Here is a 53,716-nt window from a genome sequence, read left to right on the forward strand (position 1 = left end):
TGCACTCCATTTCAATCCTCGTCACTTTCACATGTGATCCATTCATGGTATAGTAATATTTTAATGTAACACTATTAATGAAGAGAGTAGTGTCATGCATTTGTTAGCTTCCTTTTCTTTTATCTTCTAGATTACAACTCCAAGATGTGATCCTGGAAAAATTGGGTGCTAGATGTTCTTATATATATGCTAGCAATTAGCATGGTTGGATTCTCATGTATTATGAGTTGTTTGGAATTTAATTAGTGGTCATACGTACAATTATGAAATTTCATTATGTATTAATATCAACGAATATATTCTATATGAAATAAATAGATAAATATTTTTGTATAAATATATAATTGACCACGATTATTTATCCAACTATCATTTAACGTTGAAGTTTTCTTTAATTAAAAACTCAATTGTCAAATTCAATATATCATATTACCATTGGTTTGAAATAGCATATTTGCCTCTCTTCATCTTTAACAGGAAGGAACAAATTTAAGCACAATTGCATGGCATCAATTCTCATGAGGTCTAATGTTTTGTTGAGACATTACATCAAAAAAAAAAAACTAAAATGCATAAGAGATTCATTGTGGCCTAATACTCATTGCATTGTTGATTGAAATGATGAAATGATATCTTTGTCTTTCAAACAAAAAAACATGTGAACTAGTATTTTTAGGATAAAAAAGTTTTTTTTATAGGATACATTTGACCACATTATAAAATTAATGGGAGGTTAAAAGGGTTCTTTTATAATTTTTAGCATAGTAAAATAACATAAATATCTTTAAAAAATAATTTAGCTGGTTAAGAGGGGCTTTGTTGATTGGAATAGTGCAATAATATCTTTGCCCTTCAAACAAAAAACATGTGAAGTGGTCTTTGAGGGTAAAAGAGTTTTTTTTCATGAAATATATCTAACATCATGAAATTGAGGGGGGGGTGTCTCCATAATTTATAAAACAATAAAATAAAATAAATACCTTTAAAAAACACTTAGCTAGTTGAGAGAGGCTTTGGCGTGATTTTGCTTTCTTTTATTTTAAACAGTAAATTGACATTGGTGTCCTTAAAGACAAAAATTATAAGGCTAGCTTCTAGGGGCTTTTTCATTCTTTCCAATTGGTTTTATTGTTATTACGAGGTTGGTCAATGGTAATTTATTACTTTGATAAATATAGGATTTTAAAAAGAAAATTTGGCTAGCATGTGTGGATGTCTCTCACACGCTTCAGGTAGCACGTGAGCCGCCTTCAGCGGTGTCATTCGATTCACCTTGGTGTTCCCGTCATGAAGAGTTAGGGCATGTGACCAAAAAGGCTTTGATTTGATGCTACAAGCCTTTTCTTTTTCTTCTTCTTCTTTTTCTTCTTCTTCTTCTTCTTCTTCTTTGTCCCCTTCTTGATTTTCAAGCTTGCCTTTCAATTGAGTTTTTCTTCACTTTTGGTCCATTTTCTCTTAATTACTATTTCATCTATTTTGAATGATTTATGAAATTAGAATTTTTTTTTCATTTTCACTATATTGATCATTTTGGTTCATATTCTTTTGATTGTTACTTTTTTATTTAGGATGATTTTTAAATTTGATTTTGTTTGTGATTTTATCCTTCATTTTTTTCATATCAAATTTGATTTTCATTCTTTTGATTGTTTTATTTTTTGTTTAGACAAATTTTTTAAATTGATATTTTTTTTCCAATTACATACTTCAACATTAAATTTAATGGGAATTGATCTTTTTTATTGAACCTGAGTCAGGATTTTATGGGTTGCAAGTTTGGGATATTAACTCAAGTTTAGGAGATTTGTCTCGCGTTTGCTTGGTTTTTTCTTTTCTTTTTTAAGGCTCGTGTTTTTTTTCAATCTCATCCCTTAACATTTATTCAATTGTATATTAGGCTTCATTATTATTATTATTATGCTTTTTATAGTGTTTTTCACTAATTTTAATAATAACTCGGGTTATCTCGAGTCTTTTTATTTGTTTTATTTGTTAAATTTGGGTTTTTGACAATATGTTTTTGAATTAGATTAGATTAATTGATTAAATATTAATATAGATGTCAACTTCATAATAGTTTGTTTAGTTTACTTTTCGAGTCATTGCTTTGAAAGCACACGCGACCTCTTTAAGTGTTGTCATGAAGTCTTTTGTAGTGACGTTAAAATTATTGTAGTGAGCTCTTTTTGTTTGAGAAGCGGTGTCCATGATAAAGTGATGGTGATATATTGTGTCAATGCTTTTAGGCTTAGGATTTTGACCCAAAATCATTTTTGGTTCATTTAGTTTAAAAATTATACGATTTCATCTCAAACTTTATTTTATTCACATTTTAGTTATTAGGTTTGAAAGAGAGTTGTTGGATTATAACAAAGGAAAGAGAAAGAGTTGGTTGTTTGGATTCCTTGCACAAAAATAGTCAAATTTGATGTCAAAGTATTTCTCTTGACAAGAGGAGTGTCATTGAGGTATTGTTGGGCTTTCATATCACCTGAAAAGGTAGATCAGGATTGAGAGAGGTTTTTTCGATTTGATTTTGTGTTTTAAACAAAATTGAGGGTTTTTTTAGTTGGAAGATTAGTTTTTTTAAGGTTTTAGGAGTGTTTTTCATAAGTTTTTGGGTGAAGAGAGGTTGAAAATCTAATTTTACGGTAAAAAATAGCATAACTTGATTTTCTAGCCACATATGTAGTAGCCAGATTCTGAGCAACAGACAAAGCGTCGCCTGCTATTTTTTCAAAAATAAAAGATGCACGGCACATCATTCGCCCATTTTAGAAAGGATAAAAAAAATAGCTTAAGCGTGCAAGTCTGGGTGGGCAAACCCACAAGCGTATGCTTATTTTTAAAGGCGCAAGTCACATGTCAGCTTGTCTAGGTTGTTTTTTATTTAGTTTCTTACAAATTAAGTTATATATATATATAATCTTTTAAATTCTAATATTAATTAAAAATGTTTTTTTAGATGTTATTCCATTTAATTTTTACTTTGTTTTTAAATAATTGTTCTTTTTCTTACAACTCGTCACAATAAAAAATTATTTGGTTGCTTTACTGCTTTCATCGATTTTTGTTACTAAATAATTAAATAAAAAATAATTTCAGAAAAACAAACTTATTGAACTTAGTCGAATTTTCGATCTGGAACGCAGATTTGGTAGGTTAACTCAAATCGAATTGATGTATCTTCACCTTAATATTAAAAAAAAATATCATTTTAAAATTTTTTATTATGTCACATCAAGTCAATCCCCGCATGGTTTAATTTGTAAACTCATCTTAGGTAAAATCAGAAGGTTTTAAGAATATCGGTTGAGATGGGTTGAATGATATTTTCAAAGAGTTTCCCAAGATAACACTTAGTGTTGTATTATTATCATATTTTTTGATACACTCGCATCTAAATTATTAGGTTGTTATTTTCTTATAATTGAACTTGCTTTTGGAATGATGAGAGAATGTTGTTTAAGGAAAAAATATTATGGTATAAGTTTTTTTAAAAAAATCACTTTAATATCTTTTTTATCCTATTTTAAATCATCTTAAAAAAAAAATTGCATGTCTTCTAGGTGATTTTCATTTTTATTAAATAAATAATATAGAAAAATTGTTATATTCTTTTTTTAAATCAAAGATATTAATAGGAAGAGGAAGACTTTTGCTAGCAAATTATTTTGTTACGATCAAATTTAATGTCTACACTTATTTTTTAACTTCACGATTTAGTTTTTAATTACTGTTAAAGATTTTTTTTAGTGTTTTATTGACATAATCCTTGATCTATTATGTTAAACCTTTATATCAAATTTTGGGTTAATAATTAAAAAAAATTCTTAAAAATTTTTTTATGTGCAAAAAATTTACCCACCCAAAACATATAAACATCAATTTAGAGAATCCATTATGTCTCCAAACCATCTTCTGAAGACTCAGAAACGTCAATTGATGCCTACATGAAATTGAAGAATTCATAAAAAGAGCTTTAGGGTTCACATGATACAAGTGATGAGTCTTTTTCCCCCTTTTTTGATGAGCTTATTCAAGAAAAGAAAACACATTTCCAATCACGAGTTGCAAACAAAAAGTGGGCTGAACCGCTTTGAAATGTACCGAAGGAAGGTGCCAGGGTCAAATATAATTTCCACTACCATATTTGTTTTCTAGAAAGTGATTTTTGAGAAATCACTTTTCAAACTTTCATGTGTTTGTTTGTCATTAAAAAAATTGGTTAACGGAAAATACTTTTCAGTCAAAGAAAAATTTAGCTTGGTTTCCAGGAAAATATTTATATCAAATTTGATCCTCAAACTTTTGATTGGTATATATATTTTATTTTGCATATTTATTTTTCAATTTCATCTCTTAAAATTTAATTTTTATATTAACTTTGGTTCTCATTTTTATAATTGTTATTTGCTTTTCCCTTATCATTTTCTTATTGAAATTTTTTATCTATCAAATTTAATCCTTGTTATTTATTTTATTTGAAATAATTTATAAAATATTAATTATTATTATTTTAATTTTTTCATCTTTTATTTTTATTTTATTTTTTAGATTTGATTTTTATTATTTTAATTATTATTTATTTTATTTGAGATCATTTATAAAATTATATTTTTTTTCAAATTCATCCTTATTCAACTTTTTAATTTGTAAGATTTGTTTCTCGTTATTTTAATAAACTTTAAAAAATAAAACATAAACTTTAAAAAATAAAACATTATAAGTTATTTTTCAGCTCATTTTGCATGATATAACTAAACACTGGAAAGTATTTTCTAACTTATTTTTCATTACACTACCAAACATCAAAAAATAATTCATTTTTCTAAAATTTACTTTTCAAAATAAAACTACTTATTCATTTTCCAAAATAAAACTGTTCTCCAACAAACAAACAAACAGATTAGAAGAGCAAATATAATTTCCACTGAAAGCAGGAAGATGGCCCTAGTCATTTTAAACTCGTAAATAAATGGAAGAAACAGCATGATCTACAGTTTTCACTTCAAAGATTGGAGAACCACACATAAAGACACAGCAACTGGTCCTCTACGACACTTGGGACTTTGTTCAGTGTAAAGATTCTGGCAGAACAAATTCTTGTTTATTGGAAGGGGAGAATTATACATTGAAATCTTCCTCGAGCAGTCCAATTGCCACGTCCTCCTTCCCCAGCCCCTAAAAACTTGGAAATATAAATATGAAATGAAACAGTTTACAGACCGAAAATACTGAGCAAAGACCACAATAGGAGCTTAAATCTCAGGAAACCTCAAAATGCTGGCCAACTCCTGTTTCGCCATAATCATTTGGAATAGCAGAAGTGGTTGCTCAAACACACTAGGGTTCCTCCATTCACTTGGAGTGCCAGAATTTCGGAAGCTAAAGCCATGGGGAAATCACACATGCAATGACCAGAATTATGAGGTGTACTCGAAAGGCTGTGGAGGCTGGGGTTCCTCGTCAACAGCCATGGCTGATGCTGAACTTTGCTGTCCTGTGGTTGAACCACTAGCTGGTGATGCTGCAGATGATGGTGTATCTGTAAGAGAAAGCACCTCAGGTTCAGTTGGTTGCAGGTCTCTCAAGAGAACAAACCCTGAAGGTGCTGACTTCACTGGCACATATCTGCTGTCTTCCATAAATTTAATAAATTTCTCCTGGGCAGGAACAACCCTGGCTGGGTTCGTCAAAATTTCATGAGAAGGCTCAGGCTCTGCTTTCTTCTCTGGTTGTCCATCAACCTGTCAAAACACGCAAAATAATTGTCTGATGGTGATATGGCAATCTTAAGAAACTGAAGAATGCATCAGAATAACATGACAATGGACTTGTACATTTTAGCAGTCCTGTTTTTCCATACAAAGTGAAGAGGCAATTTGTAAACATCAATCATTGATATTTACCTGCATAGCATCCCCATCCTTCTCACTGGGCGCTTTTCCTTTTCCAGCACTAGTTGAAGCAGGGGAAGACTCCGCTCCAGCTGCCTTTTCAGCAGTAGATTTCTGATCTGCTTCTTTCTTGGCCCTAGCTTTGGCCTTCGCCGATGTTGACAGAACTGCAGCAGGAAGTTTCACAGCAGATGTTGTGGTAGGCACAGTGGTTGGTTTTGGATACTCAAACAGAGATGGCTTTGCATTTGATACAAACTCAAATTTTGGAACTTTCAAGTCATAGTTGAGGCCAATAAAAGCTGTGGGTGAGAATGCCAAGCTTATGAAATAGATAAGTGGATACCAGTACCAAAATTGGCTAAAAACAGCAAGGCCAACAACAGCAGTGATTTTATCATGCTTTGTCTTAGAAAGCAATCTTATAGTCACATTCCTACCACCAGCATCAAGTATTCCGGAAGCAAGGATTGCTCCCATCTTGCTCATTGTGTCTTCATGCTTATCTAGAATTATCTTTTCCAATTGCCGTCTACCATAACAGGTGCAAAGAAACGAGATCAGACTTTGTAAACGAAAAGGCAGGGTGACAACAATGTGCACTAAATGTTAGTCATTGTTAAGTAAAACAGATGGAAAATAAATCTTTATAGTGCAATACCTGAATGTTCCAACACGAGAATCACTGGCTTCATTCATCTGGACCATGACCATAGCCATTGCAATGAGAGCACCTTGACGAACAAAATCAACAACATCTGACGTCAAAGGTTCTAGCAATGATATAGCCTCACTCAAGCCAGTGCCTGCACAGGAGATGCCAACTGCAAGAGCAGCACCATATCGTACATGTGGATTATAAGACTCTGAAAGCAAGGACACAATTCGAGGAGTCTGCAGTTTCACAGTTCAGAAAAATTTAGCACAATTGAGAAGACAGCATATAAACACACATACATGTGTTTCTGTCATGAAACATAAAAGAGTGAACTACAAAGAATCAAGCAAGAGCTTGAAAACATCAACAAATGATTTTAATCTTAGACAATGTCAAGCAAGTATATTGAAAAGAGAACAGCGATAACAACTATAGGGGCTTGGAGTGCAAAAACAAAAATAAAAACACTAGTAAGAACCTACCTGCTCTGGCTCGGAGTACAAGACAAATCCAAGTGCAAGAACAGCAGTCCTCCTGACATCATCACTCACATCTGATACAGCAAAGTGCAGCAACTGGCGAATAGCCTTGTTGTTTGCTGTTCCACTGTAGGCCAATGCCAAGGCATACATGCCACCATAACGAAGTATAGGATCTTGATCACGAGTCATCTGCTCGATTAGTGTGTCTGCTTCTTCTTCTCTTCCATAAACTGTAAGGGCTATCCCCAATGCTAATCCCCTACAGCATATGGAGAATTTTATAAACAACAGAGTTAAATATAAAAGCTGATGGCTCAGCCAATATCCGAAAATGAAACCGTATTAACCTGATGATTTTCTCGTGTTGGGTATCATGCGCATATGCAAGCATCTCACTAGTTTTCTCACTTGCAGTCCCAACCATAAGCAAACCCATACTGATACCAGCAGCTTCACCAGCAACAGCGCTATCAGTATACAATGCACTTTTAATGTCATCAAAGATATCTTCGTCGGCTGTTCCAAGAGCTGCCAAACCAAGACCTAAACATGCACCATGTTGAATAACCTGCCAACAACATTCCAGTGTGAATTCCATAATTAACTAAACATCTCGATTCTGATAGAAAGCCACAAAAAAATCAGAACAGTAAGTGCACCTCCACACTGGTGCTACGTAAGCTTTCACGAAGGAATTGTTTTATGCCCTCGCCATGGTTGGCATGAATGAGTCCCAGAGCATAGAGGGCACCACCTTCTGAGTATGGACTACCTCCGCCGCCAGCACCACCTTGAGGCAAATAAGGGGCCATCAGTGACCTGCCCTGCTGCAAATGGCCTCTATGGATGACACCAAGACCTGCTGTTGCACTAAATTTGGCCCAATTTGTGGCCCTACTCAACCAATCCTGAAATGAGATAAAAGCCAAAAATGGTTGAGCATAAATTATAAATATGCACATAAATCCATGAATAGAAACATGTATAAACCAAAGGGGCAAAATGAAGAATAGATAAAACAAAGATGTGTGACTCACTAGATTTTCCCTGAGAAATGTATCCACAGTTGTTCCAGCATGCATAATTGCATTAGCATAAATAGTTGCACTGTGGCAGACACTATTTCTCATCTCAACTGATTGCTTAATTGTCTTCAGTATAAGGAGGTCCGACCTAGAAGCAAATAACAAGCATTATTAGTTATAAAGACATACATGAATCTAAAATAATGCAAAAAAAAGTTTAAGACTGTTTGAAAATTACTTATTATGACTATATAGGAATTGCAGAGTCAGCTGTATAGATGTCTCCCCAGACAAAATTCCTTTGATTTTTGTCAGCCTCTCAGCATACACTGCTTCACTTGGATCTATTTCATGCACTGTAGAAGATGAAGTTCCTTCTGTCATTTGAACATCTTCTGGAGCACTAGAATTTTCATTTTGAGATGAATCTGGAGCTGTGGATTTTGGCAGTGCTGGCTCTGAAACTTGAGACTTTGGAGGTGAAAGACGGTCTCTAACATTTAGAAGAAAAGCCTGGTGCTCATTCTCCACAAGATCAAAAGCTATTTGAAATGCCAACAAAGCTTCATCCTTATTTCCTGAGCGTAGAAGTTTTTCTAATATGCTAGCTACACCTTCAGGCTCATCCAAGAACATCAAACACTGACAAATGCTCAAATAATCAGGAGAAGGCAGCTTTTGATATACTTTAACAAGAAGCTGGAGGACCTGCAGAAAAGGGGAAAATAATAAACAGGTCATCAACTTGTATCACAAGTCTCCTTCAAGAAAAATAAATCATTCAACAACTTTTCAGATGGAATAATCATTAATAAAAACAAGAAAACAGCAATAAAATCTAGAAATCGATTACTACATCCATAACTAACCAGAGATTAGACAGCATGGCATGCAGTATGAACATGTGAACAGAGAAAATAAAGGAACAGGAGAAGGTGATGCACAAACACACACTCACAGACAGACAGAGAGTTAATTCCTGGAAAGTATCCAATATTTTACAGAAAAACAGTTGCATTGCCATTCATGATTCATGTATCAAGGCCCATAGACAAAATAAACAATATAAGCATTGCTCGATGCACAGGAAAAAGTAATGAAGATAGAGAACGCTATAAAATTCATTATGAATCCCCTCCAATCCAACCAAAGAAAATGTTATTAGCTGTAATAGTACACAAACAACAAACAAATACATACAGCAAGTTATATGCAATGTTGAACAGATTCGAGCATGATCACTTCCATGCAATAGCAATAACATAGATACTAATTGAAAAGCTAGCAAACAAACCAACCTCTTGCCGATACTCTCTACGGTTAACATATGAATGAGAAACATTAATGCAATAGGAAAGAGTTCCCTGCACATTATCACTCTTCATGATAGCTTCCTCGAGTTTATCCAATCTACGGCATTCAATTGCAATTCCCATAGCTTGTTGGTACTTTCCATCCATGATGCACCTAATGACAGAACAGTAAGATAGATAGAAGCAGAGCAAAGATACATCAAATAAAAGAATTTATGTTACTTACTTGTCCAGCAGTCTCTCCACAATTGCCTCTAACCTTGGGTCCACATCTGCTCCATCAGCATTTGATTCAGCTGCCTTAGACTTTAGGCTAGCATACTCATCTATAGCTTTAGCTGAAGATAGGAACTGAGATAAAATATAAGTAAACCAGGAAACCATTCTCAAACATCCTTAAAACACTTATCCTAAAACAATTGAAGCTTGTATAACCAAATGGTGTTGACCATTTCATGCAAGCTATGATGAATTCATATATTAATATTATCCCACCAGTTTACCTTTTAAAGGTAATTGTGGGGCACGCTAAAATTTGGTGTCTTCACAGTAATTTGACAGGTTTGTAGGAACCAAAAATAATGCAATTTTATGAGCAAGCGTACCAAGAAGCGTATGAACATAGTCAGAATCCTCTGAAACATCAAAGAGGGATCCAGCTCCAAGGGCATAAGACAGTGAGTCATTAAGTTCACCCAAATAATAGAAAACCTGAAGAAGAAACAGTAAAATCCATTTTAATACAAGACAAAGGTGGTCATTGGCCCAAGACTCAAAATTGACTTCTTTAAACAGTTACAAACAAGGGTTCACAATTCTATGGATTATGTTAACCAATCGAATTCAACCCAACTGCACATCTCATTTCTCACCCATAACATCTTATCTCTCGTGCATTAACTAAGGAGAGTTCTTCTATGAGTAGTAACTTTTTCCTATCAAGAGAACAAAAGAAAAACTTTCGCTGAAACTTTTGCTACACTAAACTAAATTATTCTCAGTCCTGATAGTACATTCACTGAAACTTTGGTACAGTGATACAACTTCTTAGAAGATGTACAGATAAGAAAGTAGACTTTGGATGGTTTGACATTGTTAACTTCTACACTCCATTCTCTACCTTTTCCCTCTTCTTTCACCATATGATACAGGGGGAGAAGGACTGATGGAGAAGGAATAAGATAAAAAAAAAAAAAGAATAGTAATTGTTTTTTAAACCTAGTAATGTGAAATATGGTGAAATGTCATACCTTAGAAACAAGCAATGCAGCAAGTTGTCTCTGATGCAGATCAAACTCATCATCTTCATACAAACTCTCTCTGGATAACAACAACGAAGGAAAGCGGAAAATTAATATCCAGAATCACATTGCAAATTAATATCCAAAATCACATTACAAGTAAAAAACAAGGGAAAGTTACTTCAGAACTCAAGTCAATACCAACAAATAACAAAATTTCAAATCCCCTCAATCTCGTAAACCCCAAATCCTAATCACCCAAGTCCCAACACTAAAACCCCATCTCCTACACGACCGACAAAAACCCTTGTTTACTCAAGAATCACTGAATTCACCAAAAGAACCCAAAAATTCAAACTTTTCAACTAAATTAACACACAAGTACTCACAAAACACATCAATTTAACTAATTTTCAACATAAAACACTCTTATTCATTCAAGATCCTATTAAAAAAAATGATCAAAATCAATTTAAAAGAAGAAGAAGAACCATTAAACCTAACCAAACAAAACCCAAGAAAGATTAAATCTTTAAAAGAAAGACTTACATTATAGGCACACTAGTTGAGATCTCAGGCCAAAATTGATCAACTAAGTTGTTGAGATTGTAAAGTGCGTGTTGTTTTAACAAAGGATGGCTCTCATTAAGCATAGCTAACAGTCCACCAGCGGAGCTAACCATAGTTGTCGCCATTGATAGAAATTTCAGAAACACTAGCTCGTTAATCGAACTTACTTTGCGTCAATTTAATGGATTTGATTCGAATTCGAGAGCTTCAAAATTGGGGATTTTGAAACACCCTGGATTGCTAGACAGATAGAGAGGTATCAGTGAAAAAGAATAGTTGTTTGCTTTCAGGTGTTGGTTTCTTCCTTGTAGTCTTATAATTTATTTATTTTTTATTTTTAAAAAAAGTTAAATTTTTTATTTTTTATTTTAAAATAATATTTTTTATATATTTTAAATGGTTATTAAAATAAATTTTAAAAAATATTTATATTATTTTGATATTTTTTAAAATAAAAAATATTTTAAAAAATAATATATACTACAATGTCAAACAGTTTTTTATTCAACAAGTCAAGGAAAAAAAATTTTATTTTAAAATATGTATTTATATAATTTAAATTTTTTTATCAATTTTTATTTTATAAATTAGAAGATTATGAAAAATATATATAAAATAAAAGATTTTTATAACATTAGATTAATCTTTTTCTAGGTAATTTTATGAATTTCTTTAAATAACTAGTTTTATAAAATTATAGAGATATCAACCTCTTCCTTATTTTTAGTTATTTATATAAGTTATTAAACAAGATCGATGTAACATAAAGCATGTATAATACATTATATAAGTTAATTCGTGTTGATTTATATTAATAAAATAAATTAAAATAAAATTATTTTAAAAAATAAGAAAGAAAAGTTAAATTAGATTTTGAATAGGTTAAGATCATGTTTGTTTTTGTGTTTTAAAAATACTTTTAAAAAAATTAAATTTTTTATTTTTTATTTACTTCAAATTAATAATTTTTGGTATCTTCACATTATTTTGATATATTAATATTAAAAATAATTTTTAAAAATTAAAAAATTTATATTATTTTAAAGTATTTCTAAGTAAAAATTATTTTAAAATATAACTATTATTACATTCTCAAACACCTTCTTAATAAATTGAATGTCGACTTACTTGCTCAACCAATTAAACTGAATTGACTTCAAATTGTTTTATATATATATATACATAACTTAACATAGGGTAGGGTGGGCGGGTCCTAAATCAATGGTAACTTTTGATATTATGGTAGCTTTTGTAGTTGTGGTTTGAAAAAAGTTGTTTTACAAAAAGTACTTTTGATTGAGATTGGTTTGATATTTATATATGTTTGGTTAAAACTGTGGTTGAAATTAAGGTTGAATAAAAAGTAGTTTAATGTGTTTGGTTAAAACTGTGGTTGAAATTAAGGTTGAACAAAAAGTAGTTTAATGTGTTTGGTTAAAAGAATGCTTTTCAAATTGAGATTATAAGATAATTAATATATATATATATATATATAGTTTTTAATTTAAATATTGTAAATTTAACTATTGTTATTACATCATGAAATAAATAATACTTATATCAAATATTTTTTTATTGTTCCATTAAACCATCTATAATTTCATCACGTATTAAATCCATCCAACAAGAACTACAGTTTCCTTGATTTCTTAAGCGCACAACAACATCAAATAAAATATTATTAGGAATAAAATTGGGATTGCGATCAAATTTTGCAAATACTACGTCATCAAGCAATCTCCTTTTAATTTTTTGAATAAAACACAATTAATAATAAAAATAAAAATTGAATTTTTTTTAACTGAATCGGACATGGTTCAATGTATTTAACTTTGGACCAGATCCGGTCTAACCAGAACAGTAAAGAGTAAAACTCTCCACTATTTACAGGATGCGGGGAAACAGCTCTCAGCTGATTGCCGCAAACCTACTGTTTAAACAAATTTTAAATGCGTCCCGTAAATAGTAAAATGTGTTTCAATACTACCAAACATTTGCGGTTTGCTTTTAAAACAAAAGCTACAACATAAACAGGCACTAAAAATAACTTACACTATATTTATTATCCACGTCGGTATTATTTCTTTTACTTTATGTTCTAATGGCGTTATAGGATTTATCCTTTGGGGAAAAAAAACAGCACTTTTGAATTAATTTTCATCCAACAAAACTGAGTTTAATTTTCAATTAATTAGACATTTGAAAGATTTCCGGTAATCGTTGAGTTGGTTTGAATATTGTATGTTGGTATTGAGATTTATTAAACGATTGAGAAATGAATTGTGAAAAAATTGATTTTATAATAAGACTTGTTAAAATTAGAAAATAGTTTAGTTTAGAAATTGGAAAATTGGAAAGTGAGATTGTGACACCTAAAATCATTATTGTATTTAAAATAAATGATTTTTTTTATATTAACGTGGATGTCCAGGCTAGCTTACGCACACCTCAACTAATCTCACGGGCCCTGAAGTTAACGACCATGTAAGCCTCTAGTGGCTTGAGGTTTGTGAGACTCAAACTGATGATCTCTAAGGAACAAACACAGGGTCTGACCAGTTGAGCTGCACCCCTCAGGGTTACACTTGGTGATCATCATATTTATATTAACACCATAGTTTTGAAACCCCGCTTAACAGGTCGACCCTGGATCCGGTCGATTCGGGGCTAGAATTGGGCCAGGTTTAAAAAATAATAATAAAAAAAAAACCTAAGATGAGTTTAGATGTTATGTTAATTGTTGCATTTTCATCCATTTACCCCTTGTAGATTGCTAGATTTATTTATTTTTTAACATTTATTGGGGTTTTTATTGGTAATTGTCAACTCTTCCTGCAAGGTTTGCACAAACAATTCCTTTCCCCTGTTTTGCTTGTTAGAAGAAATCAATTATCAACCTTGAAAGATTTTATTAAACTGGTCAGATTTTAAGTTTGTTTTCTAGATGTTACCAGTTTAAATTTTATAAACTTTAAAACCATTAAAAATTTAAATAATTATTAATTTTAACGCTTATAAAATTAGTTGAGGTGATTATAGAATTAGTTGAACACCAACATAAATAAAAAACAGTTATCATTTGAAAAGTTAGACAAACACAAGTGTCGGTCATGGTCACAACATTCCCGCACTGTATATTTTTCCTTTCTTCAAAGAACACACATCAAATTCCTTTCCAGTTTTGCCAATTATTCAGCAATTATCATTTTCCCCTGTTTTGCATTTTTTTTTCTCACACAATGCACTGCCACTGTAATTAGTTAGATTTGTGGCTGCACTATCTAAAGGAACCTTGCAATGAAGCTGTTGGGATTAGTATAATTTTCATCAAAACTTTGTTAGCATAGGCTTTTGGATGCTCAGTTCTTTAACATTGTATCAATTTTAATCACGACTCGTGATTTTAAAAGAAAAAAAACATGTTAATTGATTGGACAACTTACACACATAGATTTATCTTCTTTGGTTTTTTTCTTTTAACAATAGAGAGATGCGATGCAAGAATCGACTAAAGCAAAAAATGTATCTATTTGAAAGTGTAATTGTGATTGTTTTATAAAATATTTTTTATACTGAAATATATTAAAATGATATTTTTTATTTTTAAAATTAGTGCATCAAAACGATTCAAAACATATAAAAAAATAAATTTTTAATAAAAAAAATAAATTTTTAGCCTTATTAACACTGTTGTTGACCATGAAGCAATTTTTGACCTGACAGACATCAAGATAACTTATCTTAGTTCTCTTTGTTGAACCTCGGGACTAATTTAACCTCCTTGATTTTGTAATTGTCCTAACAAGAGGCAAAGGATCACGAGTCCTCAGCACATTACTTCGTCGACGACAAGAAGTTCAAATATCCTTATGTTGTCCCATCACACGATTGAGGTCCTAAACAAACAACCCTAGATCCTACCTTCTAGGTTTTGAATTTCCATTTCAATGGAGTTAGTGACTCCATCAACCCGTTTTCTTTCTTTCTTTTGCAAGATCGTCGAGTCGTTGTACCAAATCTTTCTTTTAGATTTCAGTACTTGTAGACCATATCATTTGGATTGGGACACGCAAACCTAAATAAAAGATGAATGAATGATCAGATAAAAAAGTTTGGAATTAAGAGATTTATTTTTGTTTTGTAATTTTAAGCTCAAACTACATAGTTGTTTATATGATGGTCACTGGAAACTTATATGATTGTTAACTTCAGAGCCCGTGAGATTAGTCGAGGTATGCACCTCTTGTAAGAACCTGGGACAGCCAGAGTTTTACTCGCTCGTCTGAGTCTACAAAATACACTTTCTATGTTTTCTCGAATTCAAAAAAAAAAAAAGATGCATTGATAAATCTTATAATTATTTTTTGAAAAATAAGAGAGTGGTAAAAACTTTGAGGTAATGGTATTAGTATTTAAACACAACATTTCTGAATATAGTTTTTGTATATATTGTTTAGTCATGTTTTAATATATATATATATATATATATATATATATATATATATATATATATATATATATATATATTTCAAATTAATTAATCTAAATAAAAGCTAACTTAAAATATTATTAAGATGTAATGATAAAAAAAAAATTCAAGATTCAATGATTAAGAAAGATAAAGAAAATAAAATGATATGACAAGAGAGAGAAATAATAAAAAAAAAATGAGTTACCAAAAACATATTAGAACTTCTTGTTTAACACACCTTATACTCTTAGAAAAATTATAACAAAATGATTCTAACTACACCTTGACTATCAAATAAGATTATAATTAATCCTAAATAAAATCTTTAATTAATTATAATCTTTTTTAATTATTTTTTTAATATATGATAGAATTTTCTCATTAAAATCTTTTTAACAAAATTAAATACGTTGAAAACAAAGCTATGATACGTCTCTGAATAGTCATTCTCTCTTTTCTTTTCTTTTTTTCCTTCCTTTTTCTCTTTTATTAATTTGAATGAAACATAAATTTTGAAATAACTGTTTTTCACTATTCGCAGTTGCAAGTGAGCAAACAAAAGATGAGAGATGGTAGTCTGAATTACAGATGAAATATGAGAAGGCATGCCTTGAAATACCAATTAGTTCATTTGTCATGTTCGATAGCAGAGTTGTAACTAGGAGCTTAATATAGCAGAACGAAGGGCCAGTACAAGCTCAAGCACCACAATGGGAACACTACGTTTCTGAACATGGGATTTGATGATAACATAGACAACAAAGAAACAAGCTTAAATTGCTAGGATAACTACAGCCAACGAGAACGCCTTAGTAGCTCAGATAAAATACTGGTTGTTTGTGATTGGAACATGATCCAAGAATCCTAAGTTGATTTGGTGTAGAGGCGGATTCCAAAGGCCACACCCAATATAGCAAGAGGAACTAGGAACTGAAGGATCTTGATAATGAACTCGGAGGTCTTATCTTGATTGTAGTGAGGCTGCTGTGGAGTCTTGTACTTTGTTTTCTTGGGGACAGTCGAGGCATCAATATCTCCAATGCAGTATTCGGCCATCATTTCTCTGGCACTATCACTATGACCCACATCTTCAAAATCATCAGTTGCGTCCTGGCCTGCAAAACGAAGATGTGCAATATGAGTCCTCACTAGGAGTACATTATGAGCTAAAAACTTAAGAAAAAGCTTCGAATGGCCATAGTTTGGGCTATACCTGTAGAAGACAACAAAACCTCATCACCACCGGGGTGATCTTCCATGAACTTTGTGACATCATAAACCTGTTCCAACCAACAAAGATGGCTCAGAGAGAGCATAGCAGTTTTAAAACTAAGGGCCTATAAAAATGTTTATTTTTTTTAAAGATGAATCATTTGAACAGAAAAAATTAGATTCGTGTAGTCTAAGAAAGGTCTACCATTTGCTATTCCTTTCATATTTTGGACAGGGAACAATATGTTTCATACAGCATAGGGATGAACTGGGAAGAAATATGAGCAACACTAACAATCACACCCACCACCCCCTCTTGTTCATTTCACATTGACTCAGAAGTATTAAAATTCATACAAAGATTCAACTTTTGGTACATATAGCTTGCAATTATAGAAAAAAAAAATTGAGAAACAAATTGATGTTGAAAGTCTTCTCAAGCAAGATAGTCCAAAACCATGCAGGACATGGTCATTTTGGTTTTTGTCTTTTGATAGTTTCACTAGTATGTCCCCTATATTGCGTCCTAGACTGCCAAGCATGGGCGATGCATCTAATAACTCGCTAGAGGAACAATAGTTGCTGGAGTTTCAGAAATAATTCACTTCCTATTTAATTACTTGCGTGCCGAGAAATACAAAAGCATGAAAGCGAAAACCCACGATAATTATCTACCACAAACAACAACTATGCGTTGGAAAATCATAAGAACAATACATGTAGCAAGCTGAAGCATTTCATGAAAATTTTACACGACTGTGGTGTAAATGGAATTGCATTCTCTTTAGCACCATAAAAATTGTTGAGTTCTGGTAGCTAATATAGAATCCCTGCCAAACTGAATGACTTATGTCGTGATACAGCACAAACTTCCCAGCCTAACCACATGATCTGTTAGAATAAAGTAGCTACTTGCAGCCTGCCATTCTAGCCAAACCATCAAATAATCACATAATATGCAAAATTTCATAATTCTTGATATTAATTAGCCCCCTTGGTGATGCACTATCTAACCTCAAAGCAATCAATAAACAGCAATGACGATCATCAAATACAGGCACAGGATACCATATAAAATAGCAAAGAAACACTGCTTATCAAGTAGAACAAAAAAAGAGAGAGAAGTATATGAGGTCTAAACATTTCCACTCAACATATCTTAAGATACCAAGTCAAAATATCTAAACATCACGGGAAACATAACTTAATCTCATTTAAATCTCAACCGAAAACCAAGATCAAATCAATAAACTGCTCGACCAGAAGTCAACCATATCCAGAGATCTCAAATTTCCTCGCATGGTTCCGAGAGATCAAACCATAAAATCAACAAAAGAAAAAGAAAGAACAAATCTTTCAAGAAAACTCAATGAAAGATCTCACCTTGCCATTGATAATTAGCCAACAGTCCTTGGGTTTGTTGTGCACAGTCACATCTTCAAAGGTAAAAACTTTGGCATCACCACCCATCTCCTTGTTTCTCAACTTTCTCTTGATGGAAAACCACAAGGTTGAAGAAGCACAAGCCAGCGACAGGATTTGTCTGGCTTTGTAAACAGGAAGAGAGAGATAGACAGCGAATGTAAGAAGAGCATATAAAAAAAACCATTAAATAGTTAAAATAATATATTTTTTTTATTTTTATCTTTTCATTTAGCTGTTTTTTTCTTAGAGTTGCTCTAAGACTGCTTTAATAGCATGAAAAAAACCAAGAAACTAAGGAGAGTGTGAATCCCACCACCCACCAACCACCACCCACCAAAGAGGAATGTAATTATATAAATGGAGTGGATTAATGAGGGCAGTAAGGTCATTAAAACGACGAAGTTAGGTAACAATTAGTTTTTAAAATTTTTTATTTAAAAATATATTAAAATAATATTTTTTATTTTTTTAAAATTATTTTTAATATTAATACGTTAAAATAATATAAAAACACAAAAAAATAAATAAATTTAAAGTAAAAATAAAAGTATATAAATTTTATTTTTTCTAAATTATTTTTAAAATGTAAAAACAAACAGATTTTAACTAATATTATAAAATTAAATCACCAGATTAATTAGGATTTGACCGACTTAAAATATTTAGATCAAAAAATAAAAAGATTAATTAATTTAGTTAAAATCTAATTTTTAATCTATTAATTTTTTTTTGATGTATCATGTTAACCCATAACTATCGAATCTTATCTCAAAATCAATAGAGTTTTACGGTGGAAACCGGCGGAGAGTGTTGTGTATCACACCTGACACCACCCAGCAAAGAGGAATGGAAGTAAATTAATGGAGGAGATTGATGAGGGCAGCGAGGCCATTGAATGAATTGTATTTTGGGTAGGAGGAAGGCTGCATGAAACGGTGGATTTTCGGAGGCTTATTCAAAGAACAACTATTTGGTGTTTTTTATTTTTATATTTTAAAATTATTTTAAAAACATTTTAAAAATGTTTTACAATTTTTTAAATTTTTTTAAATTAATATTTTTTTATATTTTTAAATCATTCTAATGTGTTAATATCAAAAATAATTTAAAAAAATAAAAAAATTATTATTTTAATATATTTCTAAATAAAAAATATTTTAAAAAATAATTGCTACCAAACATGTTGATGTAATTTTTACAGGGCTATTGTTTTAAGGAATTGATTTTTTTTTCTTAAAGAAAGAGTTCCGTTTTAAAAAGATTACATCTTCTTTCTCTTGGTTATAATGATTATTTATTTGATCAATTCAAAAGGGGGAGACGCCGGATGAATCCAAAGACTGCTTTTGTTTGGACTTTGAACAAGATTGCGATCCGATTGATTTTCAGGCTGGCAAGCAATGCATTCAAACAAGAACTAAAAGAAGAAACTTTGTATCTGACTGGAAAATTTGGAATTTTAAACGAAACTTTGGACTTGATTAAAAAATAAAAGTCAGAATTCTATTCCCAAAGCAGCCATAACTTCTTTTTTTCCTAACATAAATTTTATTTTTTTTTTATAAAAATCAAATTAATAGATATGGTTTCTATACTGTGAAACCGTTTTCATTACAAGGTTGATATTGATATTGTTGTGTTGTGATTACTGTAATGTTGAGGTATGTTGTTCATTGTTGTGCTCTGTAGGATAAAAATGGTGTTCAGTAACTAGTTATAGTAACTAGTTATTGTATTGTGTAAGGTTGATTTGATAGATTAATAGATGTTTTAATGTGTTAATATTAAAAATAATTTTTTAAAATAAAAATATTATTTTAATATATTTTTTAATAAAAAATACTTTATTACCATACTATTCTATTCTAGCAGCATTTAAAAAGCTACGACAAGCTAAGATGGAAATTAGCAAAATGTTCAAGGCGCACATTGTTGTTTTCTTGGAGATCTACTGCACCTGCAACGGTATTAAAGTCATTAATATACATGGATGGTACGTGGAGTATATCAATGAAGTATATGAGTGAAGAAGAGTCTGAAAATGCCGCTTGAATAAACAAATAAATAAAAAGAGGAAAAAAAGCGAGCTTGATGTAAAGTATGAATAAAAAACATGCAAACAAAAAATAGTGATCTGAACGGTATAGAGTTCGAAGTGGTTCTTTCCAATGTCAACAATCTAAATTAGTCACTCGATTCTTATATAGTTTCAGCTGGTTCTTTGCAATCCCAACAATCTAAATATTCACTTGAACCTTGTTCCAATCCCAACAATGTAAACAGTTTACAGGCCCAGAAAATAGAGCCTGGCGATGTTAAGCTGAGCATATGGCAGATTATCAATCAAACAGTGAAGTTGAAAGTGTTGTAAATTTGTTGTTAGATATTATAACTTGAACATTATTTCATCAATCAACCGTAAAATAGACTAGTTTTTTGTTGAATGTTTCACTGCCCCATCTAAGCTTAGCAATTGTGAAGTGAATTTTTCACTGTTTGTGCTGTAAAAGCTATTGACTTTGTAAGATTTACATTGGTGGGCTAAGCACTGAATGTGTTGATTGCAGAGTAACATTGCAGTGAAGCTGGGAAGAGGATTGTGTGGGAATGAGGCAAGTAAACAGTGGTGGTAAAGGTATATAAAAACTTCAGAAGCAGTGCGCATAGAGGTGGAAAGTCTCAGGGAGAAGGAGCTGTAGGGACAGCTTAAAATCAATAAAATAGGAGGCCAGTTTGACTCAATTAGGAAACCAAGGAAGGAGTCGGTGACACAGCAGTTGCAGCAGGAGTGTTTATCTTTGCTTCTTTGAGAACAAAGGAAAAATATGGAATCAATAGCGGGTTATTTGTTAGCTAAGTGAGTTGGCAAGCTCTCATGGCAGCATTTTTTAAGGCATTGATACAGCGGTAAAAAGAGAGTAAACAGAAGTTAAAAGTAGCAGGAAACAGTTGGATTATCAAAGTCACATGTGACAAATGGTTATGAAGAAACAGAGCAAAGGCAGCATGCTAAATGGATATAAGTTGGTCATATGAACATAGTTCAAACAAAAAAAAAGGGAAAGACTTGTAGCCAACGGCATCACCTCAGAGGATGTTGATTAGAGTCGTTTCTTGTTAGGTTTTTTTTCTTGTGTGATGTCTTGTATTTGCGAAAGACTGCTATGCATTTTAAAAAAGATTTGATCACCATGCTTGTGCATGTGAAAGGTAAGAGGTAACGAAATATGCTGCAGGGCAACGAAATAAGAGTCCTATGAAAAAAGTAGTGCATCTGTGGTCTAAATGCGGGAGAGTGAACTGGATCCTCATTGTAACTGGATAAATGAAAAGCATGAATGTACGTGATCAGAGACTATCGGAGTTTCATCAAGCAAACCATGAGATGTGCCAAGCATCTTTGTTAACAGTTGAAGGAATTGAGAGTGACAGAGCAAAAAACGTAAAACGTAACTTAAATCTGCATAAGACAATAAATTAAATAAACCGAACAACTGAAGAAAGCTTTTAATAACTTCAATTGGGCAGTGACAGCACTTCTTTTATAGGAAACGCCTTGCCCTTAAAGTTCAAGCACTTCTGGACCAGCACGCTTATTGCATTGAGAGAACACAGGTAAGTTTGTGAGTTTCAAGAGTGAAGTCTCTATGGAAAACTAGTTATGGTCAACGCTATTACAGCATTATGAACCAGCAAGGCCTAGTGATTGCCCTTTGCATCTTAAGAAAAAAAATGTCACTTTTCAGCATCTTCTGCATTCTCCTGCCCGTACCGACGCTTAAACTTGGCAATCTGACCTAAACTTTCAGCCATTTGCCGTTTTGCTCTGAAGTGGTAGACGTTGCCAACATGGTGTATTTTTGTCATCATAGCATGCATTAATCTGCCATCTTGAGTCACATAGGATATCCATTGCATTTGAGGGTGGATTCCTTTCTTCATCTTGCACAAATCTGCATTTCAAAGAGCACCATACAGAGCTCAACATAACTCATACTGAATTTCCTTTCCAAAACTAAGGAGTTGCTCATGAAGACAATCTGATTAAGATTGAACATTATTTAATGTTCTGTAAATGGCCTCACAGACGTATGATAAAGCTTGTCGGACAAACATAAACAAAATTATAATATAATTTCTATTTTGGGCTTTTTGTATGCAATTTGCATACATTTTTCAGAAAGTGTCCCCAAATATATTTTAACATTTTCAAACTGGTCAGTTTCTTGTTTGTAATGTACGTGGTTCTAAAAATTTTTTTACTCAGCTAGTTCTTAGAACAATTCAGCAGAATTTCCACACCAGAAAATCTTAAGTGGTCTCAGCTGTGAAAAAACAAACACTCCTTTCCATTATTCTTCTACAATAAATTGAAAATTTTCCTGCCAAAGCATTAACCATGCCACACAAAAAAGTCATCATAACTTGCTTAAAGATACAATGCCAGTACAGTTAGTAAACACAAACTATAATTTATGCTTCTCTGCTATTGAAAAACGCACCCAAGGTCCCCCGCATCACACTAATAAAATCCAAAATCCTTAAAGCTGCAAACCTGAGAAAAATGTGAGCTACAGTCCAGTTTCTTGTAGATGATTAGAAATTAGAGGGCATTGGCATAGGATCATGACCATGAATGGCAAAAGGTAAGTAAATTAGATGGTAGATATGAGTAACCATTGCTTTGTCATCTACCATCATGGCTAGGAAGGTCTGGTAAGTGTATATAAAATCTCTAATCAATACTAACATAATTAATTTGAGCTCTATAATTAAACTGAGAAATATGTATATAGTGATCATGTTATTAATTTATTTTTTCCACTCCCTTTCAAGCATTTGATGAAGTAGGGCAATTAAGGACTCTGATTAAATGACACACTACTGCTATAATAAAATCCTTGTTTATAGACTGACCGGGGGGGGGGGGGGGGTGGGGGGATAATTGAGTTCAGAGCTTCAATATCATACTGGGTGGAGGTTGTTACAATAATCTGATGCCCAACACCTTCAAGTGCTTTTGTGATTTTTAATGGTTCTAATATCAGTATCATCAACTCTGGTATATTCCTTGGTAATGTACTTAGGAAATAATATACCATCTGTTCTCTTTCCCTCTTTTAAACACAAATTCACATTTGTTTCGGGCAATTAATCTTTCAAGTTATCTTTAAACACAAAACTGAAGATCTGTTTTTTAAACGGTCATCGGAGTAAAAAAGAATATTATTTTCATCAGAAGAAGATTTAAACGAGCACTAAACTTTTCTCCACAAATTCTCTTACTCTAATTCAGTTTCCATCGAGAAATGAGAAGCATGTGTTAAAGAACAGAAAAACAGACATCGACAGAGAAGAGAAATCACACCTGGTGTGACAAGATTCAAGGCCGGCTGGTTTGCTAGATCTGGAGGTTGGGTGTGGCGTGTGCAGTGAGGGAGCTAGGAAGGGGGTGGCTGGTTTACTAGATCTGAAGATGAAGATAGAAGATATACCAGCAACAGTGAAGATTAATATTTTTTGTTAGTTCTGATCTGGGTGTGGCGTTGGGGAGCCTGGGAGTCAGAGAGTGTGAGAGTTGTGAGGGCTGGGAAGGGCGGCTTGCTTGCTAGCAACGGTAGCTAGGGTTAGAAATTAGAAAGCATTTTTTTTTTATAGTGCCCTTTATTTTTTTATTTTCATCTGAACCGGTTCACTTTAGTTGGGATTTTTCGGTTCAGGCTTGTGAAATCAAACTGAATGTTTTTTTTTAATATTCTGATTAGTTTTTTTCATGGTTCCATTTTATTTTTTTTCTCGGTTTTTTTTCTCACCGCTAACCTTCACCAACTTCAGCCTGCACAAATTTGCACAGTAAAGTATGAAAGTTGCAGACATGGAAGTGAAAAGTGGAGCTCGATGAGAAGGCAAGATTCTTCCAAAATGGGCTACACCCTGCCACAACCACCACCGTTCATTCTTGCATAAAAGTTAAAATAACTAGCCGGTGATGAACAATGTTTGCCTCTATCGAAAGCCGGGTGAGAATCAAAAGATGCACTCTCACATGGATATAAAACAAAGCGAGAGTTGAAGTAAAAAAGAACAGTGTTGGTGAAAGGGGAATAGACAAGATACAAAGAGGGGAAAAGGATCGTATGCTTATTCCAGAGAGTTTTTAGAAGTTGCATCAGTACATAGGGGAGGAAAATACAGTACTAGGGGAAAAAGAAAATCTAGTAAATTTCTGTACCAGAGAGACTGACCTAATTCACTGAAGCCTAACATCTACATCTTTTTCACTTCCCCTCTCAGATGATCTGTTAGACATAGGACTTTGGTTTGTATTTTGTTGAGTAACCCCCCATAGCCCCCTGTTATGTTACAGACCATTAGTCTACACATGCTTGACAAACCTACTTTCTTTACAACTAAAAGAACAGGCGATGGAAAATGGAAATAACACCACCACCACCGTTTGAACACCACTACTAATTCCTGCTACTTCTACAATGGTAAGCACGAGATCAACCGTTAATTTGCAGGAAATGTCCTGATGGGATGCTAATGTCTTCTAACGATCCAATTTCTCCCATTCATAACGTCCATGGAGAGGCTTGTCACTAACGGGGTCAAAGTTATACCTGCCAAAAGTTGACATTTCTATCAGCTACGAGAATGAAACCTTTGCAGCAGAAACATTACATGCAAGATAGCCCAAGTCTTCAAAAAATCATTTAAAGAAGATAAAGACAGAGATGGGAGATGTATACTTCTCAGTAAATTGCCTTAGCTGCTCTTCTTCAGCCGGGCCAAAGAACTCATCCATTTCATGGGCCGTTGGGATGTGTCTTCTAGTTGAGTTATGTAACCTCCTGCTACTTTCAGTTGTGTTTGCAGGCTTAGTAGTAGAACCAGGGGTTGTTGCGTCTTCTGTGCCTCTTGTTAAATTGCAAGGAGTCGATTCCCTAGTGCTCCTGTGACAAAGAAGATAGATATGACATAGGCCCAGGGAATATGTAACCTAAGACTATGCATAATGATGCAAGTCTTGTGTCATAAAACTATCCGCACTGATAATAAATACAAAGCTTATGCAAGTAACATTAAAAAGGACATGAAGGTGTCAGCATGTAACAATTGAAAACTTGAATTTTTCCAAGCCATTAAAGACATTGCCGCTCAATTTTCCAGGCAGCTTAGGCCACGTAAATTCTGCAAAGATGACAGGAACCTCCCAATCATAGATATAACTAGTTGAAAACACTTCCAACACTTCCACAGAAAGCAACAACCCATTTTTAACTATAATTAAGCACTAAAAATCCAAGAAATAAACTTCATGAATTTTGGGAATTACAACAGAAAAATATCCAAAATGAATTCTTCTATTTCCCAAATTCAATTTTGTACCTGCAGATAATTAGTACTATAAAGAGACAATAGCTACAAGCACAAAAGGATCAAGAAAGAAGTAGAAAACCACTTTAGATATCCTATCCCCATTACATGAAGCAAATAAGACACAAACCCTGTTATTATTAGGATATTCTTTAGGCTTTGAATCAAATCAGAGTCCATGGATCAGTAGTAAATACTCAGCACAGCTAATTCAAAATAAAGTAGTTTCTGTTATAGTGTCCTCTGTCCAGACATAAACAAAAACCAAGTGTGATAACAAGACAAACATACATTAAGCATATTTATATTCAAACAAGAATCACCAAACAATAATAATATGCTTAAAAATGCAGAGGCATCTATTGTTAAAGAAACAATGGAGCAGGCTTGGCTTCTTTTGATTAAAATAATGCGAAGGCATCCATGTTTGAGGGCACAAAAAGAAGAGGACACGTGTAAAAACTATTTTGTTTTTATGCACATATAATAAAGATCAGCATAAAAACAATCAAATTGAAAAAAAAAGGCAACTGTAAAGCCTGTTCAGTGTAAGGTCCAGTAAACCATTATGCAGATATGATCACCGCATTTTTAAACAGAAACCCACCAAGTAATCAAATGCAATGAGGTAATACGAATCTCGTTTCCCACGAAGATGATTAATATTTCATTTAAAACCTCAAAACAAAGCCAGGGCAATAATTTCCTAGACAAAAATCACAGAAAGATGTGTCAAGCACTTCAAAGAGAATTAAAGAAATTGTTATCTGGTTTCAGCTTCACTGGTCCAGAGAAGCAAGAACCTAAGGTTAGGTCCAAAATTTCTCCACACAGCATTTTCTCAGAAACCAAACAGAAAGGGAAGCAAAACTCTTAAAAAGAAATTCACATTAAAACAAAAGGTGAGGCTTTAGTAAAGGATTCCACCACAATTTGTTTTTCTTTTCTAAAAAGCAAAAACTTTATCTATATGTAAAGCACAAAATCTCTTCTTTTATCTCAAGCAATTATTGGGGATGGAATGAAATAAATTAAAACTCTGTTCTTTATTGCTATGAAGTTTTTTCTAGAAATGAAGCCCAAGTACAACTAACCAAAAAGCTGCCACGATCCTCTTTAAATGCAAATTATTGTCTTCCCGAGCCACGAAAATTACAAACTAGAGCTTCGAACTAAACCAAATAGATGAAAGAAAACCCTGAAAAAGTGTCCACTGCTAGAAAAGAAAAAATAATATAAAACTTAAATCAGGAATAAAGTTAAAATGAGGCTTTAACATGTCTCTTTCCTTTCAAATTCTCAGTAATTAAAAACAGACATGGAAAAAATCATTTAAAACCCCCCAAGAAACATAAAACTATTGATTTTTTCTCCTCTTTCTCTCCATTTTCTCAGCAAACAAGCACGAATACACTAATTTCATCAAGAAACCCCCAAAAAAAAAATTTAACGGGTTTTCATTCAAAACCCCCAAGAAACATAAAATTATTGAGTTTTCTTCTCTTTCTCTCCATTTTCTCAGCAAGCAAACACGCACGTACTAATTTCATGAAGAAACCCCCAATAAAAACCCATTCTTTTTAAAATGGAAACCCACATCAATTATCGCTATTTCCTTCCATTTCCACATCAATCGAGAAACAAAACCCTAAAACTGAGAACCCAAATAACAAAAATGAAACCCAAATTTTGCCATAAACCAAAGGATTCGAAAAGGAAAGAGAAGACCCATATCAATTTTTCAATGTCCCCTAGTTTTCACGCTCCCCGCAAAAACTAAATAAAAAACCCCTAATTTAAAGAATAAAAGAGCATCTCAAACTTTGTGCAAGAAATTAAAGAGAAGGAAAGAAAACCCACCTATCTCTACCTTCAATATCCAAAACATTATCTCCAAAAGAACCCAAGTCTTTACTGTTGCTGTTATTATTCTCTTCAACTTCTCTACTGTCCACTTTACTCTCTCCCCTTTCTTTTTGTTGACCCGACCCGGAACTCGATTTCAGATTAGGGCTACGGCTTTCTTCTTCTTCTTGCTGCTGCTGCTGCTGACCCAATTTACTACTATTCTGACCACCCTGCCTATGATGCTGCCTTCTGGGAGAATCATGATGCAATGAAGGAATTGGGGGCGGTTTCTTCTCGAGACGGCGGCTGCGAAGCTGGAGGTAACCAGCAGGAGACGATGGAGGAGATGCTTTGACCCCTTGTTGTTTCTTGAGAGCTAGGGTTCTGGCTCGTGTACGGACACCGTGAGTCAAGTCCATGACGGCTACATCGCTTGTGGTTTTAGCTTTCCTCATGTACTTGCCCATTTCCTGAAACCTCTTTTTCATACATACGTAGATGGAGAAGAGAAAGAAAGAGGGAGGGAGGGAAATGAAGGAAAAGGAAAGAAGGGGGGGTTGCTTTTGGTTAAATATTTTGAGAAAGGGAGAGAAGAGGGCGAGTGGTGGGGTATTTGTAAAGGAATGGAATCGCTGTTGAGAAGAAGGTAAAGGTAGGGTTGGGGCGTGTGGGCGAGGGATGTAGGGTTCGACGATACCGTGCCTGGAAGTGTTAAAACTTAAAAGTGATTGTTTTTTTAAACAATATTTATTTAAAAATATATTAAAATAATATTTTTTATATGAAATAAATAAAAAATAAATTTTCAATTTTAGCTTTTATAAAATAAATATTTGAAAAATAATTATATATGGAATATAGTGGGGAAAGTATAAGTTATTTGAGGAATCATATATATATATATATATATATATATATATATATATATATTGAAAAATAATAAATATTATCTTAATATATTTTTAAATAATAAATATTTTAAAAAATAATCATCACTACTAAACACATATTTTATCTCATTTCTTAATTGCTACTATACCCCCCAATAGATTGTCAGAAGGGTTTTGCTCCCTTTTATATTTAAATTCTAGGGTAAAAATTATTGAGAAAACAAACTTAATTATTCACATCAAGGATATTTTTATAATTGAAAAAATATTTAATATCCTGGATGAGCATGAGAATTGAAATAGATGCATTTATTGTTGGGAAAATTACTTAAAATATATTTTTTTTACATTTTTTATATTTTGAAAAATTATATTTTATATCCTTACTGTGTGTGTGTGTGTTATTAAATTATAGAAAATTCAAATACACAAAATCAAAAAGTCATGCCCAGTTTTTGGTAGTGCCATCTTGGCTATGGTAGGGAAGATGTGCCCTCTGCTTCAACATGTTGACCTAAATGGCTTTACAGGATTACAGATGCTGGACTTCTACCATTTCTAGGGTTTTTTATTTTCATTTATCAAATTTCAGGGACTTTTTGGTTTATGAATATGGATTTTTTTATTTGAAATAAAAATTTTCATTTAAATTGGTTTTTAATGAAGATAACCATGTTCTGTGTTGACTAAATAGTTATTAGTATTGTCTATATATGATGCATAGTTTTGAAACCCGGCTCGGCAGGTCGATTCGAGACCCAGTCGATCCGGGACTGGAACCGAGTCAGGTTGAAAAAAAAATAAAAAAAATAAAAACTCGATGTGACTCGGTGACCCAGTTAACCCAACAAGACTCGGTTGCAACCCGTTGATTTTTATTTTTTTTTTACTAAAACAACATCGTTTTGATTATATATATATAAAAAAAAATTGACCTAGTCAAAATCCGAAACCGGATCTTGAACCGGCCGGATCTAAAAACTATGATATAATGAATGTTGTAGAGAAGAGGAGTTAGGTTGAAGAGTGAGAAAAAAAATTATGTTTCTTGAATCTAGGTTATTAATATATATAAATATTTTTATATTTTTATCGATTTAAGTTATTGTTGTCTCAATATGTGTAATTTTTAATGAAATATATTAACATGCTAAAAATACAAAACACAAGATGTTCTTAATATTGTTTTTCTCCATTAAAATTTATTTTTATTAATGATAGCTTGAGAGGTAAACTCTCCTACCATAGAAAATAACAATACCTAAAAGCAAGTGTGATCTAGTATATGTTTTTTGTAAGTATTTGAAGAAATATTCGGTATTTCAAGAATATTATTATATTCACTTAAATTGAGTTATATGGATTAATTAATATTTATTTTAAAACTGATACAATTTAACTTTTGCATTTACTATAGATTTATTTCTTTGTACTAAAAATAATAACCTCATAAATAAATCCATGCACCATGTAGCCTAGTATAGTGAATTTTTATATTTTATTAAATTGGAGAATTAAATTTTATTTATAATATTTTATTATCAAGACATTTTAAATAGACAAACTTTTGCACAACTACTTACACATGCCTTTGTGTTGAAAGGGTATTTTATTTTGAAAGCAAAAGGAAGTTGTTTTGCCTTTGTATCAAAGGACAACACTTCCTGCTTTTAATAAAAAAGAAAATAGTTTATTGCGAAACCTGCCATTTTCTTGAATAAAAAAGGAATTTTAAAAACTTTTACTAATATTATTTTTAACTCGTGACGCAACACAACAAGATAGAGCGAGATTCAGTTAATAAAGTCATGTTTATTTTTGTATTTTAAAATTATTTTAAAATAAATTAAATTTTTTTCTTCAAGTTAATATTTCTTGGGTGTTTTTAAATCATTTTGATGCGCTAGTGTTAAAAATAAATCTTAAAAAATTAAAAATATTATTTTGATATATTTTCAAGTGAAAAACATTTTAAAAAACAACCGTAATCACACTCTTAAACACGCTACCTAAAAAATTGTTTGTCTTGGATAAATTTAAGATTCTAATCATAAATATGAACGATTACCCAATTTAAATTTTCCCTCAATATTAAGTTAACTCAATTACTTTTAATAATCATTCATCTTTTAGGAGAAATTATTCTTTTAATTGAATGAACACAATAGTATAAAATACATTACAATTTTGGCAACATTCACGTAAAAATGAAAACCGAAAGATTAAAGATTTTAAAAACTCTTTCACCATAATGGTAAAAAATAGAATTGTAGCAATATTTGGTTTTATCATGAAATCGTTGAAATTATGTTGGCCAAAAATATTTTTTTTTTGTTTAAAAATTAGTTATTTGGAAAGTTTTCACTCGTAAAAAAATATTATTTAAAATTTTTTTATAATAAATAAAAAAATAACTAGTGTTATCCTATTAATTATTTTTTATATATATTTTTAAAAAATAGATACAAATTGAGAAGAGAAATCTTGAGTGAAAATATTTGGTGAGTTATGAGTTTTATTTTATTTTTATTTTATGTTATTCTTTAAATATCATAAAATTTATTATTAGGTTATTTTCTAGCATACTTTAAACCAATTTTAATGAGAAAACTGAACAAAATTTTATAAAAATAACAAATTATAAATTATAATTACAGAGAAATGGCCTAGCATGTTTTTATATAATAGGATAAGTGTTAGATCTTTACTTATATTTTATATTTTAAAATGAAATAATTATGTCTTTTTATATTATTTGAGTTTCTAACCGCTTATTATAATGAACTAATTTTATTTTTAAAAAATGCTCTCAAATGGATAAGCATGTGCAAGTTACTTAAAGAAACTCACTCACGGAGTTTATGTGGTGGGTGGCTGGAAAATTATGGTGGTGGTCGACAAGTTTAACGGTGATCGGTAGGTTAGAGCTTGATTTTAGATGTGAAAGTGGGAGGGAGAGGAAGGAGAAAGGTGAATTCTAAGGTCTAGGCCCTAGGGATGTAAATCGGCATATTAGTGCTTATTCCCAGTAAAATATGGAGATAAAAATAAAAATAAAAATAAAAATAAAAATAAATCATGTAATATTTTCTGATAATTTTAACTAAAAAAACATCAAGATTAAAAACGCAATTAATATAAAAAAACATAATTAATTTAATTTAGAATTTAAAAACACATTGAACAAAAAGAACATCCACAAGAATGTATTTTCTCCACGTCACTTTCCACACTTGAATATATCGCGATACGATTAAAATCCGAGATTTTGAGGACTTGCGAAGGACGGCAGTCCTTGGATGCCCTTTTAAGTGGCCAGGTGGAAAGAGCATTCTTATTTTTTTTATTGGCTCTTTTTGTATGTTTTTCTCCGTCAAAGATATAAGGCTTGAACAATCCCACTCACCCTCGTAGGAAATGGAGTCCACGCACCTTCACGCGTCTGCAATGGAATTTTTCTGCACGATATCTTTCCATGAATACAAAAAAGTCAACAGATATCTGGAACATATGCTGCTTGACTGCAGTTTCTGATCAGATGAGGCCAGATTCACAGTTAGTTTGAGCGGGAATTAAGCTGATTAAGATTGAATGATGATAGGTCAATTTATTGTCTAATTAAAATTTAATTTGATTTTTATTTTTTTTAATATAATATAGTTATTTTGATCCATCCAAATTCAATCATTTTGGATGCAAAATTAGCTTCAGTGCAATTTAAATAAGTCAGTCATACAAAAAATGGTAAGCGACATTATACTCTTTTTTTTCTTCTCAAATTCTCTTTGAATTAAATTATTAAATAATAATATTACGCATGTATTTATATAGCATCTCAGCCAACAATGGTTTTAAAAAATACAGAGTTAATTTGTGGAATGCTTTGTTTCAAAATATGTGTAATTATTTTTTCTCCGTTGTAAAAAAGGGTAAATGTGAGATATATGTATATATATTATTAATGTGAGTGTCTGGACCAGTTTGTGTGTACCTCAACTAATTTCACGAGTCTTGAAGTTAACGACAATGTAAACCTCCAATAATAATTATATTAGCAACCATAAGGCTCGAACTTAAGATTATAGGGAAAACAAACTCCTTATTCTCAAATTCTTACCACTAGAATACTTGCTAGATAGTTGAATTTGAGATATTTAAAAAAAAACAACATTGATGTGAATTTAACTCGGTCCATCAACTCTTTGTAATTTGAAATAATAATAATAATAAAAGAAGAAGAAGAAGAAGAAGAAGAGTGTTGTGATTTACATCTTCAAACTTTTATTTTGTTTTTTCTTTTTAAATGCATTAACATATTAAAGAATAATTAATTAATGTTGAAATCAAAATATTAATACATAATGGAAAGTGCAAAAGAGAATGGATGATGCAAATAAAATTAAACTGATAATGATTGTTAAAATTACAGTAAATATCTTAACGGAAAGTATATGTAATTACTGATAATGATTTGTGTATAAATCATTTTTTGTTAAGAAAATCCAATCTAATTTAGAAATTCGTGTTAGGAAAAACTAAGACCGACACATCATGTGCTTTGTAATTCACTGTAATCTTTGCTAGCAGGAAAATTAAGAAAACTATTTTTACAGTTTCTTTACTTTAATTCTCATTTCATGGAGTCTAATCAAAGATTAACACCACAAGAAAATAAATTATTGGTGTGTGCGCTTTTAAAAATATTTTTTAATTAAAAATATATTCAAATAATTTTTCTTTTAGTTTTGATATCAAGATATCAAATTTACAAAAAAATAATAATTTAATATCTTTTTAAATAAAAAATACAAGTTGAACAAGGAATGCAAACACTACTTTATATATTAAAATTTAAAAGAGAACAAGGAGCTGAAATGTCAGAGTCCTGTTAAAGCAAAGAATTCCACCAACTTATTTATGATTCCATCATCCATCTGCCACTGAAAATCCCTCTGTTGAAGAACTTTGCTCAGAGGGGGTAAATTTATTAAATTAATTGAAATATTTTGAATAAAAGTAGGATTTTTGGTGCGTGGAAATAGTTGTTCTGCATTTGCAAGATCTGGCACCTTCTCCTGTGCTAATGCCATCACACCTAGGTCATTTCACTCTTTCACCTTGATTGAATGATATGATATCACCTCATAATAACAAAAAAAAAATTGAAAAGATATCTTGTTCTTTTTTTATACAGGATATGTCATTATTTTACTGTGTAGAGAGTTTTCTTTTAATTTGCCAGTCGCTACATAATTGGTTATAGTTCATTATTATTTAAAAGGAGTGTGTTTTTTAAAGAATTCACTCTTTATCCTCTTATGTATTATTATAAATAGAGTGTGCAAGATTTTTTATATATTTTAAATTCGGTTCTTAAATTTTTTTTTGGATCATTTAATCCTAATTAAAGATTAATTAATTTTAAATTCTTATGAAAAGATGAGATTGAAAAAAGAAGAAATAGCACGGCTTAAATTTCACAAAAGATGCATTTTGATCATTGAATTTTAAAAATCACGTAAATTATACAAATTTAATATCTTCATATTTTTCCAATTTGATTTTGGTATCAAAATTTATTTTTGTTATTTTTTAGTTCCTAATTGAGAAGAAAAAAAGAGAGAGAGATTATAGAATTTTAGAGATAGAGAGAGAAAAGTGTTATTGACATCGATTCAGACAGTCAAAATAGATGATATTTGTGTCAAATTATTCCATTTAATGGGGGTAGTTCATGTTAGGGTTTTTTTAGATTTAAAGATCGTGAAAAAATAAAGCTGAAATCGGGTTGATTTAAGTTTTTGGGGCATTTTTTGAAGCTATAAATAGATTTATCACGGTTTCTACTATGTATATAAGTGTTTTTGGTTAAAAATGAGTTGAAAACGGGGATTTTGAGTAAAAAAACTTAAGCCTTGATTTTTTAGCCACCATAATGACCAAACTCTGGACAAATTAGACGACGTGTCACTAGTTTTTTTAAAAAAAATTGAGGCAAAAAAAATTAAATGTCCAATCGCGTGGGCCCTGAAAAAATAAGCTTGGAGGCTGAGCTGACTTGCTAAGCCCAACAACGCCTAGCCTTTGCTTTTTTTTAAAAAAAAAATAATGGTTCTTTCTCTAATTTATATTTATATTAGTACCCTTTCTTCTTTTTTGTTTGAAAAGCCACTTTTAAATGATGATTATTTTTTTAGTTATACATTTAAATTTGAAGAGTTTTTCTGATTTATCTATAGTTTCTTTAATCTTTTGTATGGATGAATTTTATTTTTGAAAATAAAAAAATTATTTTCAGATAATATTTCTAACATGTGCAGCCTTGCATGATTTTCTCTATTTATTTTATTCGATCAATTTAATTTGTGTTTTTATTTTTATTATTGTTTGTTTAAATAAAAAAAATTATTTTAATAAATAAATTTAGCAAACAGAACCGGATAAAATCTCTTTATTTGCGAACGAAAAAGAAAATCTATATGTCATCTCATCATATATGCTCACCTTGCATTAATGATGTAGGGTGAATTACCCTTCTATAGAAAGAAATCAGCTTAATTACCAATAACTAAAATCTTAAGAACTTAATTGAAGAAATTAATAAAACTAACTTTCATGCTCTAATACAATATTTAAAAGACATAAATAAAGGGTTTAATCAACCAGTTTTATAATTAAATTAATAAAAAATAATAATTTCTTCCTATACATCACACTTAAATCAAGATGAAGAGTCCAAAAACCATACATTTCTTGCAACTCCACCTTAAAAACAGGAAAAAAAAAAAGAAAAAAAAGTTTGAATTTATTATGAAATAATATTTTGGGTTACACAAGTTTAATTCTCTTTTCTAGAAGCATTTTTGCAAACACAATATTTCTATCTCAAAAATTCAAATTTATGACCAAAACATTTAGGTTTATTTATTTATTTATATGGTAATTAATCTGCTATTATCATACAATTTTGAAAACATATCGTTTTCCATGAGCCTGCCTCGCTTGGCCCCCCCCCCCCCCCCAGGCATAGCTATTTGCCAACTACTGAGATAGGTTAGCTAGCTATTATGTGGCAGGTTTACAGATCAATTATTTGCATTGCCATATAATAAGTATGTGAAAAAAGTAAAACCCTAAAATCTAAAGAGGATCTGATCTACTGATAGGTTAGGATCACAACGCACGCAGACACGATGTGCCAATGCCCCCATGGATTCTTTTGATTTTTGCGCTAGCAGCAAGATTTATTGACCTAGATTAAATTATAGTTTAGTCTCTACTTAATCTCTATGTTTTCATATTCATCTATAACTTAGTCATTGCATGGATTCTTTATTGCTAAACTGCATAGTCGTTTTTCTATGCCTTGCACATGTCAGCAAAACGGGGATGGCACGAAAGTCAAACGTGTAAAGGATGCCCGTTCCATCTCTCACGGGATTCCTCACCTGCCCTTCATTCGAGCCACCACTCACTCTCTTCGTTCGCTCACGCCACCGGTGGACGGTGGCAGCGCTTTAATTTGATTTCTTCAGTTGCTGCTCCCTGAGCCAAATGTTCGATAAAAAGATTTCTTTAATGGCCCAATAGGACTCTGGGCGCAATGCAAGCTATCCAGAACTCTTGGGCTCCGATTTGGGCAATAAAGTATTTTGCTTTTGGATTCTTTGTCCATGAAGTAAAGTTGCCGAGAGGCAGCCCCATTGCAAAATTCCTTCACCCTTTTGGAGGTCTCGAGGATTGTTGAAGACGATGGCATCCAAGACTTTTGGACAGGTTAGTCACTTGGGTACGTGTAAATACTAAATTGCTCAAAGCTTGAATCAAGGAAAGGACCGGTTCTTCTTTCTTATTCAGACAAGAAAAACTAAAGGAGGGTTCAAGGTCAAGGTTTTGATTTGGAAACTGTATGAGATGCCGTCAAATAAAGATGCTGGTGGCATAGATGCCAAACTCAACCCGAGACGTGACTCGGATCATTGTGTCCTACATGTAAGATTTTAATTTTGAAGAAGGTCAATTCTGCTATCCAATTTGTTTTTTATTAGACTATGATGGAATCGAGGTTTGTTACGGTGACTTGTAATGCTTTTAAGTCATGAGTTTAAATTGCAAGGGTTTGTTCTTGGGAAGAAATTGGTTTTATTTATCATTTTATGAAATTAAATTAAATTATATAACTTATGTATGTTATAATTGAAGAAATAATGAGTAATTTAATCATTATTAATTATATTTTATCATTTTTTTTTGTTAAGCTGAGAGTTTTAGGAAAATCTATTTTTGTAAAATTGATAATAATTAAAGTGTATTAATTTAGGTTGAATAAATTTGAATTGAAAAAATTAGTTAATCCGAGCCAACCCGCCGATCAGTGGCCCAAGAATTGCCCTAGGTCGAATTCGGGTAGGTTTAATAACTATGTTTGGGATATTCTTGCTACTCAAGAAGTAAGAAAAAAAATTTGAAAGAGTATGCTCAAAATAAATGAAAAAAATACCAAAATAAATGTAATAAATTTTTTTTTCAAACAGTGTAAAGTATATCATTGATAACAACAAAGTCAACATCAAATCTACAAGTAGTTAAAGGCTTGTCATTCAAATGTAGAAACTGCGAGAACTATCAACTAAAATAGAAATTCCTAAGGTTCCTTTTGAATAATAAAAAAAATTCTCTAAATATAATATCCTGACAAACATTGAATCATTGATATGTTCTAAAATGATGCACATTTAAAATCATGGTAGTATGAAACTTATTATTGTGCACCTTTCAACTTCAAAGGATGCGGATATTGTAGCAAAAAATTGGCAGGGTTTACTATAAATCCAAGCCAAAAGATTTGACTACATTACTATCTTTTAGTTGGTATACGATCTTCTTAAACATGAGTTTGAGGTTGAAATATTGAACCATCTCTTACATAATTTTATATTTTTTATCGTTTATGATATCAAACATAATTTTCTAATTGACTATCTCTTTTATTTGTGCAATCAAATACCAATTCTGACAATCACTCTTTCTCAACTTATAGAAATACTTTTCCTCTTCCATGTATAATGAGATGGTAAATGTGGACAACTTTTTATTGCCCTAGCTTGTAGGCACGATTGGTGACTTGCCTTTCCATTAATGGGTTTTGAAGCATCGATAAGATTCATTCCTTCAGAACAAGCCCTAGTGAATGCGAGAAACACTTTTGCCTCACTATTAACATTGTTAAAAATGCTTAATCAATGTTTTACGTTTATTTACTTTATGCTTTCCTTGCATATATAATACATCTTTTTCTTGAATAGAAGGATTATGATTAAAGAGTGTTGAATTAATTTATATGTGATGTTTTATTATATAATAAAATTAAAATTTTGTAAGATATTTGCTTGTGCTTTATAATGCATTACATTTATATTTTTTGGAATATGTTTTATGTTTTTTTAGAGATGTGTTCATTGTCTCAATAATTCCACAAGTTTTTTGTTGTTGTTGTGATATTGGGTTTAATGTGAGCAATTATTGTCTTGAAGATTCTTGGTGTTGTTATTATTATTGTTATATGTTTAGGTTAGCTAATGGATTATAACAACTAACCCAAAAAAGTAGTGCAAATGTCGATCTAATCGCTGATGAATAACTTTATTCTGTCAGTATTTTTATCGGTAATTTCACACCCATTTCATCAAAAAGCTACAAAATGTTTGAGTATTTTTATGGAATTAGATACAAAAAAACGCTGTCAAAAATTAATTTTCAATGGACTTGCTGGATTTTTTAGTGGGAATAATTCATTGGCATTTCCATCGCAATGGATGTTGTCGATAGAAATGATGACGAAACGACAATCCCCGACGAGTAATTTGCCGCCAATAGATTTTTGTAAAAAATTCCATCAACAATTAAAATATCGATGAATTTTTTTTCTAAACGCTGCTTCGTTCATGTTTTTCAATTTTATAATAGTAAAAAAATCATTTTTTTAGATATAATTTAACTAATTATTTTGTAATTGCGATAATTATGAACAATTAAGTACAATTTCAATAAAAAAATTTCTGTTACCTTAGAGAAGAAAAAAAAATAGTTTAAGTTGTAATGAAACTATTTATATGTGATTACAAACTAATAAATATTTACACTTATTGCATTTTTAATACTATCTTATTATTTCATATTTTTGAAGGTAATATAATTACAGCGACTTGAAGTAACCATAGCAAGCCCTTGATTTAATCAACCGAGTCATTTGGGTATTAACCAAGCTAATAACGTCCATTGTGTAACTTGAAACTCAGCTCAGAGCATTTAGATTTATATATTAGAAATGGATTGGGTTTATCAACTATTATTCCTACTTTGTGATTAATAAGAATTTTATTTTTAACAAAATCTATATTTTTAAGAGAAAATGATGTATTTGTCGTAATAAAAAAAATAAAAATGACATTTAAACTAAAATGTTTTATAACCCCTTGCAATATGAAAAAAATAAAATAAAATCGAAAGCAATCTTGGCAAACCAAGCTTAGGTAACCTAATCATATAAATTTTTTTGATAAAACCAAGATCATAAAAAGCATGAAAAAAATAGAATTTAATTTTCAATTAAATAAATATTGAAGGATAAAATTAAAAAAAATATTAATTTAAAAAAACAAAAAAAAAAATTTAAAGCAACCGTATGGAAGCTAGATTAATTTTCAAAGTTTGCAACCCATAAAAGTTTAGACACCAGCTTCACCAAATTTAAATTCAAACAAATTAAATGTTGAAGATTAAATTGGATAAAAAATTTACAGTTTTGAAAATTTTGCAAAGCAAAAGAAAATATCAAAAAAAATAAGAATGAAATCTATAATGAAAAACATTTACAGAGGGTGAAGTAAAAAAAATACAACTCTAAAAATTATCTTAGACTATAAAAAACAACAATAATTATGATTGAATTTGACAAAGCAACAAATTGAATAAGAATGAAATAAAAAAAAATTTAATTCAATGAATTATTTCAAAAAAACATAACACATATAAAAGGATTGATTTGAAAAATTAGATGGTAGGACGCAAACATTAAGAAAAAAAAAGAAAAAAAAGAAAAAAAAATAATTAACGATGATAAATCGGACATCCTATGAAGCCATCCCTAAATGACATTTTTTGTATCTAGAATCAATCACATACGCCGTTACAAGATTATAGAGCGATCACGTGCCATTTTTTTTTTAATTATTAAAATACTCAAATAACCTCATCTTAACTAATTAATTATAAAAAAACCACAAACAAAATGATACAAATACCTTAAATTACTTGACATTAAAAGCGCCCCATGTCTTTTTACTGTGCAACGATATTAGAAATTATAAAAAGGTCCTCCATTTGTTGTTTGTTTTTCTATTTATTGTAAGGGTAATTTTTAATTGAAAATAGAAAACTAACTCTTAGTAGAAGTTAAAAAATTAAATTATTTTAAAGGTAGTATTATAAATTTAATGTACAATCTAAACACAAAATACACGTTGTACCCCAATCAGTTTTAAAACACTAAGATTATCCCAATTATTTTACCCTTAAATACATAATAAAGAGCTTTTTTTTTAAAAGAAAAAAAAAAGAGAGAAAACACTGCTTCCGTTCACCTCAGTGAACTTATCCAGATAAACAGTGTTTTCTCCCTTTTTTTTTTGTTTTTTTTTTAATTTAAAATTTTACCCGTATAATATAAATACAGTAGAAAGTCGACTATCTATCATCCATCCTTCACACAGCGGAAAAAAAAAGAAAAAGAAATGCAAAAATCCACAAAAACAAAACAAAACAAAATATGGAAAAGTGCTAAGCAAAGCTAACAGCGATATTGTCAAGTGTCAACACCACAAACAATCTTCTCCATATATATATATATATTAACCCTCAGCCTCCCCGACCCCTTTTCTTATACACACAAGGATCCTCTCTTCTCTCTCTGAAGTCACACGAAACGAAGACATAGAAGCAGCAGATAAGAGATGACTGAAGAAGACGAGTGGGTTCATGTAGCTTTGAACGATGACACTTTAGTGGTGGAGCTCCTTTTAAAGCTAAACCAACCAGAACAACAACCGCCACCACCGCCAGTAAGGCGACGACGTCGTCGTTTTGCGGCGGATTTGGCGAAGGAAGGAGCAGTGCTGGCTTTGAGCGTGGACTGGAGCGTGAGACAACGACGCTCTTCGTCTAAGCAAGTAATGATGACGAGGAGCAAAAAAGGTTCTGATTCGTCGTCTACTCGTGCGAGTCCTACCACTCCGCTTTCATTTAGCGGTGGCACCTCCGTCAGCGGTGGTGGTGCTGGCGACGGTTTTGATGAAGCTACTACTAGCGCTTGCCTTCCCGCTAAGTTGATTGCCACCTCGAGATCTAAGGTTTGTTTGGCTCTTTTTTTGTGTTTTCTGACCCGGTGAGTTGGACTCGGTGGCTTTTGTTCTGGTGTCATTCTTTTGTTTCTTGGACAAAATTGCCCTTTGAAAAACGTGATATTTATTCACTTTTGGTTACGGTTTAGGAAGTTTTTATAGTTTTTTTTTTCTATTTTTCATTTTGCGTCATGCGATCCATCCTTCGTGAATTTAGACGCTACAGGATCTGTCAATTCTCCGGTAAACAGCGACACCGTTTCACATCATTTTGACTGAAATACCCACCTATGACTTTCCATTTCTACTCTCTTTCTTTCCCTTTTTTCATTTTTGTTTCACCAGAAAAAAAAAGAAATGCGACTACCATTCGACGTACTGTGGTCATTTATAAAATGACGAAAATACCCTTACATTGAAGGGCATTTTTGTCCACGAGTCTGCTCCCAGAATCCCATGGTAGTTGCCGAGGTAGGGCCCCTTTAATTGGACACGGCCAAGAAGGGCAGTTTGGTCATCATTGAAAGTGGAGGCAGCAGGAGCAGCTGTTTTTTTGGGTGGCGTGTTGCCGTGGCAAAAGAGTTGTGATATTGTTAGTGGTTGTATTTACTTTATTGGAGTGATGATCTGGTGTGTGCAGCCGCAGCTTTCCACTTCCTACGGGTTCTTTTCTCACGTGAAAAACACACAGCTATATCTATTGGTGTTGAAGGGCTGTTTTGCGTTGCGGTTAATCAGCTGTTTTGCCATTTTTAATCTTTTTTTGCTTCAAATTAATTTAAAAAGGGTAAGAAATTCGTCGTCAAATAAATGTTGAAAATGAAAATGGGAAAATCCTGTGGCTGAAATGAAGGGAAGAGGGTGATGCTTTTAGGTGGAAAATTGGTTGGGGTTAAAGTAGGGACCACATTGCACCGAATTTAAAGTAGTATTTGGTGTACCGTTTATACACCTAACTCACAGCATTACTTGGAATGTTTTCTTGATACTTTTTTTTGGTAAAGAACTACTTATTATATCTTGTGTATATGTTTTTGTTAGGATAGCATTACATTTTTTTTTATCTTAAATTTCTTTTACGTTAGATATTTTTTAGACAATGTGTTGGTGTGTTGTGAGTGAGTCCATGGGGGTCTGGTTCGGCCATTAGTAATCGGGCTGCATTTTTTTGGAACCGAGGTCTAATTGCTGGATGAAGGGTTCGTGATTTATATTAGAAAAGGGTGGTATTTGATTCCACGTGCAGCATCCCATGTGACCTCTAGTAGGCTGCTGCAAAAAACCCTTGTCTTGACCACGCGGCGTTGACTGAGAAAGTTATACTAGTATTTGAAACTCCAGTCATGTTTTCAAGGAACTTTCTCTTTGTTTTCGTTTTTTCTTCTTTTTCTTAACAGGAACTATATAGGTGACACATTGACGTTGCGTATTGAATGTGAATGGCAATGGTTGATGTATGTGCATGTCTCTAGTTTTCATGACTCTCATAGTAGCCGGCATTTATTGACCATCATAAGTGTGTTTACAAGGATAGAATAGAATCTAGCACTTAGAATTTACCCATCGAGCAAAGTGCCTTGATGCAAGTGTTTCTTGTGTACGACCATAATATTCTTGAAACACGGGAAATAATTTTGCTCACACACATATATATATACACATGCTTGTGTACAGATAATTGTTGTTTTCTTTATGTATTCTCTTTTTATTTATTAAATAGCTGGCAGAAAATATTCTGTTTGTTAACTAAAGCTGTCCCATGTTGGTGCATGTATCAGGTTGCTGTTACAAGTGGAACACCAACCATCAAGAGGTCGAGAAAGAAGAAGGTAACACACACCCACACATAAACTAATGATGAGTATATTATTGGAAACATAGGCTTGATTCTGGTTCCACAATATCTAATCAGAATTCCTTAAGTTTCTTACATTGTATATAATGTGATGCATGTTGTTGTCTTTGATCAATTTCTTTATGGGTGTCTTATGAAGATCTGTTTCGTTGGTTCTATAAATTATCTCAGTCTGGCACATAGTTTTAGTGATTGAGCTAGCTTTACACCAACTTTCTTGTTCATCAATCTTTTTTTTTTATTATTTTTTTGCTAGCACTCTTAAAAAATTAAAAGGTAAGCATTCAACTGATGCAGTTGGTTCTGTATGTGACAACATTGCCTTTTCTGTCAAGGAATATGAAAATAGTTGTGCTTTGCATTTGTTGTTTGATAGATGTCGTATAATAATTTGATTGCGGTCTCATGGTGGTTTAAATTGTTTGGTTGCTGGCAGAAGTTAGTTGAGCTTAGAGAGGAGGAGATTTTGCTACTGAAGGAAAAAAGACATTTGAAAAATGTATGTTGCATCAATTTCTTAGCTCTGAAATCTTGCCTTGTTCTCCTTTGTCTTTACTTTATGAGGCATAGGATCGGTGATCATTTTAATATTTATTGTGCACTTCATTCATTGAGCAGAAATTGGAAACCATGCGTGTGAGTTTAGAGAAAGAGAGAGCCAGAAATGAAAGTTTGAAGAGAACGAAGGTGAACCTGTTATTCCTGCACGCTCATTCTCATTTTTTTTTGTTTCTTTCTTCCCCGTATCAAATTTACTTTGTTTTAGTATTTTCGTTTCTATCTCTGTTACAAATTAAAGTATATTGCTATCGCAAAATTAACACTATTTATTTATGTATGCATTTTTGTACTTGACTGTCTTAAGTTGTGTTGCCATTCATAACTGATTGAAATGCTCACTTGACAATGTCACATTCTTCTCTGTTTACTGAAACTACTGATTTCTTTTTGTCAATCCTAACATTTCTTCTTCTTCTTCTTCTTTTTATTTTTTATACTGGTCTTGTAGTTCTTACAGAAATTAAAGCTTAAATGATTAAACAGTTGTATGTATATGAATTATTACAAGAATTACTGAACCTTGCAAATAAATCTTACTCAAATTAACAAGCTTACAATATAAACTTAACATGTGATTCTGTGTTAATTAACCTTAATTTTTTCATACTTTCTGCATCCCCTGGTTATCCATGTTTGATGGTTTGTCTGGTTGTTCCTGTCCAAGGCCTCTGGCAGGGCTTATACGTGATTGCTTTTTTATTTTTATTCGTTTAGCTGTCCAGCTACAGTATGTGTGATTTTTTTCCCTCACAACGTAACCTGTTTGCTCAATTTCCTAGTGTTGAGGTGCATCCTGTAATATTTGTTTGCTATGCGGGCAATTATATAAGTGCGTTATAGTATAAACTGAGTGAGAAATAAGAGAGATATCACTTATAATTGAAATTCCTTTGATATGTTTAATTTTGTTAGTTTTTGTCCCTTTCTTCCCCCCTCCCCCCGTTTTCTGACAAGTTTACAGCATGAACTGAGGTTTGCAAAGATGTAGATAGGTAATACACCATGAAGAATGTGACGGTGATTCTGTTTTTTTCTTGCAGTTTGATTTGCTATCACAGGATAGACCAGAGATATTCACAGCTTCTGTTAAATCAGAAGATGTTATTTCAATCAAGCCTCAGGAAACAAAAGTAGCCTGTGATTCCACACATTCAGTGTTGCCACACAATGTTTCTTTCCAGTTACAGGAGGATGAAGGCAGGAAGCCTTCCTTTACGCTACCAGACCTAAATCTACCTGTTGATGGTGATTCAGGCTCAGGCATTTTGGGCTGAGAAGAATCAGTTCTATACTGGTTTTTTTCCTTTTCAAATAATACATGTTTCGGCACCTCCTAACAGCATCACATGTTGAGTTGATGTAAGTACTAGACCAATTACCTTCACCGCTACTTGATCTGTATGTGGATACTTGTTTTTATACGTGAAGGTACTGGGGGTAGTGTAGAGATCCTAATCTTTAGTTTCAGTTTACATTCTTTCTTTGAGCAGATTTCTACACTCTTCCAAATTCTTTGGGGAAAACCTCATTCCTTCCATTCTAGGAAATAGCAACAGATAAGGTGTAATTATAGTACAGGTAGTCGAATGTTTTTCTACTCGGAATTGAACTGATCTAATTAGATTTTCTTCTCCTTGTTGTTTATTTTCCCAGTATTTTGCCTGTCATAAAATTGCCATCTACTTATTTTTGGAGCTTGCACTCTGCTTTTGAATATCGGTTCCATGCATTTGGCTGCTTTGAATTTGGGTTTAAATTCTGTTTTCTACAGAGAATGTTCCAGTAGTTGTCTATCCTTTATAGTTAAATGCTTATTTACACAAAACAATAATCTTTAAAGATGATTGTAAAACCTGATTGAGATAAGGCTCGAGTTAGTGGTCGGGATCGGGATGGGTGGCCGAGGTCACGAGTTGTGTCTTTTCCTTTTAATTTTTAATGATGTATTTGCACGTGGCAAGTACCTTTAGTGCGGGAGAGAGAGAGTGATGGAGAGGTTAAAAGACCCAAAAGTGTGGGATGCTATAGTCGACACAAGTGTAATGCCTTGTTAAGACTTGCATGAAAAGCTAGAATTATTCTTCCTTGGACTGTGGCAAGAAATGCGGTGGTCAATTCAAGGGATCTAAAAATTATCGCTGCTCATGAGAGGGACGCAAGCACATAGATAAGTTTGCAGTAATTGAGGCGTTGGCAGTTTAGCCTAGCTGGTACCTAGTATAAGAGTATGATCTCTATATTTTAGCTAATTTGTAGCTAAAAATCCATTCTAGCTAGGAGCCTAAAACTGCTGATAATCTTCTTGTTAATCATAGGTTTTGTTGAACCAAAGAACATGGGATTAGACGTCAAGAACTTGTTACATAGGAGCCAAAAACTGCTGAGTTTAGAAATATATTCAGATGGGACATAAATTGAAAGCTATCAGCTCGTGCTGGAATTGGAAGAATGAGCACAAACTCAGCCCAAAGTTGAATCATGACTCTCAACAATCCACCACAACTGCACAAGGAAATCAGAAGATTTCTCAGAAAATACTGAATCAAAAACAACGACAAACATTTTGCATATGCACAGTGCATCAACCAAGACAATCAATTGATGAACAAGGAATTGGAATCAACATTGGGATGAACGAAAAAGCTTTTTATTACAAGAGTTATAGAGTTTAAGAATTATCGAATTGTCTTTACCCAGAAAAAATAAAACCCACTTGACTTCCAGAGAACCCCATCACTGTTTTTTCTTTAAACCTCTAAATTATCAAACTTTAGAAAACCATTAAACCTCTAGAATGAACGAAGTCCAATTCTGATGAAAGAAAGCAAAACACCAAACAATGCCAAAAAAACGAGGAGCAAAAAGCAAAGATCTAAAAAACCAAAAGAAAGCAACAAGCTTTAAGATGCCATACCCAAGGTTGTTAAAATCGCGATTTTAACACGGCACGGAAAGCTGCACACAAATTCGGATCGTAAAAACGGATCGTAAAATCGTAAAATCGTAAGGAATTTTAAAATACATTAAAAAAAATTCATGCTTCAAATAAAAATTCATACATAGTTCAAGCACCTTAAAAAACATGTTTCAAATAAAAATTCATATATATTTCAAGCCTTCAAATAAAAATTCATACATAGTTCAAACATATTAAAATACATGGTTCAAATAAAAGTCATACATAATTTAAAATAACTTTTCATTAACTAATAATTAACAAACTTAAAACAAACAATCTGCTGGTGTGTCATGTAAACTAAAACCAGCTTCATTCCCTTCATCTTCTTTATCATTCCTCAAGCATTCATCAATATCATTAGCATCAAAATGATTATTAGTATCACTACTAGTACCAACACCAATATTATGAACATTAGTGCTACTACTAGTACCAACACCAATATTATCAATTTGAATATCCAAATCATCTTCAATACCATGACTCTCCATTTCAATATCATTAGTAATTTCTTCTTCATCACTTTCATCTTCATCACCATTTTGTCTTCGTGTTGCACTGTCAATAGCACCAAGCAAATCAAAGTTTGGATGTTTTTCTCCCTCGGTTATCCAATCATCATCAGATGAAAGATCATCTTCTATACCAAAATCATCAGCTTGCTTTTTGACTTGGTTATCATTCAATATCAGATTGCACATTACAAATACCAAGTCATTCATTTTTTTTTGGTGTAAACGATTTCTTCGTTTTGTATGAACCTAAATAAACAATTCAAATTTATAAGATTTTTATCAAATATTTCAATATTTAAAATAAAAAACAAAAAAAAATTACCATTTCAAATGCATTCCAATTACGCTCACATCCAGATGAAGTACAAGTCAAGCTTAGAACTCGGATTGCAAATCTTTGTAATTCTGGACATTCATCCCCATAAGAATCCAACCATTGAGCTGGAGTTTTTTTATCTCTTGCTGTCTTGGCAGCGTCAATGCCAAACAACCCTTTTGCATCCTTGAATGATTCAAGTTGTAAGTCAATTTTGCACCTTTCATTTGCATTAGGCACCATCCTTTCTAAGCATTGATATAATTCAATTTTAATGTTGGCATTAACCTTAAAATTGAGATTATAATGATAATGGGGATTCAAATAATAAGCTGCTGCATGTAAAGGTCTATGGAGTTGAAGTTCCCATCTTGCATCAACAATATTCCATATAGGTATATAACTATATATAAAAAAAACAATAAAAATATCATTACAATATAGGAATATCTCAATTGAAAAACATTCATATTAATAGATGACAACATTTGAAATAAAAATTAGCAAGATATATACCTTTTTTTCACAGAACCAAAATTCACTTGTATCTTCTCTTTTGCTTCATCCATTGCTTTATATATAAAACCCATAGCTGGTTTCTCATCTGAATCAACTAATCGAAGCACTTTAATTAGAGGATTTGCTGTTTTAATACATATAGTGACATCATGCCAAAACCTGCTATCCAAAACACAATTTTGAATTCGTTTCCCTTCTTCTATTCTTGCAAACCTACATGAACTCCACTGGTTGGAAGTAAACATAGTCATCAGCTGCATTTTATGATCATTCAAACATCCTAGAGTCAAATATGCAGTAGCAAACAGAGTGGCAGCAGGCCTAATCAAATCCCTTCCTTTCGTAAAGTGCCTTAGCATGGAAATAAGAATGGTTCTTAAATAAATATATGAGGTGATTCTCCTCCCCTTAGCAATAGTTACTTGATGAACCTCTAACTTCTTCTCAAAATCTTCTAATATCAAGTCAATACAATGGGCAGCACATGGTGTCCAAAACAAACTCTTTCTTTTTTCCATTAATAATTGTCCTGCTACCTTATAATTTGCAGCATTATCGATGACTACTTGGACAACATTTTCCTCCCCAATCCTCTCCACAATGGCATCTAATATCTCAAATACCTTATCAGCAGTCTTGGACATATTAGAAGTATCCACCGATGACAAAAAAACTGTCCCTTTAGGACTATTAACCAAAAAGTTACAAATATAACGTCTTTTTTTATCTGTCCATCCATCAGACATTATTGAACAACCTGTTTTTTTCCATTCTAGCTTGTACTCCTCAAGCAATTTCATTGTTTGATCCACTTCTTGCTTCAAATACTTCTCTCTAATATCATAGTAGGATGGAGGCTTGAAACCTGGCCCATGCTTTGCAACCATTTCAAGTGCCTTAATAAACTCAGGGTTTTTTACACAATTAAATGGAATTGCACTAGTGTAGAAAAACCTAGCAATTTGTCGACATGCTTCTTCTCTAATATCCTTTTTAGCAATTGATTTAAAGTTGTTTATGTACTTCCACTCCCACTAGCTACTCTCTTTCCTTTGTCCTTGGAGCTAATTTCTTTTATTTCATCATCATCATCATCATTTCCACTATATTGAAGGGCCTTTCTTTTCTTTTCAGCTGTCTTTAGATTTTTCACTAAAACACCCAAAATCATCTGCTTAACATTTTCTGGCACTTGCTGACATGGCTCAACATCCTTACGAGTGCAAGCCAAATGCTGTTTGAAACAAAATATACCTCCACTAATAATTTTTTGACAATACTTGCACAAAACTTTTCTAGAATTTTTATCAACATCTATACCATGCTGCCATCCCACATCAAACTTATTACCAGAAGTATTTTTTCTAGATGCCATAAGTTTAACAATTTAAAGATCAACTCAATCAACCCTGTAATCAATCCAAACATTTTATGATTATAATTAATTTTAATATTAAACATCCAGCTATAAAAAAAAACTAATACTGCATTCAGAAACTAATACTGAATTCATAAACATTTTAGATACTAAACATCCAGCTATCAAAAAAGAATTACCATAATACTGAATTCAAAAACTAATTAAAATCAGTAAACTAGTTAACAATTTCTTAAAATAAAACACTGAATCCAAAACACAAAATGACAGAATATAACTTATGACTTACGTTTTTCTTCTCCAAATAATTTATTTGTTGCTCACAAACTTTGTAGTGTTTTCCTCTCTGTCCCGTAAGCTCTGAAAAATAAACAAACCATTTTCAAAATCAGAACCCAGTTTTCTCTCAAACCATTCACAATCACAGACTCACGGACTTTGTTTTCAAAATCCAAACAGTAGCATCAGCAGCATTCAATAAAATTCATTCATCACAAATTCACAATTCACAACTTAGCAGCAACAACATTCAATAGACAGACTGACAGAGTCCATTCATCACAATTCACAACTCAGCATCCAAATCCAGTGCAAGAAAAAATAGAGTCACACACACGCACAATTAAATTTGAATCTAAAATTCGAAGCAAACTCTCAACAATAGACAAAATGACAGAGTCACAGAAACTTTGAATCAAAATATTAATCTTTAACATCATTAAACTGTAAAGAAACGGACATGGTAAGAAACTAAGAAGCTTACCTCTATTCTGAGCAGTTACCACCGAGGCTGAGCAGATGCAGCTCAATATTGCAGTCAAAGTTGGAGCCTGCGAATCCAATCAAACTAATATTAACATCACTACATCAGAGTAAGAAACGAAGAAACGGAAAAAAAGCACCCCTGGCATTGGAAAAAGAAGCACCCACGAATAGGGAAAAAGAACCAGTGGCTGTGGTGAAGACTAACTTGGTGAAGACTGGAGAGACGCCGTTGTTGTTGTGTGGACTCTGGTTCTCACGGTGGCTGCTGAAATGGACGACGTCGGTCGTCGATTATGGAAAAATAAAAAAGATCAGGGGCGACTGGCGAGGGCTGTTGTGGAGGTGGACGGTGGTTGATTGTTGGTTGAGAGAAAGAGATTAAGAGACCGAGAGTCCGAGACACCGAGTCACTGAGGAATCCTCAGTGAGGATTTCGAATTTTGGATTTTCAATTTAGGGATTTCTGAACTTGAACAATGAATGTGAAAAGAAGAGAGAAGACTGATTGATTCGGTGAAGAGAGATTAATGAATTGCATTTGATCTGGTATAGCCAATAGGCGGTCGACACATGGCTCCTGAATTGTATTTAATTTCCTGCGGGCAAACTCGTTGAATCGGCAGTGAAATCGCAATTTTAAACGATTTCACCCAATTTTAACGATTTTAACCGATTTTGACCTAATTTTACCCGATTCCGAGTTTCGTAAACGATTTAGCACGTAAAGCCTATATCAACTCGTAAAAACGTACGATTTTACGAGTTGAATCGTGATTTTAACAACCTTGCTAGGCACCATAATACTTCCTCTGCCTTCTTTTTCCCGCAAACAACGTTGCCCAATCTTCTCTCACGCGCCACCAGCCATCAACAACTGAGGAGTGCTACAGTTGTTTATTTTGCTATAAAAGCTAGCCAAGTAGATTTTTTTTTTTAAGCTCCCGCTAGCTATTATAGCTAAGAATTTGGTTTAGCAACGTGGATGTGGATGCTCTTTAAATTATATGTGAGATGAACATAGAAAGTCATTAATCATATTCATGCTCTTTAAAATAAAAAATAATTAATATCTTTTTATTATTTAAATTATATGTGAGATGAACATTTTGTTATTTTATGTTGTTGATTGCTTCAAATTACGTTAATGAATGTACTTTTAAAAATATTTTTTTTATTATAGTAAAAATAAAAAAAAACATATACTTTAAAAAATAATAAAAATCTAAACTATTTATACTAATTATTTAACTTTATGTTTTTTATTGAATCTTTTTCATAGCTCGATAGAAAATTTGATAAGCCAATCTTTATTTAACCGAATGTCAACTAATTAATTATGATAAATTGGATCGGATTTTGTAACTTTTTCAACTGCAATACCTCGATGTGACATGAGCATGCAAGCGATTCTTAAGAATCAAATTTTCTTTTATAAGAGCTAATAAAATCATTTATTTAGGTTTTTTGACAATAATTTTATTGGGTAAATCTCGAAAGATATGAAAGACCTCCCTCCAAGACATAATGTTAGCTTGAGTAACACAAACATTGATGAGAATCCAATACCTCGAAAACCTAAGGGTTTCTTCGCAAGGTTCGTCCATAAAGGGTGAGTCAAGGATCTTGTTACAACTTCACTCCAGTCACTAGCCCTACCTTCGGCATCCCTCCTTGTAGTTAAGGTTATGACTTCAGTCATGGCCAACTCCCGTAGCGTGGCAGCAATGTGTACAAGGGCCATGGATGAATTCACCACCATATGGCTGACCATCGATTACTAGTGATTTTAGCTTCATGTAGGCGAGTTGCAACCTGTAATCCAAACTAAAAACGAGTTTTTGGAGTTAGATTATCCTTATGGGATCATGACTCTTTGTCTTAGCCATTGTAGCATGAATGTCGCTAAGGTATAAGGGGCATGATGACCCTCCTTTCTCGAAAGGGAAAACATGAAATTTTTTCGTTTTTTTTTGCAGGGCCAGGGATTGAATCTAGCCAAAAGAAGAATATTTGTTGATAAATAACTCACTTCTTGGTTTTCAACCACCTCAATTACTATAAACACCTCTTATCAGTGCCAATGAGATCAAATTATACTTTTCTTATGTATCAACATTATTTTCTCTTCTATCAAAACCTTCGAGTTCGATCAAGAGCGGCCCCCATCTAAGTTATCCCGTAATCTACGTGTAATATTAAGACATTAAGTAATACTCTAAAAGGCGTGGGGAAAGCATTGTAGCTTTGCTCACGCCTTTTAATGTAATTGTACTTATTATTATTATTATTATTATTATTATTATTATTATTATTATTATTATAATAATAACATATATATATATTGTTTTTAATTTTTTTGTTTTTTTTCTTTTTTATGCCTTTATTGGTTATTTTTTTGCTTTTTTCTTTGTGTTTTTTTAAATGAATTTTTTTGTTTAATTTAGTTTGTTAATAATAATTTTTTTATTTAGTTATCAGACTTTCATGACACGAATTCCAAGTTTGACGAGTTAACCCAAAATTTTATTTTTTTTGCTTTTTTTCTTTTTAATTAATTTTTTTTCATTTAGTTTAGTTTGTTAATGTTAAATTTCTTTTTATTTAATTACCAGACTTTCATGACACGTATCCCAAGCTTGACAGGTTAACTCGTTAATTTTTTTATATATATATTTAGTTATCAAACTTTCATGACACGAATCTAAGGTTTGACGGGTTAACTAGGTTTGAAGGGTTAACCCAGTTAATTCAGATTTTTTTCCTTTTTCTTCATTAGTTTTTTTTTCTTCCTGTTGGTTTTTTTTCTTTGTTTTTTTAATTAATCTATTTAATTATCACACTTTTATGACACGACCTTGCAGCCAAACCCACATCCAAGGCTCTTAGGTCCAGTGTTGCAACTAGACTCACTTAAACTTGAGTCATGAAAGTTTAATATTATTATTAAAATTATAAATATTACTCTTGGGTCAAGCGTTGCAGCTAGACCAAAGGCTCTTGGGTATATCTTTGTAGAAGGACATAATACTCTTAGATTTTAGTCTTTTTTGATATCTTTTATGCAAGAAAAAAAAATAACCCGTGGTGTATGCCTTTGTTTTGTTTTTTTTCCTTTTCCTTTCTAAGTCTTTTATTGTGGACTGCACAGTGCAGTCCACGGTGAAAAAGCTGATGCTTTTAGTTTTTTTTTGTAATTTTTTTTAATTTAGTTTCTTAATATTAAATTTTTTCTGTTTAATTATCAGACTTTCATGACACGGATCCCAGGTTTGACGGGTTAACCAAGTTGATTCAGATTTTTTTTCTTCATTAGTTTTTTTTTCTTCCTATAGGTTTTTTTTTTCTCTTTGCCTTTTTCTTTTAATTAATCTTTTTCTTTTATTTAGTTCATTAATATTAATTTTTTTCTATGTAGTTATCATACTTTCATGATACGAATCTCAGATTTGACGGGTTAACCCAGTTAATTCAGATTGTTTTTCTTTTTCCTCATTAGTTTCGTTCTTCCAATTTCATCTTTTAATATTGTATGCAGTCTACAGTAAAAAAGCTAATGCCTTTAGCTTTTTTTTTTTTTACTTTTTATGCCTTTCACTGTGGACTGCACAGTACAGTCCATGGTAAAAAGGCTAATGCCTTCTTTTTTTTTCTTTTTAATTAACTTTTTTTATTTTGTTTGTTGATATTAAATTTTTTTCTATTTAGTTATCAAACTTTCATGCCTAATATATGGCCTACAAAGATGATCAATTCCATATGTATTTGGACCTGCATTGATTCCAAACCCAAAGGTGATAGGTCTGGAAACTTGCCAAACAAATATGTACTTAGATTCAACGCGTAGATGAACCCATAGATGTTGAATTTGGGATCTCTCTAGAACCATATGTATTTGAGCTTAGCGCATAGCTAAACCCACCAAGTATATTGGATCTAGCACATCTCTAGACCTATATGCATTTGGATTCGGTGCGTGGCTGAACTTAAAGGTGTTGGATCTAGCTTCTTGACAGACCTATATGCACATGGGCTTAA

General features: G+C 32.1%; 5 protein-coding genes across 7 annotated transcripts; 1 reads left to right on the plus strand and 4 right to left on the minus strand.

Moving 5' to 3' along the window:
* Positions 1-4,934: 4,934 nt before the first annotated feature.
* On the minus strand, positions 4,935-11,481 carry LOC133694549 (26S proteasome non-ATPase regulatory subunit 1 homolog A). Its single transcript, XM_062116098.1, has 13 exons — positions 11,169-11,481; positions 10,629-10,698; positions 9,984-10,089; positions 9,605-9,716; positions 9,364-9,532; positions 8,304-8,773; positions 8,078-8,213; positions 7,700-7,948; positions 7,388-7,608; positions 7,041-7,299; positions 6,562-6,794; positions 5,913-6,432; positions 4,935-5,750 (listed from the first exon to the last, which is right to left on the minus strand). The coding sequence occupies exons 1-13, from the start codon at positions 11,312-11,314 to the stop codon at positions 5,427-5,429; spliced, it is 3,015 nt and encodes a 1,004-aa protein (XP_061972082.1). The 5' UTR covers positions 11,315-11,481; the 3' UTR covers positions 4,935-5,426.
* Positions 11,482-16,254: 4,773 nt separating this feature from the next.
* LOC133681072 (cytochrome b5-like) lies at positions 16,255-18,592 on the minus strand. The gene is made up of 3 exons (XM_062104195.1): positions 18,256-18,592; positions 16,874-16,940; positions 16,255-16,775 (listed from the first exon to the last, which is right to left on the minus strand). The coding sequence occupies exons 1-3, from the start codon at positions 18,340-18,342 to the stop codon at positions 16,525-16,527; spliced, it is 405 nt and encodes a 134-aa protein (XP_061960179.1). The 5' UTR covers positions 18,343-18,592; the 3' UTR covers positions 16,255-16,524.
* Positions 18,593-21,774: 3,182 nt separating this feature from the next.
* Positions 21,775-23,960, minus strand: LOC133668024 (uncharacterized). The gene is made up of 2 exons (XM_062087762.1): positions 23,666-23,960; positions 21,775-22,250 (listed from the first exon to the last, which is right to left on the minus strand). Exon 2 carries the CDS (start codon positions 22,237-22,239, stop codon positions 22,033-22,035), a length of 207 nt encoding a protein of 68 aa, XP_061943746.1. The 5' UTR covers positions 22,240-22,250; positions 23,666-23,960; the 3' UTR covers positions 21,775-22,032.
* A 457-nt stretch (positions 23,961-24,417) lies between these two features.
* LOC133668014 (cyclin-dependent kinase inhibitor 5-like) lies at positions 24,418-28,207 on the minus strand. Its single transcript, XM_062087751.1, has 3 exons — positions 27,538-28,207; positions 25,050-25,253; positions 24,418-24,920 (listed from the first exon to the last, which is right to left on the minus strand). Exons 1-3 carry the CDS (start codon positions 28,011-28,013, stop codon positions 24,851-24,853), a joined length of 750 nt encoding a protein of 249 aa, XP_061943735.1. The 5' UTR covers positions 28,014-28,207; the 3' UTR covers positions 24,418-24,850.
* Positions 28,208-40,213: 12,006 nt separating this feature from the next.
* Positions 40,214-44,873, plus strand: LOC133696153 (uncharacterized). 3 transcript variants are annotated; one of them, XM_062118231.1, is made up of 5 exons: positions 40,234-40,822; positions 42,592-42,642; positions 43,108-43,167; positions 43,287-43,355; positions 44,270-44,873. In XM_062118231.1, the coding sequence occupies exons 1-5, from the start codon at positions 40,427-40,429 to the stop codon at positions 44,501-44,503; spliced, it is 810 nt and encodes a 269-aa protein (XP_061974215.1). In that variant the 5' UTR covers positions 40,234-40,426; the 3' UTR covers positions 44,504-44,873. The 3 variants fall into 3 exon arrangements, with proteins under 3 accessions (XP_061974226.1, XP_061974215.1, XP_061974206.1); XM_062118222.1 differs by having other exon boundaries at positions 40,254-40,822; positions 43,105-43,167; XM_062118242.1 differs by lacking the exons at positions 43,108-43,167; positions 43,287-43,355 and having other exon boundaries at positions 40,214-40,822.
* Positions 44,874-53,716: the final 8,843 nt, after the last annotated feature.

Source organism: Populus nigra, chromosome 1 (assembly GCF_951802175.1).
Source record: "Populus nigra chromosome 1, ddPopNigr1.1, whole genome shotgun sequence".
Lineage (NCBI taxonomy): Eukaryota > Viridiplantae > Streptophyta > Magnoliopsida > Malpighiales > Salicaceae > Populus > Populus nigra.

Coding starts and splice junctions, on each gene's coding strand:
- LOC133694549 (XM_062116098.1), bottom strand. CDS start 11,314: ATGGCGACAACTATGGTTAGCTCCGCTGGTGGACTGTTAGCTATGCTT. Junction 7,949..8,077: donor CATTTCTCAGGGAAAATCTA/GTGAGTCACACA, acceptor ATCTCATTTCAG/GATTGGTTGAGTAGGGCCAC. Junction 6,795..7,040: donor TGTACTCCGAGCCAGAGCAG/GTAGGTTCTTAC, acceptor GTGAAACTGCAG/ACTCCTCGAATTGTGTCCTT.
- LOC133681072 (XM_062104195.1), bottom strand. CDS start 18,342: ATGGGTGGTGATGCCAAAGTTTTTACCTTTGAAGATGTGACTGTGCAC. Junction 16,941..18,255: donor GGCTAATTATCAATGGCAAG/GTGAGATCTTTC, acceptor TGGTTGGAACAG/GTTTATGATGTCACAAAGTT. Junction 16,776..16,873: donor GGTTTTGTTGTCTTCTACAG/GTATAGCCCAAA, acceptor TTCGTTTTGCAG/GCCAGGACGCAACTGATGAT.
- LOC133668024 (XM_062087762.1), bottom strand. CDS start 22,239: ATGAAGAAAGGAATCCACCCTCAAATGCAATGGATATCCTATGTGACT.
- LOC133668014 (XM_062087751.1), bottom strand. CDS start 28,013: ATGAAAAAGAGGTTTCAGGAAATGGGCAAGTACATGAGGAAAGCTAAA. Junction 25,254..27,537: donor GATATTGAAGGTAGAGATAG/GTGGGTTTTCTT, acceptor TCTTTGTCACAG/GAGCACTAGGGAATCGACTC. Junction 24,921..25,049: donor CTAAGGCAATTTACTGAGAA/GTATACATCTCC, acceptor AACTTTTGGCAG/GTATAACTTTGACCCCGTTA.
- LOC133696153 (XM_062118222.1), top strand. CDS start 40,427: ATGACTGAAGAAGACGAGTGGGTTCATGTAGCTTTGAACGATGACACT. Junction 40,823..42,591: donor TTGCCACCTCGAGATCTAAG/GTTTGTTTGGCT, acceptor TGCATGTATCAG/GTTGCTGTTACAAGTGGAAC. Junction 43,168..43,286: donor AAAAAAGACATTTGAAAAAT/GTATGTTGCATC, acceptor TTCATTGAGCAG/AAATTGGAAACCATGCGTGT.